Genomic DNA, 72,089 nt, shown 5'->3' with positions numbered 1-72,089 from the left:
GCTGTGGGAGCCTTTGGAAGTGAAACCCAATGAAACTGGTAAACTTGTGTCTTGTGCCTAAGCGCAGAGTCATGGATAAGTATGATTGGGTAGAGAGGGTATGACGTACTACGTGGGGGTGGAGGGAAAGGCTCAGCAGGATTTTAGCAAGGTCCATTTTCTGTTTGTTCGGACTTACCTCTGCATCCCCGTGCACTTTTCTCTGGGTACAGGGAGGGCATCTTTCCGACCTGGGCTAGTTCACTCCTCCTTAGGCAACCAGTAGTTGCTGGCTGCCAGAAGCTCACCATATTGATGCCAAACTTAGTGCAGACACCAGATCTACATAGCACACTATAGTCCAGAAATCCCGGACTCAAGTGATCCTCCTGTCTCAGCCTCCATAATAGCTGGGAGTACAGGCCTGCACCACCTGCTTCAGAGAAGAATTGGGTAGAGAATGAGCATGACCTTCCAACTTTGGCTATTTGGTCAAATGCTAAGAAGCCCTATATGGGGATTGTGTATCCTGCTGGAATGTACTTCCCCCAGGGCAGGATTATAAATAATATAAAAGTGTACATTGTTGTGTATTTGCAAACTCTTGTGACCATTTGATGAGATTTTTCTGCAAACTTAAAAAAAAAATCCTTTAATATGCCCCATCATTTCTTAAAAGTCCATTTCCCCAATAAAGAAAGTCACATAGCCCATGATAGTGAGGCTTTTCAATCCTATCCTTCCAGTTACCCACCAGGAACAAGCCCAGACACAGCCATCCTGGAATGGCCCCTCCTCCAAACAAGAGCATGGACCAATATACATGGAAAAGATATAGATGACTCAGCTTGTGGGGTTTGGGCCCTTGAGGCAGTGCTGCTGACACTGGCACTTTGTGTCTTCAGACCAATTTCTAGCAGCCTCAGTTGAGCGCCATCACAGTGTGTCTATGAGGTGTGTGGTCAACATATCAACTGCTTGATGCCGGTGCCGCTAATGAGGGACCGAGAGCACCAGTGAGCCCAGGAACATGAGGAGGGCACATCTTGTTGTGAACGCCTTGCTGTCTCCCTGGCCTTCACCTGATCACATTCTGCCTGATGGTGGTGTGTGATTATTAAACTTCCATTCTCCACCGGATTGTTGGAAGGCAAGGATGGTTGGATCAGCCAGGGAAAACATAACTTTGTAATTCTGTATCTTCCATGAGTGTAACTTGAGATGTCAATCATCTAAGACTATTACCTAGAGAAAAAAGACACTTTTACATGATGCCTGGTCTTTAACAGGTGGCAAGAAAGAAGCAGATGTCAAGAGGAGGAAGGGCACACAGTTTGCCTCAGCCTTTCTCAGGAACTTGTCCCCAGCGCTGATAAAGCAGAGGAAAGGGGAAGCCATGGGTCCTCGGGTCATTGGAAAGCAAATAGCAATCCTTTCCTGTGTCCACTAGGTGGAAGGAGGAATAGGTAGGTCATCAAGACCCAAGGAAACATTAAATAAGAATGAATTAATTAGGATACTAACATTGACGCAAGAAAATTGCAAATTAACATTGCAAACTGACAGAGTGAGGGACTGGGGCTTGAAATGAGGCCAAACACAGGCTGAGCTACTCAATACAATCTGTTCAGTTGCTTCTTTCTGAGAAGCAGAAGTAAAGTGCACTTGAGATAATTTTACATGAAATGATATGGTTCTTTGTCTTTTTTTTTTTTTAAAAAGAACAATTATTCTTTGGCCATTCTTTTATACAAGGTTGTGCCTCTGTGATATGGTCAATACAAATATAAATTTTCATAACACTTACTAAAGTGTTAGCAAACTAGAAGGAAATGATTTTCTCTATATCACAGTGGAACATTACAACCTGAGAACACATCTATTATAGCATTAAAATTGTTGGCATTGGTTCTTCATGGTGACAATTATAAAAAGGACATTTAGAAAATAATGGCTTTACAATTTCTTTGTTTTTCAGAGGAATGTCTTCCTATGTCTTAGACCCATAAACCTTAAAGAAACCTGCTGTGATCAGCAGCTGAGGGATGAAGACCCATAATGGCCAAGAGGCTCCTCCCTCATCCAGGGATTATGTTTAAACAAGGACACACAGGGCTCTACCTTGGCACATACTTGCCCACTTTTTATCTCCTATATACAGAAAAACTCGAACTACTTCTATATTGTTACAAAATTATTTCCTCAAATCCTGACAAATCTCTAAATCTTGAATTGGAGAACTCTGCTTTTTCTTTCCATGAAGGGAAGAAACAGTATTGTGATGCTCACTGATTAAAAGAGAAAACTGGGAATTGAAAGGAAAGGAGAACACTTTCACAATGGTCTCCATTCCTCACGACAAGCCCAATGGTGGCATGCTTAATCATGTTAGATTAATATACCTCACCAACCACCATCATTTTTTATACCAAGTGGCAATTTTAATTACCCAAGGAAAACCATAATTATTTGAAACAAGAACTTTCTGGCCACTAGCTAAAATATGAACAGATCAGCAATAAAGAGCTGTGGTTGATATATTGTACACTCCAATAAACTTATCTGGGAGTCAGAGAACAGAACAGCCACTATATTAAACATAGATTTAAGCAGTGGTAGCACACGCCTTTAATCCTAGCATTCCAGAGGCAGAGATCCATCTGGATCTCTGTGAGTTCAAAGCCACACTGGAAACAGACTGGCATGGTGACACACGCCTTTAATCCCAGCACTTGAGATCTCATGTCTTGCTTGGGAAAGACACACACCTTTAATCCCAGGAAGTGATGGCAGGAAGCAGAAAGGTATATAAGGCATAAGGACCAGGAACTAGAGGTTTTTAAGCTTTTAGGCTTTTAGCAGCAATTCAGCTGAGATCCATGCAGATGAGGACTCAGAGGCTTCCAGTCAGAGAAAACACTATCAGCTGAGGAATTGGCTAGGTTCGGTTTGCTGTGGCTTGTTCTACTTCTCTGATCTTTCAGCATTCATCCCAATACCTGGCTCCTGGGTTTGTTTTTATTAATAAGACCTTTTAAGATTTGTCTTACAAAGAGTGCATAATGCTCTTCCAGAAGACCTAAGTTTGCCTAGCACCCAAGTCAGGCAGCTCATAACCCATAACCACCTGAAATCTAATTCTGGGGAGACTGGACGCCTTTGTCTAGCCTCCATGGGCACCTGCACTCATGGACACATACCACTCCCCAACACATACATACACTCCCATCATAATTAAAATAAAACAAGAACAGAGAAAAAAATATTACATAGATGACAAACTTGCTCAGAAAAGGTTAATTTTTTTCTCTCTTTACAGAAATAGTCCTGTATTCTACTCTTAAATTCCTTTGTGAAAGTCTCCTGTAAGGGTCCAGCACCATGAGAGCTGTAGCTAAGTGGCTCTTGGAAGCATTTTGGCTTCATTTACTTTGGGCTGTGCTTGATGTATGGAAAGGTTTTTGTTTTTTTGTTTTTGTTTTTTTTCCTAAACTGAAACACTGGAGTCTTGGAGATCCTTTGTTATCAATCTGCATCACAACAGGAGGGAAGAACCTTAGACACAAAACATTTCTTGGAAGAAGAATAAACAGGTTATGCCAGTTTGAACAAGCCATGGAATTCAGAACTATAATATCTGTGATGTTATTAGTAAAGTGAGTACAGCGTGGGGGAAACCCATAATCAAAATGCTTGCAACAGACCCAGAAAGATATTTAAAGGAGTCTCGTTCGCAAACAATGTAGATGTTTTCAGCAAGGTTGGATCCCATTGGCATCTGCCTGTGTGGACTGCTGCATTACTTCTCTGGCTCTGAGAAATCTGATTAGGCATCGACATTTGTTCCTTACAGTAAGAAGCTCGTATGCTAGGAGTTGCTTGTTTTCATCCACTGCCCCACAGAGGAGAAGTGTTTCAAAATAAAGGTCTGTTCTGTTCAGTAAGGAATTGAAGCCACTCACCACCATTCACATTGGGAAAATTCAACCTGACTCTTTCTTTTTACGGTTTCTACCCTGGGGCTTGACCAGGATTCTTCTCCATCGCTTTGAGAATGTCAAGAGTTTAAAACTTCAAAGGTAGGAGATGATGGATATACGGCATTCACAATAGATTGCTTTAAGTAGCACATGTATGTGTGATTCATTCTCAACATTCCTTTGAAAGCCTAAGCCCCATTCTTAGAGAAAACACTTAGACAGGGAACATGAGAAATAACACTGCTCTGAGCTGCATGGCCCTTCTGGAGGTTTCTCCTAACTGTGCTGAATCCTTAGCAATTGCCTCCATCATTTCACTCCTAATTTCATTTTTTTTTTATGTAAATACTTGGTGAATAGTTTTGGCTTCATGTAGTAACTGTGTTTTTGTTTACTGTTTCTCCTCTTGCTCATCTCATTTTAACTACACTTGCAGTTTTTACAGCTGTGCTTTGCAGCTATATCTAAGGCTTTTATATTAACACTGCCCCATCTGAAAAGAATCTCTTTCTAATTTTTTTAAGACAAAGGTCTCACCTTTAGTCTCATCCTGACTGATTTGATAAAAAGAAATACTTTACAATCCATGGGCAAGATACTGCAGATGAAAATTTTCTCATAAATACATAGCTTTTCACATTTCAGAAACAATGGTGTAGGTTGAACACTGATTGTAACTACCAAGAAAAGGAAACCCCTGGGCTTCATATTTGGGAAATTACTTTATGTGGAACCGAAGCAATGTATGTGACCGAGAAGGGGGTGAAGGGAAGTTCTACAAACACATTCATTACCAGGGAATGCCCTGGCTTTGGATTTGGCCAACAAGATTCTCAGCTGGCAACTCCTTTAGAAGATAAACTCAAGGAGTGCCACATACCAGCTTCAACCATCGCACTGAAAACGTTAAAGGCATTTCCACTTCTTCTTCATGGTTCAAAGTGTGTCTCCTTAATAAGGAACACTCCAGGAGTACAGCACCTGGCACAGCTTTCTGTCTTGTCTCTAAGTCACAAGAACCCATTGGGACAGTCCCTGTCTGTCTGTCTGTCTGTCTCCAAATCCAAGTTCTCATCTTTCATTAGCCATTGACACACTATATGAACTCTAGAACTTATGGAGAATTCATTTAAACAAATCCCTTAAAAATGACCGAGAAAATGCTGGGCGGTGGTGGCGCACGCCTTTAGTCCCAGCACTCGGGAGGCAGAGCCAGGTGGATCTCTGTGAGTTTGAGTCCAGCCCAGGCTACAGAGTGAGTTCCAGGAAAGGTGCAAAGCTACACAGAGAAACCCTGTCAAAAAAAACAAAACAAAACAAAACAAAAAAACAAAAAAAAAAAAACAAAAAAAAAACCAACAACAAAAATGACCAAGAAAAGAAAAACCCAGGCTAATGCATCTCAGTGTTGCTGAATAAATATGATTTGTTATAGAATATGTAGTGTTTTTTTTTTTTTTGGGGGTCTGGTGTTGTTTATTTAAAAAATCAGAAAAGCAAACCCAGAAGTGAGGTATTCATCCAGTGAGCAGTCACCTCAATGTATTGTAAAGACCCAACCCTGCTTCAACCCTTGCTTTCTCCTAAACTCCACGTGCTTTTCTTTGGGGTGGGAGGTGGAAATGGAATGGAGACAGTTTGGGCAACATTAGGATTTTGGAGAATGAAACCCTGCTAGTATGACCAGAAGGCAACTGGCCCCCTGGTTTTATGGGAACACAAACCTTTCAGTAGCTCCCTGTGGGACTAGTGGCCTGCTTTGCTCCTGAAATGTCTGTGTATTGGAGACAGCCATGGATACTGCCCTGCCTGCTGTAGCACCCCTTTGCCCTACACCCCGACACCACACCACCCACTGCGCTTCCACAGCCCTTCCCCTCTGCTGCTATGGCAGAGTTCCTCTTAGGCTAGGTTTAACAGCCCTTACCTATTTTTAAGCACTTGCATTTCTTCCAATCAATTCATCCTGCATATATATTTTAATCTATTTCTCTACCACCCTTCCCTTCCTCCCCACCTCTCTTTTCTTCTGTCCTTTATATATATCGCCTTCCTTTCCTTCCTTCTTCCTTCTCTCTTTCCATTGTCTCAATTTTTCAGTCTTAAACAGATTCTAGAGGAGAAGAGCAGCTATTCTGAAAACACTCGGAAGTCCCTTTGTTGACTTACTAAACATACTTCCTTTAGAAGTGAATTAACCTCTCTCTGTTCTGTCATTCATAGTCTTTGTGTGTATAAACTTATACTGGTCTGTTTAAATCTACAAGGGTTTTTCTAAGTCACTAAAATAGACACCATCCAGTGAATGTTTGCTTGGTGATACACACTTCATATCTGTCCCCTAGGAATTATACTAACCTTGTACATTACTATCCCTTTACAGGAGAGGAAATAAGGGTTCCTGGAGGCTAACAGCATTGCTTCAAACAGATGAAATAATAATAGCACACAACATGGAGCACATGTCTAAGGCATGGTTTCAGGAGGTAAAGCTACAGCAGTAAGGTTCTCAAGACGCCATCCTTTCTGCTACAACATGCAGCTTTTGAGTCCTGCATCAGACAAAAAAAAAAAAAAAAAAAAGCAGAGAAACTAATTAAGGACCATGTCAAAGAAAATGCAGCAAAGTTTGATTCATTTACCCTTGGCTTAAAAACTAAAGCAAAACACAGCCAGCCCTACTGGCCTGAAAGCTTGCAACATTTTCTTTAAAAATAAAAGCAAGCAAGCACAGAACTGGTACTATAGTGTATTTTAAATTGATGTAAAATCTACCCCCAACCTCCCCCAAACTGTGCATATAAAAAAGATTCAGGAGAAAAAAAAAGGAAATCCATCCAGCACTCAGTGAACATTCTGAATAAAGGGATGCTGAGTATCTTATTTATTTTTCCATTTTCTTCTTTCCTGCCTTTTCTGTGGTGAGTATGAGCTGCTTTTCAATGCACTTAATCTTCAGCAAAATTACTTAGCCTGCTAAACTAGTGAAAAAAGAAAGAAAGAAAAAAGCTTTGCTGTAACTGCGTGGACATTTACCAAAGGAGTGAGGGAGGCAATATCAGGTGATCGGGTATATACTTATAAAAAGAAATGTTTAAGCAGAGCTTAGGGAGTAGGGAACCCCTGCCGGGACAGGCATGCTATCTGTTTGATGGAAGGAGAAAAAAAAAAAAAAGCCACTCTCAGCTGAGCTAAACTTCGGAGTTTAATTACTGTTCAAAAGAAGAATTAAGATTAGAGCCCAGCTGGGCATTAACTTCTCCAGGCCGGTGACAGGCAGTTTTAATAAGGCCTCTGAGCTGATGCTACATGGGAAGTGAGAACAGAAAAAAAAAACAGCTCAGTGGATGCTTGCACCGACCTTGAACCTGAGGCAAATGGGGCAGGAGCTGCAAGTGGCAACTCCAGGTCCCAGCACTGAGCTTTTCCTAGGAAACCATAGCTCCCAGGATGCTGAGGACCGGAGCAATCTATTCTGCTTACTGATGGATCTTCAGACCCCAAAACTTCTCCACTGTCCTGCTTTTGAGGATAAGCCTTGCCTTCCAAGTCTGTTTCAACCAAGAGGAAAATACCCATAACAGGAAATCGATTTATGACCTAGGGGCTCAGGAGAGAGAACTACTAAGGGCAAGGACTATTTTTGGGAAATAGTCCTCAGCACACCAAGCTCTTTAGTCCACTTGCTTTAATTCCTCTGGCATAACATCCTATTTACACAGCTTCAGTTCTGTTCTCATGCCTAGCTCCTTTCTTGCCTGATTTCTCTCTATATTTATCTACTGCTCCCTCTAAGTTCTATCTTAATTCTCTTGTCTTAATTCTGCCTCATCTAGGTCCTTTTCATCTTGTTTTTACCCAGCTAGTACTTCCCCATCTGACTCTTCCTCATCTTCCATCTTGTCCACACGTTCTCTCTGGTCAAAATCCTCCTTATCCCTCTCCATTTTCTGTCTCTCAGTTCTCAAAGTTCCTCCTAAGTCTCTCCCTGGAATCCAGTTATAAACCCAAGCAATAGCAAACCCCTAGTTGAGCAAGGTCACCAGGCTTGAATTCTACAGGGTCATAAAGGCAGGTAAGAATTTTCCTCAGGCAGTGACCACCAGGCTTTCTTTTACAACCCAAAATGGGAGTGGTAAAAGAGGAGGTCAACTGAGTGCTAATGTCCAGGTAGTATATCAAAAAGGGGATCTATGTGCTCAGTCTACATTCCTAGAAGTAGTTAGGTAAGAGGTTATGGGCCTACTAGTAAGGTTGTATAAGAAAGGAGGGTATCATCCTAAATTGCAAAAGAAATAAAGCTATCCGCCTGACCTAGGAGACAGGTGTGGTTTTGTATGGCCTTGGATGCTTGATAGGCATTTTAGATAAATACACTGCTAGGAGTTCTTGGAAGCACACAAGAAAATCATTTTAGGAACCAGCTAATATATATACAAAAGCTAAAATATCACCAAGCCTCCTTAAGCCATGGTTTGACCTTTGGAGACGTCCTTGACTTTTCCAAGTAGTAGCTTTTGTGATAGTAGCTGAATTCCATTATGTTTTCCTGCGGCTTGCAGCATGAGAGTAATGAACAGCCAGCACCACACATCCAACCCATCACACAGCTTTGGAAAGCAGAACTCACCAGATTGTTGAGGTCACTTCAGCCTGTGTAGACCTCTCATTCTGCTGCCTCCTCACATACTTCACTGGCTTAGTGTTTTATGTCTCATACACAACTGAGTATTTGTGTGTCCACCAGTGTGGATGCACATGTGCACAGATAATACACAATGTGGGTGTGCTTACTGCATAGCCAAGCTTACATAAATGGTATACTGTGGAATGCACCGACCTACAACTTCAGTTAAAAACCACTTACTGTGAGTGCTAGTAAACGTGTGTGCAGGTGCACGTGCGTGTGCATAGAGGCCAGAAGTCAACCTTCAGGATCCTTCCTCAGACACTGTCCACTTTGTTTTTTGGAGACAGGGTCCCTAATTGGCACAGAACTTGTTTAAATGACCAGGCTGGCTGGCCAGTGAGCCCCAGGGATCCACCTGTCTCTGCTGCAGAGCTGGGATTATAAGCGTGTGCCACCCCACCTGGCTTTCTTACAGGGGTTCTGAGGATCTACCTCAGGTTCCCCTGCTGTGAGGCAAGCACTTCATGAGCCGTGCTGTCTCCAGCCCACATCCGATGTTCTTAAGAGTTCATCATAGACAGACTTCACTAGCATATTCTTTTATTCTTTAATTTTTAATTATGTGTTAACCAACTGGGAGTCTGTTGCCTGGCTGGCCTCAAGTCCATACTCTTCCTGCCTCAGTCATGGAAGCCCTGGGAAATGCTGTGTGAACATTCTACTGAAAGTTCTATCACAATACATTAATCTATTTCCCTAGTCAGTGCTAGTTCGGTTTTTAAATATTTATTGGAAACCACGCCACATAACAAGCATTTTCGTGCCCGCAAGAAAAATTTTCATGCCTGCGCACTTTCCCCTGAGTTTTACAGTTAGAAGTTGAGGACCTAAGCTGGAGAGAAGGATCATCATCAAGTTCCAGAGGCACTTTGAACCCAGTCTGCAGAGTGGTATTTCTAGCGCCCGCTAGCCATGCAGGGAAGCAATGGCTGTACCACTCAGCTTCATTTCACTATACTTTAAATTTCATGAGTCTGACACAATGGCTCTGCTACTGGTGTTTTGTTTTTGTTTTTGTTTTTGTTTTTTTTTTTTCACTTCTCCAATTACTAGTAGGCTGTGTGTTTTTTCCTATCCTTTTCATTTATTCTTTTCTTTGTTTGCTGTTCAAAGACTCATTAATGGCTCTGTTCTTTTGAGTTACTTAACTGAAAAAATTTCTTGGTCACATGAAGTATGAGAATCTTTTCAAGGCTATATTTTTATCCACCTCCCCGCTTTCTTCTGTCTTTGAATCTTGACATCATCAGACTCATCAATCTTTTCTGCAATGTTTGTTCCTGGAGTTAGAAACTTTCCATATCAGTTATTGCACATTTTATCCAAAGCTGCTGTCCACATCTGGGTCTTTAATCTATCTGGATCTATTTTTGTCTATGTGTGAAAATGGGATCCCATCTTCTTTTCCACAGGAGTCGTCGGTGGCCCTGCCCCTGTTTGCCAGGCTGGCCTGTCTTCCCTTTCCTCTTGTTTTGCAGGGCCATCCTGGTCACAATTCAGGTTCAAGTGTTTCTGGATTCTCTGCCACACTCCTCAAGCTTATTAGACTCTCCTTATGCCAAGACCACACTTCTCGCTCTCTAGAGCTGTATACATTCTCGATACATTTGGTCAGGCAACCCTCTCCCACCCCCCAACACACACATACTCTATCTCCCTATTCTTCTTGAAACCTAACTTGGCTCTCCTTGACACCTCCTGTTTTTTTATATTGATTTTAGGACCCACTGGCAAATCCCGTGAAGCCTCTGGTCAGACTGGCACAGGTGTATGAAGTGCTTTGGAGGGGTGGTGATGCCCAGCAGTTCTAAGGTACTATATCCATCTTCATATTTTTTTTTTAGGTTTTTCAAAAAATATTTTATTTTCTCTCAAAAGTCTTAACCATCATTTATTAGTTTTATTTCTGGGTATTTTATAAGTTTTTTATTTCCATTTTCTATTTCATTTTCTGTCTGCTGTTATTTTATTGAAATGCCCATTGTTCTTTTTGTGTGTTGGCTTGAGTTCAGTAATCTTATGGAACTTTATTGGTTCTTGTAGAAGAAAAGCACTTGAATTTTCTTGGCTGAAACTTACACTGTTTATAAATAAGGACAGTTTCATAGCTTCTCTTTCCAAGCATTGTATTTAACCCCTTTCTTCCTGTACTGCTTTGGACAAGCCCTTCAGCTCAGTCAACTATAGTTTATAGAGATAGCAGTGTCTATCTGCTGGAGGCTGTCTTTACATCGTATGTTTAAGTGGGAGGTATGTAGTTTTTCTATAAATATCTTTTATTCAGTACTTGGCTCTATTCCAACTTGTTGTAATTATTATTATTACTATTACTATTACTATTACTATTATTATTATTATTTGTCAACTTAACTGAGCCACAGTGTCTGTACATTTTTAGTCAAATGTTATTCTGGGTGTGTCTGTTTCTAAAAGAATCTAAGATTTAATCAGTAAAGCACAGGCCTTCTCTGTGGGTGGGCCCCACCCAATCAGTTGAAGTGTAACTAGAGCCAAAGGGCTGATTGTCTCACAAGTAGGAAGTGACTGATGCTCTAATTGTCTTTAGCCTGGGACATTTAATTCTCCTGCCTTAGGGTTCAGGTAACCCCAATTTCTTCCTAGGTCCCAAGCCAGTGGCCTTCAAACATAACTGCAGAACTGGCTCCCCAGGACCACCTGCCCTGGGCACTGCAAACCTCCATAATCACATGATCTCATTACTTCACTAAAGCTCTGTTTTGAAGAAAGCCAGGGTGCTTACAAACTCCCTGGGACACACCACAGGGCTTCAGCAGAGGTCCTGTCCCTGCCACCTCCCTGGCCACCTCCATTAGTTTGCTGTCAACCATGCTTTAACACAGGCTGTTATCTGTACAGTAGCCAGGTCCGTGTTTTCTAAAACATGACTCAAACTGGGTCATCAGAGAAGGATCCCAAGTCTCCCCTCGGGATTCTCAGTGATGTGTGAGTGGGTTCTGGTGACCTTGCTTGTTCTCACATCTCCATCCACTCACTACTCTTCTGTCAACCACGCTGGCTCCTGAACTTTCCTCCCAAATCCTGGAAACAAGCAGCTTCCTTTCTGCCTTGGGGCCTTTGCCTTCTGCTTCCCGTCTGAGTTATTTTCACTGGAAAATTCTGCACTCATGTCCTCTCATTGGGGCATCTGGTCAGAATGGCAGCATCTTCTCCACACTTGGGATCCTTTCCTATCACTGAGTAGTTTTTATGTTGGGGAACCTTCAGTCTAACTCTCTGCTTATCTGGTAACTCTGGTTCGCCATCCTGAATATACAAGACAAAATCTACTTACTTAGATATCACCAATGTCTGAGGCAGTTTGTTTTCCCGGGGTTTTGTTATTGGTAGTTTTTGTTTTGAGAATTTTCTCATGTAGCTAGGGCTGGCCTGAAACTCACTATATATACCAGATGAGGGCCTTGAACTCCTGATCCTCCTGCCTCCACCTCCCAAGCGGCATTACCAACCTGTGCCATATGCTCAGTTTGTGCATTGCTTCATGTTAGGCAATCACACCTGTAGTCCTCAAGTGATGTAGCATCCTGAGTAATTAAGTACTCGTGTTGATTTTTCTCTCCATTCTTGTTCTCCGGCAAGTCTGCTTGTACAGACACACTGGATGTGTTTTGGAACAAAACCACTTGAACGTGCTGGACTTCTCAATACTGAGTGAATTAAACTTGTTTATTTTAGTTTGATCTTTGATTTTTTATGGAATTATTCTGGAGTCTTCTATTTTATATCCTTGTCTCCTTTGGGTATCAAGAGTAGCAGGCCGGCTTTTCATCTTTTTAAAATCTTATATACTTTATATAACATGGCAGATATTTTGGCCCCTAGGAAGGTGTTAAAATGCATCAGTAATACTGTCTTAGTTCGTGTTTCTCATTTCTTTAATAGTAACTAGTTTATTGATTTCCATTTTTTTCTACAATTTTGATCATTTTTATTTTTAGAACATTATCATCTTCATTTTTAATGATACACTACATTCATATTTTCAGTATTATGTCTCCCTCTTATTACTAAATATTTATACTTTTATTTAAATTTTCTATGAGAGCCCAAAGTTTGGGTCCTACTGTTCCTCTATCCTCTTACTTTCTGGTTATTAATTTGTATTCTTATTTTCTTAGAGTATCTATATTATTTTGCTCCAACACCCTTTTCTGGCTTCCTCATGCACCTGTACCCATGTGAGTGCACACATCCACACTCACATACACACACATATACATGTAAATTTAAAGAATCTTGTAAAAATAAATACTCTTAAACTAATTTTTAAGAACTCTAGAAATATTTACCTGGTTACAGTGTATTGCCTGCCATTTTTTTTCCTTCTAATTTTGGTACTTATTTTATTTTTTCAAATATCCCTATTTGAATGCAATGTCCCCTCTGGAGGTAGCACCATCCATTAGAAGCCACGGGGGATTTGTCTCATAGGCCTCTGTCCCTGCAGACACCACATCATTGGGTATTCAGATCTCTTACAAGAGTGTTTTAAACATTTACATGTACCCCATGAGTATCTTTCCTTATACTCTAAACCATTCCTAGGTTACGTATAAGAATAAGTTCTATGTCAATAGCTAAAATACTGTGCTGTTTAGGGAGTGACTACAAGAAAAAGTTTGTGCATACGTGTTCCATCTGTGGTTGAATCCATGAGTGCCGAGCCCATGGAGACGAAGAGTTGGCTGTAACTTCTTATCATGCGCTACTTAGAGGAGGGTGTGGACTATACCTTTTGCTTTTAGGGGTCTTCCTTAGAGTACCAGTTTGTGAGCACCAAACTGCTTTTCCCTAGTAACAGACAATCATTTCAGGGGTCTCGTGATGTGTTTCTTCTCCCCTGCTCTGCACCCCAACAGGAGCTTCTCTGGGCGTGGCACTTGTCTTTGTTCTTACATTCCCACAGTTACACCCTCGTTTTAACCTGTCTCTTCTGTCCACACTGTCTAATGAAGCTCTTGTCAGGACAGCACACACACTCCTTCTGTCCCAGGCTGGGGTGGCTAAGGCTCTGCCAGCCTCCATGTAGCTCTGCAGCCCGGTGAGCCCTCTCTCCGACTCTGTTCCTGTTCTGTGGGTGGCAGCCTATTTTCTATGTCAGGACCCAGAGTCACAGCTACCTCTCAGCGACATAAACGAGGAGGTTTTTTTTGGGGGGTGTCTTCTTTTTTTGTTTTGTTTTTTATTGTTGTTTTTTCATTTTTTGTTTGTTTGTTTAATTGATTGACTTTGTTTTTTTGAGACAGGGTTTCTTTGTGTAGCCTTGGCTTTCCTGGAGACCTCAAACTTATAGAGATCCATCTGCCTCTGCCTTATAAGTGCTGGGTTTAAAGGTGTGGGCCACCACTGCCTGGCTGTCTTATTTCTTAATTATTGTTCTTCTTACTGGTTTGGATGGTTTTTTAAGGAGAAGGAAATAAAATATCTTTATTGCACTCACTGTAAAACTACAAACCTTGTATGAAAATTTCAAACCAAGGCCTGTGGCTAGTAACCGTTACTATTGCTTTGAATGTGTTCCATTTTCATTCCTAACCCTTGTATTGCTTCAGTTCCTTCCCATCTTTCCAACAATCCACTCCTTATTCTCAACGCTGATCCATTTTTGAAACAATTGCACAGTACTTAGAAATCCAAAAGATGGACTGACTCCAGAGCTTTCCCTAGGGCATGTGTTGCAGGACCAAATTATTCTTCCAAATTATCATTTCTTATCACAGAATTATATTAAGAGAAAGTTTATAATTTTATGTTCAGGGATCATAGTGAAATCATGACAAGATGTTTTTAACTATGATAAATGAAAACATGATGATGGATTATATGCAAATGAAATGTCAGTCTATTCCAAAGAAAGTGTTACCTTAGGTATCCTTATTCAAAAATTATGCTGTTTCAAAACCGGTAATCTGGTTAAAAGGGCCTTATTTTGAAACAGTACAGCCATTGCTGAAGAAAACTGCTCGTGTTAAAAGTGAAGGCTGTTGGAAGCACCTGTTTGCTTTAGTTGGTTAAGGAATTGACTGTATTTAAAGTAGTAGGCAAGCTTTTTAAATGCCATTTATCAGTTTATGTGGAGAGACTGAAAACCACACTTCAGAGCACATTTTAGACAAGTATGGGGTTTTTATTGCACTTCCTGTCTCTGCTTCTGCTGGCTGCCTGCTTGGGACTGTGGAGGGCTGTGTGATTGTAGCAAGGACTGGATGTAAATTTATATCTTTGGCATAAAATGAAAGCTAATACGATCAGAAATCTGCGAATGTTTCTGCTTGTCTAACAACTTGATCTCAGAAGTTCAGTGCACCTCTCAGAAGTGGGGAGGGAGAGAATGAATGTCAATAGTCTAAACATTGGTTTGGGCTTCTGTAAGAATCCCCATGAGAAGCAATGGGGTGCGGTGAGTGCTTACTGAGCATGCTGGGATATTCCCCATCACAGGCCCACACAGGATCTACTTACAGCTCCCCAGACAGTGAAAACTACTTGGCCCAAAGTCATCTCACTCTAGACCCCAGAACTCAGTAATTCTAGTTAAACCAGGTAATGTTAGAGATGTACATTTAAACCTAAAGAAAAGAACCCGCCAACAGATGTACACAAGAACAGTGTTTACTAGAGCAAAAGCCTCCCCCTTTGAAATCCACACTTTTTCACTTCGGAGTCTTCTAGGTATTTCTAAATTAGACTCCTCTGTCCTCTGACAATAAGGCTGTTGCCACAGCTGCCCCAGGTCTGTCTCCCCCTTCACTGAGTTTGGGGGGAACTGGAAACCAGTGTGGTTTGTTTTTGTACATAGCAACTTGGCCTAGATCTCAGGAAGACCACAGAAGAATCTGATAACACACTTGGACTCAGGCTATACACGCACGGATAGAAACACATCCCAGGCCTGGTCTTCATGCTCACCCACGGGGATGAGGTGTTCCTAAGCAAGCGTTTCAGAACATGGAAGGCTGCTTTAAGATGATGCTGTGGGGCTCTGCCAGGCACCCATTAAAGCACTTGAAAATTGACCATTCTCTCTCAAAAACTCTGCACTTCATAGTAATGATAGCTACAGTCTTTTCTGGTCAGGGTCTAGATCTGACAATATCTCTGTAACTTAGGTTAAAAATGTGATCATGGGTTTTACTGTGTAGGTGAGGACCATTGGGACAAGAGGATAGCAAGTTTGAGTCCAGCCTGGGTAACACAGTGAGACTCCATGTTTAAAAAAACAAACAAACAAACAAACAAACAGCAAGCAAGCAAACAAAATCCGTAAAACAGAAATAGACGAGGACTGGAGTGGGGAGCAGAGTAAATCGAGAGAGGAAGTGCACAGTGGGCAGCTTGTTTCTTGTCAGATCATAGAGCCGGTCGATTGCTGGCAGATAGAAACACAGCTAGACTTTACTAATCCGCGCTTCTGTGGATAAATATTTATGAGAACTGGCATTATTTTCACCCCTCAAGTCTCTCCTAATAGCTGTGCCAACTGACAAGGACGATGGAACAGGATCTGTAGTGAGGACTTTCATATGCTAGGGTGACCCAGGTAGGCCTTGAGTTGGAACAATTATGATCTTATGAAAAAAGTACTTCTTAGCTATTAACTAAATTCTGAAAGATCAACCCAAGGTCTATCATAGCAGAGTTTATAAGGTGGGTTCTTGAATATAAAAGAAAATTAAAACTTTATATATTTAGGTCTTCTTGTGACAAGAGGGTCAAACTCCCAAAGTTATGTGGCCCTCGCTATTTTTTCATTTATTTTCCTCTTTCTGTCCTGTAAACACGTGGCAGAGACAAATAGAAAGTACACTTTGGGGCCTGGAAAGACAACTCGCTGGGTGAGAATGTCTGAGGAGTAATCATGAGGACCTGAGTTTGGATCTCCAGAACCAAGTAGAGGTGGAGCCCCAATACTCCGTGTTTAGTAAGAGAGCCTGCCTCAAGGGGAAAAGGCTTTAACAGAGCAGGACACCTGACATCCGCTCTGCCCTCTGACAGGGCACACATACACTCACAAGCATCCGCCACACACAGTGGGGGAGGAGGGAGGAAAGTGTGCCTAGAATATGGGTGGGAAAATAAATCTTTTAGAATTACAAAATTTTGGCATTTTCATGTATGGGCATCCTTTAAATATGCAGTTCCATGACTTAGCTTCCTGGGAACATTTTCCAACATGGATTTTTTTAAAACTCATTAGATTTTGAGGAAAAGACATTGATGTTAGCCATAAATATGGATGGGTTATAATTCTAGAGCAACTGGAAGAGCAGAGCTGACAGCCAGGATTGGATGGGGGGAAGCTACTAGGGAAATTTACCAAGGAAAGAGTGGGGATTGAGAAAGGGCAGGAAAATGGCTTCTGTTAAAAGGCTAGAGATAAAACCAGATTCCCAGCTTGATCAATGGGGGCACTTGTTGGAAATACCTGGTGACAGAATATTGTAAGAGGTAACCCCACTGAGAGAATACATACTGATGTCACTGTGCTGTTCCCAAGAGTCTGCAGTTTCTGTGAGCTGTCTGATACAGAGGTGACCTAGAGCTACTCACTACCTCTGTGTGTACACCACTCGAGAAAGGACATCTGAGAGGGTCACCTTCACATCAGGCATCATGACATACATGACAATGTCCCCCACTGAAGGGACATCAGGAGGAAGAAGAGCTTTTGTCCCATTGCCATACACCTGCCACCAGTGGCATGAGCACTCACTCCTCTGAAAATAATCACACAAATGCCATCTGGTGATTCATCCGTTCTCCTTTGTTTTTCAAAGGGTTGGGGTGGATGCTAAACTGCTCATCTGATCCTTGGACTCTTGGCATCCCGAAAGAGAGTTTGCATTCAAAAAAGTGGGAATGAATCTGAGACAATTTTCTGTAATAACACGAGATGGGAACTGGGCAGGTCCAAACATAAACAAAAACAAAAACAGGGTTTGCAAAGGACATGACATTCCTTCTCCTGGGTGTTTACTGGCATAGTTCTTGAGAGGTATAACAGCCACTCAAGGAAGCATTTCAGGAATGAATGAGTCTCCATGGAAGACGTTGGCTCTGGGATCATCCAAGGTCCTCTTTTCCTTCAGTACCCCCTGAAGGCTAAGTGACAAACCACTGACATGGCAGATGTGATCTTACTGATTTGTGACTTTCCTAGACTTCATTTCCTCATACCCAGGCAGCTTCTCTCCTTTTTCTGATTAGCCCAATGTCCATGTTCTGGCAGGTTCTCATGCACACTTGACATTTTCATCAACACAGAGGAAATCATTTCAAGCCCAGAGGATAAGCACCATCCTAGGAAAAGGTCATGAAACACTGGGAGTTGCTTTTAGCAATAGATTTTTGAAGGTAACTCCAAAGAAAACACGGGACATGGTTTGGAACAAGACTGTGTATACTTCATCATTGGGCTGTGGTACACAGGATGAGAAGGCTTGGGGGGAACTGAGACACCACGGGAAAGAGGGCTTTGCTTGCGTTGGCGATAATAAACATGTTTTTACAGTAAACAAATGGGCAGCCATAAGACATACACGTCTGAGGTTGAAGGGAAGCCTGTTTGCACCAAATAAATTACAGAAACAGTTCAAGAGCAGTTCACCCCAGTGAAAATATTATCCCTGAACTACTGGCAGGGTTAGTGTCAGGCTAGGTTATCTCCCGTGTGAGTGCACCACATGGCCAACTCTGCCTCGGGGTAGTCTGTGGAAACCTGTACACACTTCGGAGGTCTTCGGTAACCTTACACACTTTAATTTGGCCATGGCCAAACCTTACTCTTTTCCTCTCAGGGTCAGATTCCCCCTCAGGGAGCTGACAACCTTTCGGTTTGGAAATCATCCCTTTTTGCCCCTCTCTGCCCCCTGTGCCTCCACACTCTGCCCCAGCCTATGTGACTACATCCCAAATGAATGTCTGAGATGGGGGCCAGGCTGATGGAGGAGGATACTGTAGAAATCACAGTACAGACAGGAATGATCCAAAGGCCATCATTTATTCAAAATCTAGCCCTTTGGTTCACAAAAGGGGAATGACTTTTAAAACATGGCCAGAGAAAACAATGAAGTAAGAATTGTTCAGGGGGGAGGAATTTCATCAAAACTTGAAAACTTTCAGATGTTCATACATTTTGACTTTGTAAAATAGTACAAGCATATCATATAGTTGGATTTACTATAACTTATACATATTTATGTTGCAACACAAGTACTTAAAAGTCATAGTTGTCTGAGCCTCTGTGCAAAAACAAACACGGAGCCAGGAGTGGCACAAGCTGCAATTCCAGCTCTGAGGAGGCTGAGGCAGAAGACATGATCACGGCCAACCTAGAAAGGCAGGCAGCATGAGGCCAGCCCAGGCTTCACAGCAAGTCTCCATCTCAAAAAACAAACAAACAAAAATGAACGTGAATTGTTTGAGTGGTGAACAAGACACGGGAACACTCATCAGAACTGACCGTTACTATTCTAACTGCTATGAGCTGCAAAGCTTTGTAAATACAACAAAAGGCCAAAGCAACAACCTGTTACCAGGTGTTCGCTGAGCACCCACAAACTGGAACAGGTGTGTGATATAAGTTTCTGTGGAGATTCTCGTAACGTGTGTGTGTGTGTGTGTGTGTGTGTGTTGTGTAAAGGCCAAAGGTGAACATGGAATGTCTTCCTCAGTTTCTTTCCACCTTGTTTTCTGAGGCCCCAGGGTCTCCCACTGGAGTTCCCTGACTTCTCCAGGCTGGCTGCCCATGAGCTCCGTGGATCTACCTGTCCCCACCCCAACTCTCAGCACTGGAGTTCTGAGATCTGAGATCTGGAGCTGCCACATCTGGATTTACATGGGATCTGGAGTTACCACATCTGGCTTTACATGGGTGCTGGGGATCACAACTCAGGACCTATCCTGTGTGGCAAGCACTTTGCCGACTGAGTCGTCTTCACAGGCACTCTTCCGTCGTTTGGGCCGGTTAGACTTCTTAGGAATAAACATACCTTAAATGCTGGGACTTGGTGCTATTGTTGTTTGTAATAATGTCTCTTTCTCAACTAAAGGTTCCTTTAATAATTTCTTTTTAGACAGGGTCTCACAGTGCAGCTTTGGCTAGCCTAAAACTTTCTGTTTAGACCAGGCTGACCTTGAACTCATAGAGATCTGCCTACCTCTGTCTCCTGAGTGCCAGGATTAGAAGTGTACACAGGAATAACTTTTGAGTGGTCAGATTAGGTGTTCTGACTTGTAGGACATTGGTGCTATAGTCCTGAACGTCCTTAGCTGCAAGCCAAAAGAGCGGGATTTGTGTTTTTACTTTACCCCTTATAAATCAGGAAGTGACTGACACTCCCTGAGCCTCTATCCCTTCAAACGATAAAATGAGGAGAGTTCATATTCTCTTCACATGATGGCTGGTAAGCATTGAAGAGAATAATGTGTCAGATAAAGTCCTCAAGGCTTGTATAAATATGCACTGTCATTCTGAACCACCTTTTAGAGCCTGATGGAAGCTCCTGAGAGAGAGGGCACCTGTAAATCAGAGCTACATGATGAACGCTTAGGAGTCACTGACAGAGCAAGATGAAGACAGCATTGAGGGAAGAGTGTTAAAACAGCTTTTCACAAGCAACACATGGGTTTTTCACGTGTGTTATCGTGAGATCCTGGTACCATCTGTGATCATACAGGTGCTAAGACTCTAGCAATTCAGTGCACATCCTAAGCATGTTCTAAGCCTGTGGAGAAACACATCTACCTGGTGCTAGGAATTTGAATTGAGTGATGGAAAGTTTTTTGTTTTTGTTTGTTAAGAAAGAAAACTGTGGGTGGTTCAGATTAAGTTCAGATAAGCATTCACATTTTCAGTTACTTGCATCAGATCAACCATGAAGCCATCTGACATGTTCATATCAGTGTTTTAGAACAACGACAAAGAAATCAACCAGAATTTTGACCCAATATGGACAGCAGCCCTGGCTGTCCTGGAACTTGCTATGTAGACCAGGTTGGCCTTGAACTCACAGAGATCTACCTGCCTCTGCCTCCTGAGTGCTGGGTTTAAAGGCACGTGCCACCACACTGGCAGAAAGTTGTTAATTAAAACATCTGCTATGTCCTATCTAATGGCAGGCAAAAATAAACAAAAATAGAACTGACTCATGATTTTACAGACTCTGCAGTTCCAAAGAAATGACACTTATGTACAAAATGCAGAGGAGACATAAGACTCTGCTCTTCACCTTGGATGGGCTGGGAGACCCCAGATCACCTAAAGCACAAACCAGGCCTGCACTCACTGTTAAAACTGACTCAATACACTCTTAAAAAGAATTTTGAACTGAACCTTTCTGAAGTAGGAAAAAAAAAAAAGATCAGTTACCATTTTATTATTTTTCATTCTCATTCACCTCTGAACTTCCTGGTTCGGTCTGAGGCCAAAGTCAAACTTGCCAAAACACCATGGGGAAGGCTGCTCTCACAGTATTCCTGGCTCACCAAAAATTTTCTTGAGAAAGCCAGTTTCCATGAGATTTCAGTTCCAATTCCGTAGACCCAAGAAAACTCAGGGCAGTTCAGATTAAGTTCAGATAAGCATTCACATTTTCAGTTACTTATGCCAGATCAACCACGAAGCCATCTGACATGTTCACATCAGTGTTTTAGAACAACAAAGAAATCAACCAGAATTTTGACCCAATGTGGACAGTATGAGGAGAGTACAATGGATCAAGAAGCCACTAGGTAGTCATAGATACTTTCTTCTTTAGAAAAAATAATAATCAGGACGAAAATAAGATAACCTTATAGGAGATAACCTCACAACATCAACACTGAGCAATAGCTCATCTGAGGAAAGCTGCTGTGGTGACTGGCACAAGATGTGACCTGGAGTGATAATGTATCGCCCACTCCTCCCCATCATCCTTTTAGAATGGGCATGTCAGTACCAACACCACTGAACGTTGTGTGTTCCAGGAAGCAAAGTGAACTGCTGGGGTTAAAGGTGTGCACCACCACTGCCCGGCTCCACTTCTCTCCTAGACTGAGTCAATCTCATGTAGTCCAGGGTGGCTTTGAACATCCTGAGACCTTATGGTCCTCAAAGAATCCATTTCTCCTACTGCCATGGAGAGGAACAATGAGAAACAAAGGCTATATTAACTTTCAAATAATCATGTAGGGAGGGGAAACTACCTCTGGGATCAGAAATTATCCTCAGAGGCAAGAAACAAATTTTGATTTTTTTTCAAAGGGTGACTTGAACATGAATTCACTGAGCAGGAAATCAAGATCCTTCCATAAATGTTACCAGAAGCCAAATACATCTAGTATATACTAATGTATTTTATAATGCAATCCATGATGGTGAGAAGGTTGGTCATTCTCAGAGGTTCCACTACAGTAAGGGCAGGAGGAGCCTTCTATAAGGTTTTACTTTGTTTTATATACTATAGGTAAAACCCTATTCTTCACAGACACAGTAACTGAGAAATGGGCCATAAACCACACAAAACCGCCATTAAAACATAAGCATTAGCAATGAACATCTGTATTTTCCTCAACTAGCATAAATTACTGATTCTTAGTTAATGGAAGGGTACACACTGGACAGAATGGGTAAAATATGATGAACTCTTCATGTATTGAGTTTACTTTAAAGGAGCATTCTTAACATTTCCTGTGTAGTTGGCCATTTTCAAATATTGAAGTAAGGAGAATTCAACTAACTCCTAAAATTTAACATGCCATGACATCTGCTTTCTTCTTATCCCTCCAACTGATAAACTTGGGGCCTGGATTTCTCAGATTCCCTCCTATATTTACCATATCTACTAGAGATTATGGCTCCATATTAAAGGAGAGGTGCTGTGGAATGTCTTTCTGTATGCTACCAATATGTGTTGCTCCCATTGGCTAATAAATAAAGCTGTTTTTGACCTATGGCAAGAAAGCTTATAGCCTGGTGGGAAATCCGAGAGAGAGAGAGAGAGAGAGAGAGAGAGAGAGAGAGAGAGAGAGAGAGAGAGAGAGAGAAGAAAGGCGGCATCATGGCAGAAGCTGCAAGCTGCCACCAGGAAAAGCAAGATGTGAGAGAACAGGTAATGCCATGAAGCCGCATGGCTAAACATAGATTGTTGCTCAATTTCTAAATGGTCTTATAATTAAAAAAAAAAAAACAGGGCCAGACATTGGGGTAAATGCTGAAAGATTAGAGAGACAAAGGAAAAAGCCACTAGAGAAACTTCTCACCACTACCGAATCCTCAGGCTGAATAGAAGACAAGATCCTATCTCCATGAATCCTCTGAAAGCCTCTAAATCCTCCACCGAAAAAGCTCTAGTTCTGTCTCCTCAGGCCTTATATTCCTTTCTCCACCCAGCCATATTACTTCCTTCCTAGTGCTGGAATTAATGGTATGTGTGCTTCCTAAATACTGGTAGCAAAGGCATGAGATCTCAAATGCTGGGCATTTGTGTGACTCCCAAGTACTTGGATTAAAGGTGTGTGCCACCACTGCCTGGCTTTGTTTCTCTCCTAGACTGAGTCAATCTCATGTAGTCCAGGGTGGCTTTGAATTCACAGAGATCCAGATGGATCTCTGCCTCCTGAGAGCTAGAATTTAAGGTGTGTGCCACCACTGCCTGGCATCTATGTTTAATCTAGTGGTTGGCTCTGTCCTCTGATCCTCAGGCAAGCTTTATTTGATACACAATATATCAACACAATAGATTAATAGGAATAGGTTTAGTTAAGATGTAAGAGCTAGCTAGCAAGAAGCCTGAGCTACAGGCCATACAGTTTGTAATTAATATAAGCCTCTGAGTTATTATTTTCTAAGCAGCTGTGAGAGCTCAGGTGGGAGAGATATGTCTGGACTGTGGGGCTAGGCAAGACAGAGAAACTTCCCCCTACAGAGAGGTCTATCCTCCAGGAAGAAGCTAACTGGCTCTTACTATTGTTAATTCTTCAAAATTCAGGAAGGTGAAGGCATTTAGTCATATGTCAACTCCAATAACTATTAAACAAAAGTATGAAGTATCCATTACATATATTATTAATCAAAGTTTGTTTTTGAATTTTAACTAACACTCATGTCATCAGACAGAACTAAATTCCTCAAAGAAAAACGTATCATACCTAATAGACTATAAATATCAGTGAGTATGGATATTAATATTCTGTGGACTGAAAGTCACTAAAGTCAACTCAGCAACTCTTGTCTAACTGGTGGGAGCTTGAGAAATAACCCTGAAGCACTAGGCTTCTTTCTCTAATGCCAGTCATTCATTTGAATATGAGCATGACCTGTGGTCAGTAATGAACTAAGACTGTAGAAACAAAAGTCTTAGAAACTATACCCAGATGTATATTACTACAAATATTTAAACCATGTGTTTTCTTTTCATTTTAATGCTGCTAATTATTGGATACTTTTATAGGCATTGCCCAAGTGTTTGATCAGTTAGTTTACACTTAGAAGAGTAGCCTCGATATAAACATGATTGCTACCAATATTATAGATGAGGACACTGAGACTGAAAAGAATGGAACTAGCCCATCTTCACATAGCAAAAGACAGAACTTAATTTTTAAACTAGATCTGCTTGAAAAAAAGTCTCTGCTCACTAGTCACTGCAAACTTTATTCTAAATGAGAATACTGTGCTTTGTGACTCTATAAATATCACCAGGGTGAACACTTCAGTGGTGGAAACCAACAACGGAAGTTATCTAAGCTAGCATGATTATGTATAATTTACCACCGGCCAACATTCTCTTTTATACTGGTACTAATGAACTCATTGCTCATGCAGCTTCAATTGCCTCCTGCATATGAATGTTTCCAGATTTGCATCCAGACTGAACCACTTACTCTGTTATCAGATTAGAGCAGTGGTTTGTCAGACACCAGAAATCTGGAATATAATGTGTTGAAAATAGAAAATATTTTACCACAGAGAAGTTAACACCGTTGCTTTATGTGGAAGACTTTATTTTAAATGTTCCACCTAACCAAAGAAAGGAGAGAGGTAAACACTGCAGTGGTCTGCGTCTCGGGGAAATCAATCATCTGGGCTCTGACGGTCAGAAAGGTCTGGGTACAGAAGGTTCCTGGGTTGCAGGCCCTGGAGTCCATGACTTTTAGCTAATCCTGCAGGGGTGGTGGTGTGGTACAAACAAGATCTGGGAAAACTGCGACAGGTTGTAAGATCACTTGAATGGGAGAAAAGCAGACACTGTTAGCTCCATAGGCTTGGTTCAAGAATAGAACTATCCTGGATGCCAATGTGCCACTCGACCTCAGACAACCTGAGTAGCACAGAACAGTCGGCGGGAAGAAGAACCCTTCAGAAGGAGAGGAGGCAAAAGGTGTTGACACAGGAAGAGCCAAATACAGATCTTCAAGATGGGACAAGAATGGATTAAGGCTCAGGAGAGAGTTCTTTGAGGAAAACTCCAGGAAAGAGTTCTGGATTCTCTAAGTTGGTGGCTCTTGAGGAGCTCTGAGGAGACAGGAAAAGTTGCAGAGATCACTGCACATAGAGGAGGTCAGTCTGCAAGCCTTTCAGCACAGGGAAGAGGAAGGTGGAAAGTTGCTGTTTGGGAGGGGATCATGTGGGTCAGACATGTACTTCTCTAATCGCCCAAGCAATCCTAAATCTACAGAGGGACACACTGGTCTGTGTGAGGCAGTCTAATGTCCAAACAATGAGTAATTCTTAAGGGAAGGATCTGAGGTCCAGGTTTTGCAGTGACAGTCCAGACAAACTAAGGCTAAACTGGCATTAAATGTATTTCAATAAGGAGTCTGATAAACTCAAGTTTTGATGAGTTTTAACTTTCTAGATTTCATTCTGTTGAGGAAAAAGGTCCCAATGCAAGGACTTTCATAAAAAGTTTCTAACACAAGCTGGGTTTGGTGGCGCATGCCTTTAATCCTAGCACTTGGGGGCAGAGGCAGGTGGATTTCTGTGAGTTCAAGGCCAGCGTGGTCTACAGAGGGAGTTCCAGTACAGCCAGAGTTGTTACACGGAGAAACACCCGCCCCCCCCCAAAAGTCTCTAACACTCCAAGAAGAAAAGGAAATTGTTCACTTTTCTACCAAAGGAGATGAGAAAAGCTGACCCCCACCCTCACCCCAAGGCTGTGTAATGTGTAAGGGTGGCTTTCTTGAAGCTATATCCCTGAATCTCCTAGGTTAACTTGGAAGAAACATCTGAGCACAAAGGCAGCAGACCACAAGCATCCCACTCTTCTCCCTGGTTTCCTCTGCAAGATCCTCACTTCAGTACTATGGCCTATAAGACTGTTGCTAGGGCCAATGGCTCCCAGAAGTTGTGACCATCCCCATGAGTCTCAACTCATGGAGGAGGTTTGGGCACCAAGCCCATGTCTCCTTGGGCACAGCAGGCTAACTGACAAGTTAGGTGCAGAGCTTCCGAGTTTGGCTTCAGTACAGCAGGGATGGAGCTACTGCTGCCATGCTGTCTCTCACTGCTCTTTTCTACAGAGCTAGAAGCAAAACTCACAGAAAAGAGAGACTTGCTGAAAGCTTGGGAGCCTCACAGATGGGGACAGCTATAATGTACTAAGTATTTTCTCATTTGTATCCACCCATAAAGTTGCCTTGCTCAATGCTGCACAGATTTTACTTCCAACAACATAAACTCAGTTGTGTCACTTTTCTGTTTCTGTGACACAAGTCCTAACAGAAACAGCTTAAGGTGGAAGACCTGTCTGGCTCGTGGCTTCAGAAGTGCCAGTCCATACTGCAGCCTGTGAGCACGGCAGGGAAGAGCGCTTCACGTATCATATCTTGACATCCAAGAGGAATAGTGTCTCTCCAGGCTTTCTTCCTCTGAGTCCCTAGCCCACAGGAAGGTGCCACCCACTGAGGTGGGTCTTTCTCCCTCAGCTAACCCTCTCAGAAAGTACCTTCACTGACACACCCTCACACGCAGCTTGCCACATTCCTAGGTGGTTCTAAATTCAGTCACGTTGACAATGAAGATTAGTCATCAATCAAACATCATGTTGAAATCTAAAAATATTTTGCAAATCGGAAATATTGTATTTCTGAGTCACTATATTCGCCTTAGTTCTGACATTGAAGGTAGAATATATAACCGTAATGTGCCACTAACCGATATCAGTCTACATCTTGTTCCTCTAAACCGTGATCTAGAAGCTTCTAATGGTTTTGCAGTGGCTGGAGTGGAAAGCAAATAAAAATTAACCCAAGGTCTGACAATAAAAGGGAGAAAGATTAACTAATTCAAGCAGGTGCATACATTTCAACATTAAAATGTGGTTTTGGAAGATGTTTGGCATCCTAACAGGTCAGTGGTTTGAACTATGTGTTCCTAGTGGACAATTATACAAGGTATTGAGGACAAAAGGCGTGAATTGGCAAGAGGCACCATGCATATCCGTCATATCTTCCCAGATTCCCCAAAGACAAAGAGCTCCTTGCTCTTCCTCCGTGTCCCCAGGCTCAGGAACTGCTCCTGTGAGCTTTAACGAGGTGTTCATGCCCACTATCCTACTTTGTTGTAACACCTACTGAAGGGCATAGCACAGCACAAAACATGGAGTGGGCACTGAGGCATGTTTTGCATCAGGAACGAGCTTGAGTTACAAGCCCATGTGCTGAGACCCGTTCAAAGCTCTATAGACCAGATGCCCTCCTCCCAGCCCCGCTTTCCATGACCTCTCCTTGGTAACATGGACACTGGCCAGGGTGCACATATTCATTCACAGAAACTGTCACTTATTGTGAGTACTAAGAATAGAAGCATTGTACCATTTCTTCCCCCAATCAACTTATAAACTGTCTTCAGCTTAGCAGATATGGATTCAAACACAGAATTGATATATGTTTCTAAAATAATTTGATTAAAGAAAAAATTATTTTTATATCTTTTTATGCAACTATTCTCAATTATTCTTTTACTTAGTTTATGTAAATGGCAAGTATTAAAAGAAAAATTGCTATTCTGCTTTAGTCAAAAAGTATTATTAAATAATTAATAATGACTCTAAAATGTAGTTTTTAATGACCAGGAAATTAAATTGTCATGTGTAAAATTGGAAAATAACATTGTGTACTCGAAAGTTAATTCCATCTCATTAAAATTAGTCTCTTTGGAAGTTCTATTACTGGTTGACAAAATAATTATTGTCTTAGCCAAATTCCTGGCACTTTCTGTCTCAAATAGGCTTATGAGTTTCAGATGCAGGCCACCAGTTTCTAGAACACGCATGGGGGAGACAATGGTCTTTTGAAGTTAACCTTCTAATAATGGGAAGGCTGTAAAGTGCTGCTGAGGAACCAAGAACTGGGGGACAGCTATAAGGGTTCTAGTCCCAGAGGGAACACACACACACACACACACACACACACACACACACACACACACACATACACATACACCCCGTATTAGCTTACAACCTTCAGAGAGTCACTTCCTTCCCTGACACCTGTGTCTTCACACATAAAGGTGATGACAGACCTTATGTCTGGTGCTCCATGTCCTTCCCAGCCAGCAGTTCTCAACCTTCCTAATGCTGCGGCCCTTTAATGCAGTTCCTCACGTTGTGGTGACCCCCAACCATAAAATTAGTTTTGTTGGCCAGGCGGTGGTGGTGCACACACCTTTAATCCCAGAACTCAGGAGGCAGAGCCAGGCGGATGTCTGTGAGTTCGAGGCCAGCCTGGTCTACAGAGCAAGATCCAGGACAGGCACCAAAACTACACAGAGAAACCCTGTCTCAAAAAAACCAAAAAAAAAAAAAAAAAAAAAACTTTTGTTGCTACTTCATAACTGTAATTTTGCTACTGTTATGAATCATATGTAAATATTTTTGGAGATAGAGGTTTGTCAAAGGAGTTAAAACCCACAGGTTGAGAACCACTGTTATAAGCACTGAATATTAAGCATATACTTCTGAATTAGTTATTAAATGTTTATTTATTGGTGTGATACAGATGAATAAAGACTGATGTCAGTCTGTCTGGGCAGTGGTAGCACATACCTTTAATCCCAGCACTCAGGAGGCAGAGCCAGGCGAATCTCTGTGAGTTCAAGGCCAGCCTGGTCTACAGAGTGAGATCCAGAATAAGCACCAAAACTACACAGAGAAACCCTGTCTTGAAAAACCAGAGAGAGAGAGACTGGTGTCTGGTGAGTATGAGGAACACAGCAATGAATAAGACAGGCAAGGTATTCATTATTTAGTCCAAGGAAGTAGACAAACCCCATCTCAATGTTTAGGAATTGAGGAAGTCTGAACCAGTGATTCTCAACCCATGGGTCATGACCCCTTTGACAAACCTCTATCTACAAAAAATATTTATGTTACAATTCATAATGGTAGCAAAATTATAGTTATGGAGTGCTGTGGGATGGTCTGTATGTCAAATGTGTTGCTGATTGGTCAATAAATAAATCACTGATTGGCCAATGGCCAGGCAGGAAGTATAGGCGGGACTAACAGAGAAGAGAATTGAGAGAACAGGAAGCTGGGTGAGAGAGACACTGCCAGCCACCAACATGACAAGCCGCATGTGAAGATCCCAGTAAGCCATGAGCCACATGGCAAGGTATAGATTTATGGAAATGGATTAATTTAAGCTGTAAGAACAGTTAGCAAGAAGCCTGCCACAGCCATACAGTTTGTAAGCAGTATAAGTCTCTGTGCTTACTTGGTCGGGTCTGAGCGGCTGTAGGACTGGCGGGTGATAGAAATTTGTCCTGACTGTGGGCCAGGCAGGAAAACTCTAGCTACAATGGAGTAGCAATGAAACTAATTTTATGATTGGGGGTCACCACAACACAAGGAACTGTATTAAAGGGTCTCAGCATTAGGAAGGTTGAGAAGCATTCATCTGAACTGTGAACTCTTAGACAACATGTTAAAAGCAGTGTAGATGCAGAGATAGATGATTTGGCAGGGTACAGCACAGGCCTAAAACAGCTAAGACAATCGAAACGTCCCCCATCTAACCTGTCTGAGATGGGCTGTCTAAGATTCCCCGAGGCTGTCTAGGGGCTCAGGTCCCCTAGCTCACAGCTGCATCCTTTCTAGGACTATTCTCTAACTTCATGGACTGAATCATTCCTCAGCACACACTCACATGCTAAGCAATAGGTTGGAGGATTAAAGAATATCCCATCCCACTAAGGGAAGTGAGAATGAGAAATTATTTCTTGGCCAGGAATGGTAGCATATGCCTGTAATCTCAGAACAGAGAAAGCTGAGTTAGGTGGATCACAAGTTTTGAGAACACACCGAGTTCCAGACCATCTTGAGCTATCTAGTAAAATCTTGTCTCAAAAATAGATTTAAGATTATTGCCTTCAGTTCTTTGTGCCACCCACTAGGAACTTCACAGAATCATCCAACAAATGGAAGCTGGGAAAAGTGTTTATCATGAGTGACCCTGTGCCAACCTAAAGAAAGAAAGCAGCTCAGGCTAGCAAAAAAGGAAAGGAACAAAAAAGGACAGCTTGAAGGACAGCTCAGAGTGCCAGGTGTATTCCATTCCTCTGCTAGTGCTTCATCCCCCTGTCTCATCCAACTCTGAATGAGCACAGCATGGGGCTGTGTATGTAAACCAACAACAGAGTCATCTGCACCTGATCACCCAAGATAAATGACAGAGTTTGGAGCAGGAGGATGACTGAAAACTCAGAGCATCTCTCGAGAAGGGAGATGTAGAGAACAGAGCTGTCATCAATGCTTGGAGTGACCTGGTCGTGTTAGAAGGGAAGCACAGATGTGTCCTCCCAGCTGCTGGCATGAGTCCTCTGGATGGCTGTTCTGGCTGTTGCAGCTTTCACTCCAGGGAAGATGCTCACACCTACTGTCTTGCTTAGCCGCAGCTAAGCAGACATTGAAGGGGCACTGTTTTGGAGCACCTGCTGCTTTCCCACTCTGCTCTTGCTGTTTTCAATGTACAGACCCAGGACTTGGGCTGACTTGTCCCAGGGTTAGCTGGCCACTTTCCTGGCTTTGCTGGTAACATAGTTCCCTTGTAACTGTGAGGATGCCTTCTAGCCATGTGTTTCTGCTCATTTCCATGTGTGAGGGATCCCAGCCAAGGCTCTACCCTTGATACAGATGTGAACACTAAGGGCTCTGGTCTTCATAAGGACTCTGGTGTCTCTAGGAGTCTCTGAGGAGGACCTCTTTTCAGAATGGAGACTCACATTCTGCTTCATGCGGACAAGCATATTAAGTCATCCTTTGACTTTGTCACCCTTCTATCAAGAGTTTGTGGGTGACAATTGCTCTCAAGACACAGCTACTCAACTTCTGGTTCTCGGGCCACACCCCTGCGAGCTGTTCCTCAGCCTACTACCCGTACCATTTCCTGAGTTTTGCCAATAACAATCACTCCTCCTGCCCAGTTGTTACGAAGTTGGTTCCTTCTCACTGGGCCTCTGAATAAAAGGTGCCCTCCCATATGCATGTCCACACCAGTAGTGCAGAGCCCACACCCACAATTCCAGAAGGGGGTTCTTTCAATATGTCTCATTCACAAATTCATCTTCTTTAGCCCCCACCTTATTTTTTGAGATGGATTTCTTGATAAAGCCAGAGCTCCCTAGATTTTGCTAAATTGGCTGGCACACAAACCCCACAGATCCTCCTGACTCCATCTTCCCAGTGCTGGGGTTACAACACATACTGCTAGCTCAGCTTTTTACATGGGTGTTGAGTATTGAACTTAGCTTATGTGGCAAGTATTTTACTCACTAAGCTTTCTCTTCAGTCCCATTTGCCTTTCTGTTACCACTACTAACATTATCAATATTTTTTTTTTTTGGTTTTTCAAGACAGGGTTTCCCTGTGTAGCTTTGCGCCTTTCCTGGAACTCACTTGGTAGCCCAGGCTGGCCTCGAACTCACAGAGATCCACCTGGCTCTGCCTCCTGAGTGCTGGGATTAAAGGCGTGCGCCACCACCGCCCGGCTGACATTATTAATATTATTAAGAAATATTAGCTAACTTAGAACTACATGCCAGACATTACTCTCAGAACTTTACATCTACTAACAATCACGTAAAGATGACCCCATTTTACAGATGAGAAACCGAGGAATAGAAGATTTACTTGGCTTGCCTAGTTGGGAGCAGTTAGTACATAGTAGGATCCGACAGCCTAGCTGCACAGCTTGCGTCTTTAACCACTATGTATTCCTTCCTCTTTTATTTCTCCCTTCATCCATAAATAAAGCCTATGGTGTTCAGTGAGAAGATAAAATAAGAAAGATCCCAGAAGTAGCCCTGATATACTAAGACCTTGACAGTAAATCATCACAGTTATCATAACTTTTCTGTGTGCTGTGGTTGGTACCAAGCCAGCCTGAAGGAATTCTACAACAGTCATTCCTATAGAAGTAAGAGTGTGCACCCCACTCCCCACCCACATCAACTGAGCTGGCTGAGATGTTCAGGCCCCACACAAGTCTCCTGTATAATAATTGAAGGGTGGGGTTTTCTCTCCAAATAAAGCCAGAGATCATTTGTTTCCTGCTAGGTTTACTCCTTTGAAGACAGCGCCAAACAATCAGAGACCAGTTAGAAGAACAGAGATTGATCTGAAGCCTCCAATTCCCCTTGATCAAGTTCCCAACACAGAGTTTAGGCTGGGTGGTTACTGGAGAAAGATTCTCTTCTGTTTTATCTCCTCTGGCAGGCAAAGTGTCAAAATCCAATTCCAGACCAAAGGCTGAGCAAAGATCGTGGTGTGGTGTGTGGTGTGGTGCATTTCCCCGGCATGGGCTGCTTTGCCCAGAGTGGTAGAGAATTCCAGTTGGAGGCTAGAGATAACAGTGCTTGTAAGTGGATTTGTATTTCTGTAATACTGAGGTGCTGGGCAAAGGCTTGATTACTTCCAGTTTAGCAATTACACAGGTTTCTCACTCACCTTCTCAGTGGGATTAGGCCCCTGCTTGGGCCCATAGTAACTTTGTGATGCTAGGTTGCTAAAAACAAAAGGCAGTTTCTCACATGCCCTATGCACCAGACAGGTAGCTGTAAAGGGGCTTAGAATCCAAGGCACCCAGTCTCACACTCCCCACCACAGAACAGAACAGCTCTTACAGTTTGTTTGGCCACTCACAAAGGAAGAGAAAAGCAGGGTTTAGTTGTGTCTCCAAAACTGGAGTTCTGTGTCCCTGAGGTAGGAGGGACAGGGATAATTGCCAAACTATTTCATCTCACTTCCCCCACCTGTAAAAAGGAAGCTTGACTCCAAACATTTATGTTCGTATTCTTGGAAATTCAATTATTATTACTTAACAATGGGGAGCATTATACAAGGAGGAAGCAGCATAAAGCTGGATCTAAATGGTGGAGAGACAATGGGACAAGTGGAGTTCCCAATCTGCAGACAGAGCTCCTCAGCCTTTGTAACTGGAGAGCCCTCAGGAAATCCTGGGCTCCCAGAAGAGGAGGAGGGCGTGAGCAGAAGTCACACAGGCAACATAAATGTTTTCCCAGATCCCTCAGAGAGCCCATGCAGCTGGATTTGAGGGTACAGAAGGCTTCTCTGGAGGGTGTCTATCTTTTTCACACAAATACTAAATCCTCTGTTTCTCATGTATCCAGAAAGGTTCAAGAATTTAGGACAGATTCAAAAGCAAACCCAGGCTAAGCTAATACTCAGTAATCAAGCACGTCTACCTGTGCTGACACCAGCCTAGTGGGCCACAAACTGTTCTTACTGCAAGGCACATCTTAATACCAGGATTGTATTAAAAGTAAATAGTGCCTGGCTGTGCCGGACGAAGGCAGAGTTCGTAAACCACAGTATCTCTGTGAGGAAACAGACTTCCTGTCTTTTTTTTTTTTTTATGTGCCCAATTAAGTGCAGATTTTTGGCTGCATGAGCAAAAAAACTGTAGTATTTTTTCCTTTTCTTTTGTTCAGAAAAACCAAGAAATGAACTAAAAAACTAAACAAGGAAAGTTCTTATGAGAAGGTGGTTGACAAATGTTGTGAGGCAATTTCTTTTAACTACTTGATGTCTTCTAACCTGGATGTAACCAACCTCTAAGGCTATGGCTGTAGATCACATTTCCAAGGCACTGCCAATGGCTCACCCCAGAGGGGTCACCACCCAGTCAGGTGAGTGCATCTTGTGGCCTCGTATGGAATAAAGTATCATGGCATCCAGGCTGGATGGGTGGTTTCTTGTACCTGAGAATTAAAGTCGAGTAAAATTATTTGGTGGAGAAATAAAGGCCTGGGTGACCCAGCTCCAAAGCAGTAGTAGCTGACCTATCTAGTTCAGATCTAAACACATACAGTCTAAGAAAAGTTCATAGATTTTCATTTTCCTACTGAGCTCTGCACACCTGAGCAGTTCTGGCCTGAATCAGAAGCTAGTATACTAGAGCTCTGTGAAAAAGACCATACGGGATGGGACGACAACAGGACCTGACTCTGCTACCTCCAAGGGATCTAGGAGTTCTTAGAGATTGCAGATGCTCTATGAACCTTGGCAGAAGCTTAAGTGTGCCCGATCAAATCACTCATCAAGTCATCAAAACCAGAGCCTCCATTTGAAGCCATAATTGGATCCACACAAATCTTGAAAACCTAGTTTGGTGCCAACTAGCATCCATGTGTCTTTGTCTATATGGTACAGATAACAACTCCTGAACCTGAGGCTCAAGGACACTGTGGAAGAGGGGACCAAAGGACTCTAAGAGTCAAAGGACCAAAAAATCTGCTATGAGATTGTGTCTTCTATAAATGGCAGGGAAGCTTCAGTCATGATATTTCAAAAGCATGGCTGCCTGAACAAGACCTGAACTGTGACAACACCAGTAGACACATAAACGTGGAAGGGGAAAATCTCATGGGGCCCCATTGCTAGACAAAGAACGATAGAATTAAAGAGAGTAAGAATAGGAGAATTCATCTTCCCTATCCAACACCCAGTGGTCAGCCCTGAAATCACATATATACAAATAACATGAAGCAGACTTAGCAGGTTGTTATTTATATGTTTAGGTTTGTGTGTGTGTGTGTGTGTGTGTGTGTGTGTGTGTGTGTGTGTGTGTAACAATAACAATTAAAGAAAAAGAGGCCATAAATCCAAGAGGAGCATGTATGGAGGAGGCATGTGGGAGAAGTTGGAAGGAGGAAAAGGAAGTGGGAAAATGATGTGCTTATATTTAAAAAACATTAACAGTGCTTTCAGCATGGAGCCCAGATCAGATGAAAGGACCTTTGCCCTTATGCAAGGCTCCATTTGGCTCAGAACATCTCTTTGGGGTAAATTGATCCAGTATCCAGTATTTTCTGAACTTTTATAAAGCTCTGGGTTGCTGGATTTCTGAGTCTACAGTAAGTATTGATACATACGTGTGTGTGTGTGTGTGTGTGTGTGTGTGTGTGTGTGTAGCAGTGTAATATTTCCCTCTGTGCCTCCCTTCTACCTTGCTGCGGGCTTGAGTGAGTTACCCTGTGCTACTATCGTTCTCATCTGTGAGATATGTTTGGCCATATGGGCTGTACCAACTTGTACTGACTGGATGATGGCAAATCAGACAACATAACTGAAAATGATTTTAAAAACTCTAGAAAAAATCCCAGCCCTTTCCCAGTGTAAAACTGAGCCCTATGTTAAAGCCAAACCACAATTGTTGTTTTCAAAATAAAGGTTATAAACAGGGAAGCCAAACAGAACCGAGTGCTTCAATGTGGACGGCCTTGTGATTTCAATGCATTTGAGGCACAATGGAAAATGTGAACTTGGAGGGTGGGAGGGGCCCAGGGGAGCTACACTTATAATTAATGGGCTGTAGTGATTGGGGGAGGATCACATTGTTACATGCTTATATATGAATGTGTTTTATTTTATCTCATGTCATAAAAAGTTTCAATTTAGATCTAATTTTGAGTCCTAGTTTGAGATGTAAGTAATATCAGACATGAAATAAGCTCATTAAACTCACATCACACCCTCTCAGGAGTCAGTATGCTTCATGAACCACGGCCCTATTGCTCACCAAGAGCCCTTCTAATGGGGCCAAACTGACTAACGCATATTCCAAGAATAATACTTGACCAAAATTGAATGCAATTCTCTTGTACTTATTATAATTTTCTATGACAGAGAGCAGAGGCTAAACTCGGTGAAAGTATTGTTTTTCTTCTAAGTGTGGGTCTGCCAAAATTTGTTTTTATTTCTGCCCATGCCCCCTCAGCCATCCACATGGGAATGATGGGGTGGCCATGACAATGGAGGACTTGCTGGTGTCTGGGTGGTGCTGTTTTTTACAACTTCTTTTCACCCCTCTTGATACATTTGTGGTACAGAGTGGAAATAGTCCCAAACAGAGGACTCGTTATGGAAGGCAAATTCAGGAGCAGCCTGGAAACACATGTCTGGTATTCCATACGATCAGGCCATCATCACACTGACCATGGAGACGCCATGAGAGCTCTGAAGCTTTCTTTCTCTCCCAAGGAGATGTAACAGCAAACCAAACTGATATCGGAATCTTAAATATGTGTGGCCACACGACATTAGAGAGTGTAAGTTCAGCATTTGAGACCAAAAGGAGAAAAACAAGCCACAGGTAGCATGTTCCTACCATTTGTTTCACTTGTTGGTGTAAAATGCTAGCAGAAATATTTTTTTATTACATGAAAACTGAGATCTCCTTCCCAAAATGGTTTTCCACCAATCTAAAGCATCATTATACAAACCAAAACACTGTCCTTGTAGAGTTTATCTTGTGACTAGAGGGATGTGTAGAGGGATGTGTGGGGTGTGCTGTGCTGGAGCAGGATGGTGGCCTCAGTGAGAGATACCTTGTCTTCATAGATCTTGGTGGGTTTAACTTGAGGTGGGGCTAGCAGTCTAGACTCAGCACAGCACACTTCCCTCTGGGCGCTTGTTTGTTTGTTTGTCTTAGGGAAGGAGTCTAGATAATGGAGCCAAAGGAAACAGACCCCGAGGTGGAGGGTAGAGTTGTCACCTTTCCCCTGGCTATGACCAAATACTAAGGGGGAAGGGTTTAGTTCTGACTCACAGTTTGAGAGCATACAGTCCATCATGGGGAGAAAGCTTGGCTGGCAAAACCTGAGGGGACTGGTCACAGAAAACTGATAGGAAGCAGGAAGAATTTCCTAAGACCAGCCCCCAGTGACTCACTTTCTCTAGGAAGGTTCTACAATATTTCAAAACATCCTCAGCATCTGGGGGCTACTTCACATCAAAGCCAGAGAGGCAAGTCGGCAGGCCCAGAAGCTTTCTCCTCAAAGCTCACTGTATGTCTTTCTTGCCATTCCCAAGGCTGTAGTCCCAAAGGTCTCCTGAAACAAATGTAAATTTGGCAAACATCCCTGTGAAATCTGGTAGATGCTGCCACATGCTCCACCTATTAAAACTGCCGACTTACTGCCCAGACCCTGGAGTGCAGGGCAGGTGTCTCCTCTTCCTTCTCTCTGGGTGGTCCTCACCACAGGGCCTATTGATACAAGTACGAGATAAGAATGACTGTCAACACTGCCTCTGCCCATGTGTGTGACATGCACTAAATGGCTAATAAAAATGTGCCATGCACTTGTCATGACTGAATACCCACACTCCCTGCCCTGGTACCTTTAGAAGCCTCGAGTCCACTCAGGATTCAGGGCATAATATATGTCCCAAGTCCCCCAGAACTGAATCATCCAGGATGTCAAGATAGACCATTTAAGACTTTGTCTTAAATGTGCAGGGTATTATGCACAGTAGAGGGGGTGGTGAATGTGGGCTGCAGACATTCCTTAAAAAGAGAAAACAGCTGATCACTGTTCCCTGTTATTCGGGGTTTAGTAGCATGCAAGTTATTTTAATGACTCTTTGCAGCTTATCTGGGATGTATCAGTTTCTATAGTGTTCAAATGGAGAAACTGAGTAACTAGGTCCTGTATCAGAAAATAAACATATCCAGAAGACTTGTGTGTCAGGGTTTCAGGATGTAGATGTGACATATAGGACAAATCAGACAAATTCCTGTTCTCCAGGAATTCAGATTCAACTTGGTGGGAAAAGAAGATAGATAATAGAACAAGGCCCAGGTGAAGAACAGCATGCCACAGGACGTACTGGAGAGAAAAGTCATGACTGGGATTAGAGATGATGGAAAATAGGTGGGAAAGACCAAGAGTTTTCCCTCTCTGCTGACAAACTGACGCTTGAGCTGCCCAGTCGCATGCCTGGTACCTGGTGCACAATGGATCACGGCCGAGGCATACATATCCCGCCTGAGGAACTGCCAGGAGACATGCACAGGTCTGGGAAGAGTTGGAGAGGCAATTGAAGATGGAGCAAAGAAACCCATTCAGGTGTGGTCTTCGCTTTTCTTTTTAATAAGTGCAAACACAGGTGGCACTCACAATACTTGGGTAGGCAGAGCGCCCATACTCGCTAATCGTTGCGGCTATCTGGCCTCTGCAGTAACGCAGAGTCCCAGAGGGCCCCAAAGGGCCAAACATCAGCTTTTGAGTTGGCACACAGTAGAGATACCTCCTGGTAGATTACAGAGGAAGTTGGGGTAAAGGGAATGGGGGACAGGCATCAACTAATAGGGAGAGCAGGCTTTCCAATAACTTCAGTGTGGCTGTGAGCTGGAATTTCAAGGGACAGCAATGACTCAACCTCCTTTTGGAGTGACTGTTCTGACTGAAGTGTTGAGAGTAAACCCTAATGAAATGAGGGTGAACACAGGGACCAGTCCTGGAGAAACTGTGTGGTGTACCAATACTGTCAATTTGACAGGATCTAGACTCACCAAGAAGACAAGCCTCTGGGCATGTCACCAAGGGATTTTCTACATTATATTAGTTGGGCTGGGAAGACACTGTGTGGGACTGTCCATGAGCTGCAGTACCAGACTGAATAAGTAGAAAGTGAGCTGAGCACCAGCGTTCATTGCTCTCTGCTTCCTGACTATGAATGCAATGTTACTAGTTCACACTCTGACTGCCATGCCTTTTCCATGGTAGAGCGTATCCTCTATAACTGTGTACCTAAATCCTTCCTTCCTTCCTTCAGCTTTCAGGCATCACAGCCATAATAAAAGTAACTAATCCACCTGGCGAGGCACGGTGAGAACCTGAGCAATGGTGGCAGTGACATGATGATACAGGGAGTGAGGCAGAGGCAAAGGGGTGTTCTGATGGACTGCATCTGGAGTAAGAGGGGAGGAGTTTGTCAATCTGGCAGGGAGAGCTGGAAGACAGAGTTTTGCCATCATCTAGGAGGAAAGACTGGAGGTGGAAGAGGATTAGGAGCCAAGATCAAAAATTTGATTTTAGGAACACTGAGTTTGAGATGAGTGATAATTATCCACACCTTTTGTGTACCGAGCCATCACCCCTGAGAGCCAAAGAGCATGTGTCTTTGCCTTTTGAATTGAGGAAATGTGGCCTGAAGAGCTGAAGTGACTGGCCTGTCACACACACACAGCCAGTAAATCAGTCCATTAAGGACTCCACGGAGGGCTTTCAATTCTGAGTCAACTGTTTTTCCTGGGACACCCCAGCTGAGAGCTAAAGCGAGTTACAGGTAGACAACTGAAGGGAATTTCCTTTCCTGTGACCTCTCACCACCAAGATTTAAATCAGAACTTCCAGACTTTAAGAGAGTCTGCTCTGAAAGGAGAGAGGAACTCAATCTCAATCCTCTTGAAAAGCAGAAAGGTTTTTTTTTTTCCTTCCTCCCCTTAAAAACTAAAACAAAACCGAGGTGAGTCTAAGGCCAGCCTGCTGATTACATCAGAGGCCAAGATGAAAAGAGGGTAGGGGAGAAGTGGGCAGAAACTCTAAGTCAGCAGGCCCAGGGGCCAGCCTGGAGGCTCGCATTATCAGACAGTCAGAGGGGGCTGTTCTTCAGCTGGCTTAAAGAAAACTGAAATAACATGTTAATTTTAGGTTCTTTGATATCTTTTCCTGGAGATACTTTGTTTTGATACATCCAACAGCCAAAGAAAAAAGCTCAGAAGACAGACATAAGAAAAACAGCCAATGACCCAGGGCAGCTGCACGTGAACTTCATGTTCATGGTCCCATCCAGCCCCAGAGAGCAGATTTCCAAGGTGCTGCCGAACCCACCACAAAGAGAATTTAGAGTGTGCTTCCACACTGCAAAGCTCCTGCCCTGGGGACTCCTTCAGCTAATGACTCTGAGCCCTGTTAAAATTAAGATGTTTCTAAGAAGGACACAGACATGCAACTCATTTTGAAGGGCACTGAGGTTTTTAGGGGGAGGGTACCAATAAGAATCATAACAGTTCTGCTCAGGAAACTCCTTCTGGGTGGATGTAAGACTGGCTTCTAATGGCCAAGAGACCAGGCTGTCACTGTTTAGATAAAGAAATTGATGGGGGCAAGGGGTGGGTGGGCAGGGATGACATACTCACCCACTTAACCAGTATTTATTGTCAAAAGTGGTAACATAGCTACAAAAATTAGAAGCTGAAAGGAAAATTGAGAAAGGGTCTGAGTTGTTTTTTTTTTAAATAATGCAACACCAAAGATATTCCAGAAACTATAAAGATGTTGACCAAAACAAGCAAAAGTACAGATTGAAAGGGGGTTGGTACAGGGGCATGATGGGAGGGGTTAAGGAAGGGAACAAAAAAAATCTTCTATTCCACACTCTTCCATAGTGCTTGCCCTTAATTTTACTATTTTTGATTATGCGTCTGGATGAGGAAGGCCTATGCATGTGAGTGCAGTTGTCCCTGGATGCTAGAGGCAATGGATCACACTGGAGTTGGAGTCACAGGAAGTTGTGAGCTGCCCTATGTAGTTGCTGGGAACCAAACTTGGGTCCTCTGCAAGAGCATTACATGCTCTTAGCACCTGTCCAGCTCCTAATGCCTGCCTTTTAAAAATTGCATGTGTATGTTTTCATTAAAAATTTAACCTGAATTAACATTAAAATTATATTTATATAAACAAGAGCATAGGGTTAAATGATGATTGCTTCCTAATGTTAAGGAAGCTTAGAATGGAACACTTACATACAGAGAAGAGTAAAACAAGGAGAAATGAAAATTGACTATAAGAACAGAGCAAGAAGGAACAGAGATCTATTCCTTTTGCCAACTGGTCAACCAGTGTTTTGAAGCTACCTGGTTCTACATGTTTCTGGCTAAATTCTTTCCACTTCCTTCTCTCTTTCCTGGCCTCAGAAATTTTGGAGTTTTTTTTTTCCAGTGGAGATTGACCCACTCCCAGAAGAAGGCATATGGTATGAGTGGGGAGTCAACACATGCAGCAGAGGAGCCCATTTCCACCATTTCCCTTTGCTATTACAGCTCTGACCAGGCTATGTTCTTATCTACCAGCTTCTCGGCTAGATCTTAAGGACGAAATTTCAAAAATAAATTGTCAGAAGCAAAGAAAAAAATGTTAATACATTTAAACATGCTTGAGGTGAATCATCTCTAGAATTTCAGACTTCAAATAAGCAATCATTAAAATTACTAGTGTTCACTATGGGGCCTGTTCTCTAAAAGCCAGGGATGCTGGACTCCCTGTTGTAATACTCTGACAATTCTTTCGTCACATTATTTGTGCCAGTGTCTTAAGATTTTCCTTTCCTTCTTTCCAAGGAGCCCTGTTTTTGTTAATTCCCTAGAAAACCTTTATAAATCAGTAGCTGCTGGTCAGTACCAACCAAGGATGATCAGCATAATTTCACAATGACATGCAGGCTCATCACTGATAATAGCACTAGTTTACATTCCCACTCTCACATTTACGCTGTGAATTCAAACAAAGTTTAATTAGTATGCCAAAATTATAAGGGTACTAGGAAGAAATACTTGCTCCATTTTAAGGAACACAGTCTATTAAAAAATTGAAATAAAGCCTAATGTGTGTTTTAGTAAAGCACTTTAATATGGGTGATACTCCCTTGCCCTTCCTAGTGAGCATCTTACCACTCTGTTTCCCATTGACCTTTGTGGAGTAGAAGGACAGATCCCACTCAAATGGATCAGAGTGTGTCAACCCAACTGTTACTTTGGCACAAGGACTACTCTGAGCTGGCCAACCAAGTAGACAACAGACTCAGATGAAGCTTTTAGCCCCCCTCTTTCAGCCTGAAATGGAACAGATTTCTGTCTGTTATGTCTATGGTGGTGCCTCCTCCCCACACCAGAAAGACAGGATGACTTACTAAAGTCACTGGCTTGAGTATATATCAAAAGCCTTACCAAGAGACTCAAATCTCCACAGCCCTCATATACTTACCCTCTGAAATTTAATGTTCAGGAAACCCAATTATGTCCCCTTCCATTGCCAGGCTCCTTGTTCTCTGCTAAGATGGCATAAATACTGTCGTGGCTCTGAGCCCTTGCTCTTTTTTTGCCCCTCTGAATACTTCCATATGTTCATGTAAAAAAAATCAGTTATCCTATTGATCTTTGTGAGTTTAACTTTCCAGCATCAACTAAAGAACCTGAGAGTAAAGGGCAGATGGTGTACTTTCACAGAGGAAAAGCAAGCAGAAAAATCATGCTACACACAGCATGGAAGACTGAAAGGGCTGGTTAAGTTGAAGAGGTCAGACTTTCATAACTGTTCACCACACCTGCAAAATGAAACTTGGCTTGGGTGAGACACATAGGAACAGCAGAGTAGGTATACAGACATCAGAGAAAAAGGCAGCTTGGAGCTGCCTGCATCTGCAAGAAACCCACATCACACTGCATATACCCTGGCAGCTTTACTTCACTTCATGTTTCTGAGCCAAGGTTTCACCAAGGATGATCTTGAACTGGTAATCCTCCTGCCTCTGCCTCCCAAGTACTGGATTACAGGTGTGGGCCACCATGCCCTGCTTTTATGCAGTACTGAGAATAGAACCCAGGGCTTCACAGATGGTAGGCAAGAACTTTGTCGACTGAAATACAACCCCAGCCCTGTATTTTAATTTTCTTCTCCAAAAAGCTGAGTTGCTGTGGAATAATTCTTCTGTACACTGTGGAAATTATGCTGTGCTTGGTTTAATAAAAAGAAGCTGCCTGGCCAATAGCTGGACAGGATAAGTTTAGGTGGGAAAATCAGACTAAGTACTCTGGGAAGAAGAAGGGCAGAGTTAGAAAAGTTGCCAGCAAGACATGGAGAGGAAACAGGAGGTGAAAGATGAAAGAGAGGTAAGGCCACATGGCAGAATGTAGATTAATATAAATGGGTTAATTTAAGTTGTAAGGCTTAGCTAGTAATAAGCCTGAACTATTGGCAGAGCATTTATAAGTAATATTAAGTCTCCATGTTGGTTATTTGGGAGCGACTGCCTAGACACAGATAAACTCCACCTACACTGAGTGTTAGAGCACTTGCTTAGTATGTGCAAGGCCTTGGATTAGTGTCTCAGAACCAGGAGAAGAAAAAAGTTACAAAAAAAAAAGACTTCATCCATTTGACTTAGTAACTGTGCACTGGAAAAAGAAACAAAATTTGGGAGAAATTATTAAATGCTGATTCTGAGCTGTCCTATGCGTGGTTCATGATACAACCAACCATCAGTGTGGATCTCTAGTCTGAATAACAGCTAGTGAAGTCAAAGATCTGTAAATTTAGCTGAGGCTGCTTCCATGTACACCACTGCATACCAAAATGATCTCATATTATTTTTAAAATTCAGCAGATGTAGTTGCCACACACATATTTGTCAACTAGCTGAGCTTCCATACTGGCTTTCTCATCCATGAAACAGGAGTGATGGTGGGAAGATGGGCCAATAGAAAGCCCTGGCATTTCCACCAGATTCCAGTGTATTTAACTTGTGGAGTGCTCCATTTTTGGAGTGGGTAGAAAGTCACAGCGTCATCAAGGGCTTGGGTGACCCAGGTTGGTAAAGTCTAATGCATTCTTGAGACACCTCCTCACCCTGAGCAGGAGACATGTGGGTTATGGAAAGGGACTGTTTGTGATCATAAAGTCGCAAGTTGGTGACTCATTGGGGTTGTGGTAGAGGTTTTCTTTGTTGGACAAATCAATACATTCCCTGGGTTTTATTTTATCTAGTGTAGGTGGGGAGGGGCTTGTATATACCATGGCCCTCATATGGAGGTCAGAGAACAATTTTCAAGAGGTGGCTCTCTCCCTTGTGTTTCAGAGATTGAACTCAAGTCCTCAGGCTTGGTAGCCAGAGCCTTCACCATCTGGGCCATCTTGCCAGCCCTCAGGTAGTTCTTGGTGTGAGAACTGCTTTGTTATCTGTATCATTTATTTTGCTTTTAAAACACTAGAAGCTTTGTGCTTCCAACTTGAAAGGTCCTTGATGTTTATGCACTGTTCCATCACTTAAAGTTGGTCATCACTTGGTCGTAGGACCTTGGTCATTTCTATGTTCCACAAAGAAAATTTTTCTCAATATACTGAAGGTATGCTGGTGGTATGTGGCAAGAAACTACAATTATTTTGGAAATCTTGGTAAGACATATCTCTGCCCCCCAAGATGCTATGAATTAGATCCCACTGAAAGGCAGGAGCCTGTGGCCAAGAAGCTGGTGCCAGACTCAGCTTTCTGCATATGTGTAATCTGAAGACACCGGGTGAAGAAAAGCTACTGGAGATGTTCAGGTTAGATAGTGATACAAGAGCTGACTCTGTGTGAGCTGGTTAGGGGGACTGTCAAAATAAACAGATAAGTAACAAACAACAAAATTCCAACAGGAGGAAGAGCATTGAAAATCCACAAAAAGAGTGAAGGATACTTGGGAGAAAGAGCAGAGGGTTGAGGAAGAGAAAGACATGGCACAGAGAAGTGAGTGGAACTCTGCCATACAGTTCCCTGGTGGTGGTAGTGGTGGTGGTGGGAGACCAGAAGCCACTTCCAAAAAAATGAAAGACAAGAAAAAAAATGTTGGAAGGGACAGGGTGCTTCACAGAGTGCACAGAAGTTCAGGGGGCACTTGGGTCCTGACCAATCAGAGCAGACCTACCTCCCTGAACTTTGGAGCATCCAGCAGGCTTCAGGAGAGCCACACGTCCCTCATGTCCTTTGGAAAGGAGCTTACAGTGGTGACACTGGACATTTGTATTAAGAGTTTTCTAAGCAAAGACCCAGAGGTGCAACTTGGTTTCTTTTAGGAAAAACATCTGAAGTCCACCTTGGCTCCTTCCAACTGCTTATAGCAGAATTCGAACACAGAGAGATGATTTTAAAGCTGAGATTGATATGCAAAAGGGAACCAGAACTTGGAGCACAGAAATGTTCAACCTATCAATAACACGTACTTGAAGGGGGGGAAAGCAAGCATGTTTGGAAGGGAACACTAAGGATGTGGCCAAGAGACTGTGTGATAAGGAGATTAATACAGACAGGAGCCAAGGACTTTATCAACTATCTCAACAAAGCGGAGAAAAGGAGATGGGATCAGAGCAGCAGAAACACTGCCAGTTACAATTAGAGGAAACAGAACAGGGCAACAGAGTCTACATCACCAGACTGGAGGATGGTTTAACTACAACAAAATCTTCAGGACCAGTTCAGAAAGACTATAAAGGCAATTCAGAGCTTGTCCAGGTTTTACCCACTACCGCTCACTGTACATGGGCTCAGGGACCAGAGATGCTTCTTCCTCACTTCCAAAGGGCAGGGCAAGTACCCAGAAGACCTCTGTGAATGCAACAACCCTGCAGAGAACTACAGTATGAGAAGTACCACCAGGAGAGCAACAGTGTGATTATTGCTCCAACAGCTTGATTCTCTGAGAGTCAGGACTCAAAGCATCTCCAGTTCTCACGCTCTTTGCCGTGCTGGGTTGGGGCTTCTTAGAATGTGTCATCTTTTCCTCTTTTTCGCTGCCTTTTGGAATGGAAATGTGGGCTCCATGTGCATCCTTCCTTGTTTTTTGGAAGTGCTTAATTTGTTTAATTTCAGGGGTTCACAGCTGAAGAGGAATTCTGCCTCAGGTTCAGTCTCACTCATATCTGATTTAGTTGGTAATTAGATGAAACTCTGGACTTAAGATTTTAGAGTTGATACTGGAATAAGTTTGTGCATTTGGGGCTGTTGAGATGGGAAAAGTTCATGCACGTGAGAAGGATGTAACTTTGAGCCAGGATAGTGAAATACATTGACTTAGAGGAGATTAAAGGTCATGATTTCTGTTTCTCACTGTACAAAATGCACACATGTGGAAGGCAGTTGAGTAATAAATGCATCAAGAGAGCTAGGGAGATGGCTCAGGAGCTAAGAACATTTGCTATGTAAAAAGAATCTGAGTTCAAATCCCCAGCATCACATAAAAGCCCTTCATGACTACACATACCTGCAGCCTCAGCACTAGAGGCTAAGGACAGATAGATTCCATGAGGCTTCTGGCCAGCCAACCTAGCCAAAACCACAGGCTTCAGGTTCAGTGAGAGACCCTGCTTTAAAAACAAGGTGGAGAGTGGCAGAGGAAGACATCCAACTTCCTCCTTTAGTCTCTGCATGTGTACATCTAGGGTACATGCCCTCCCACATATTTGTGCTTAGCACACAGATGCATCATACAGCCAGAGACACTATCTATTGAAAACTTTGAAAAATATTTCTAGCAAAGTTGAGAGGACATGTCCTCTGCCTACATGAATTCTAAGAAATACTGGAAGGAGTTGCTTAGACTAAAGGAAATCATATGAAAAATCAGATTTACATATAGTGGGAAAATATATGCTGAGTAAATATAAACATGTTTTCTTAATTGTTATTCCTTAAAAGCCAACAGATATTGTTGTATTAGTTTGTTTTCTGTTGGTATATTAAAATATGCAAGGCTGGGTACTTTATTAAGAAAAGTCTGTTTATAACACAGCATTGAAGGCTGTGAAAAATCTTTGATCACCAACTTGATTGAATGCATGGAGAGTAAAGCAGATCTCTGGTTTTGTCTGTGAGCATGTTTCCAGAGAGGGTTAGCTAAATAGAAAGACCCACTCTGCCCCATGGGTCGAGAGTCATGATGGAATAAAGGGGCAGAAGGAAGCCAGCTCACTTAGGGGCTTTTTCTGCTTCCTGGCCAGCCTGGTGCCAGCCTCTCCTTCTTTTCGAAAGTTGCTTTTGTCAGATACATTGTCAAAGGTCCAGCCTCACCTGTCTCCCATCAGATGATTACTATAACAGGTACACAGCAGAAACTAATACAAGATAAAGCAGGAAGGCAGAGAGATTCGGGGCCCTTCTTGCTCTTTGGATAGTAACTCACTCTCAAAGAAACTAACCAGTGTCCCAAGAGAGCAAGATTAATTGCTTCGAAGGACTGTGCTCCTTGATGTCCCAGTTACCACTGAGAACCAAGTTTCTATTACAATCACCTCTGAGGGACACATTCAAACCATATCCCACCATAGGAGCGATGCATCAGAGGCCGATGGCTGCTCTCTGGTTTTGACCACTGTGGATTCACTGCCCAGTTTCGTGTCTCTGTTCACTGGAGGCTGCTGGCCTATGGTTTCCTTTTCCTGCACTGTACTCATCTGGCTCTGGTATCGAGGCAGTGCTGACTCTGTAACATGAGTCTTGAGGTGCTGCATCTTCTTCCATGTGGGGAAGAGTTCAGGAGACGTTACTGATGGATTTTTAAATTCTGGTTCTAGACTTGGCCTTCTTGATGCAACCTACCCAAATTGAGTCATGAAGCAACAGAAACTTGACCAAAATAGAACAGCAGATAATGAGATTGGATCAGCACACAGTCCTCCCAGCAGGAAAACTCCAGAATCAGATGTCTCTATTACCTACTCTGTGAGTTTTCTGCTGCTGTGTACTAAATCACCACAAATTGTGTCGAGTTTGAAATAACCAACCCACTTCATTCTTTGTCAGTTTTGATGGGTCAGGAGCTTGGTATGTTTCAGTTGGGTCTTCTGCTCACAGTCATAACAGTCTGGAATGGGATGTCAGCTGGGTCTGTGGCCTCATCTGAGACTTGGGATCCTCTTCCAATTTCACTAATTGTTGGTAGGAATCAGTTCTTTGTAAGACTGAGATCCCTAGTTCTCTGCTGGCTAGCTGCCAGGGCACCACTCTCAAACGCTACAGGCCGCCCTCTGTCTCCCACCACACAGCTCTCTCAGTAACAAGGCAATTTGCCTTATGGCCAGCAGGAATGCTGTTCTCTTCTGATCCCTATTCCAGTCTGTTAAGGAGTGGCTGTCCCTTCGTGGTGCATGCATTACCTAGTCAAGGCAGTGGCCCTCCTGCCATGTTCACAGGTTCTGTCCAGACACTATTTTGTCCTTAGCACTTAGTCCATCAACTGGTGACAGTGATTAGAAGATGTAGGGAACTTGGATAGAAGAGAAAAACAAAAAGATTATGAAGCCACGGTATCGCATGGGTTCTTAGATGTATGTTTCAGGACTGAGACACGGAATTGGCCCAGCAAAGACACAAGCCCAGAGAAGTGGACTCTGATGCTAAAAGTGGTGGGGTACTGCACGGTTACAGTTGGAGAATGGGTTAAGATCTGGAGAACTTCACCACTATACCAAGAACTGTGTTCAATAGGAAGGCAGAAGGGCAATATTGGTGCATGGACTTTTGGTAAGAAAGACAGTAATGGTTGATTTTGATTGTCAGCATGATTAAAACACACCTGGGAGGGGGAGTGGCAGGAGGGATGAGAGGTGGATCTGTGGTTGGTATGTAAAATAAATTTTAAAAAATTAATTAAAAAAAGAAAGAAAGAAAAAAGAAACACCTATGGTTTTACTGAGGAATACTTGGATATGTCTGTGAGGGCATGTCTACAGAGGAATAACTGGGGGGGAGGGAGATAGGGAGAGACCCACTCTGAGTGCCATCTCATGGACTCGAGTGCAGGATTGGAAAAAGCTAACACAGCAGTGGTGTTCCCATTTCTCTACCTGCTGCTCACCTGGTTGTGAGCAGGCAGCCTCGTGCTTCAACTGTCACAATGGAGGGTCACCCCCACCACTCTGCCCTCCTCACTGAGATGCACTGGACTCTCAAACCAGAGCCAAAGTAAACTCCTACTGCCCTAAGCTGCTTCTTGAAAGATATTTTGTCACAGAAACAAGAATATGACAAAGCACAACAATACAACAAAAGATTATTGAGGGCGAGAAGTAAATAAAATCTGTCACTGTAGCCAGACATCATCTGTTTGGTGTGAGGCAAGAGGTAGAATGGGGAGTTGGCTGAGGCCTGGGAGAGTCTGAGACATTTTTGCCCTTTTCATATATGGATTTTTCTCAGCCCACAGTGTCGTGATTTTACAGCCTTGTTTATAGCTCTGTATTCTAGGAACTGGTGCCTGCTTATGCATTGACCTGGATAATTCATAATAAAAATGTCTACCACTTATAGAGCGCTAATTTTCACAACCTACTATTTCATACCCATCATGCTAATGCATAAACAGAAGTATAAAAATGTTGAGCAACTTGCATGGCTAATGAGTACAAACTTCTCAATTGAATTCAGGCCTTTCTTCCTCCTCGTGCTATGATACACTGCCTTCATAAACTATTGAGGTCATTAGGTATGTATAAAAGGTACTGTAAGGACTTGTTTTGCTTGTAATTGCTGTGGTTTAATATTCTTTCTTTCTCCAGGAGTCTGATCCAGAGAATGCCATCTACGAGAGGACTGGGAGCATAAAGCTGTGTCTCCTCATTCTAGACTGAGAATGAGATGAAATCCAATGACCACTAAGAGATGAGGCTCCTACACCACCAAGCAGAATGGCCGGCTCAAGGAAATCTTCAAACAAATATCAGCTCCCTTTCCTCCTTCTTCCTCTTCTCATTTTCTTCCCCTCATTTCTCTCCTATCTAATAGTTAATATGGCAGGGTCTCCCTGTTTCAGGTTGTGTAACAGGGAATCACATTCATTCGAGGCAAGCAGCAAGCTCATCCATCCGCATGCCCCCAAAAGGCTTCAGGAAAGAAATCAGTAGATAACACACTTTAGGAAAGAGGGAGGATCTGGCAGAGATGTGGTTTGAAGGAACAGGAAAGTAATGTCAAGAAAGGGAAATGCATGGGCTCTCTGTCAATAATTTTTCAAAGTGACCTTAGCATTTGAAACAATCTGTGGTCTGATTTACCCAGATAATTACATTGGTTATGCATCTGGCGTATCGGAGGACACAGAACTGCGGTTCTGCGGACTGAACTGCCCTTTGCAAACTGATTTTTTTTTCCTGAAGGAACTGTGCAGTAGCAGCTCCATCCCATCTCCACCAGAAGGGACCCTACTGCACCCCTGCTCGCCAACAAGTCCAGACTCAGCCGCTGCGCCCCATAAATCCAGGCGTGTGTGGGTTCATCTCCAAACACCAGCATGCCTGCTCCATCAATTAGAGTTAGACAAGGGAGCCACTAGTAAACCCAAGCAGGATTAAGTAGCTCTGTGCGTTTTCACACCCACTTTTAACATCACCATTATTTCAACTGAAAAGTCTAGTTATTAGTTCTATTAAAAGAGGGGCAAGAAGGAGGTGAAGAAGCCACAGGCTTGCGTCCCAGGCACGTTAATACAAGCCCCTCCTCGGCTCTCTTGATTTAAGGAACATTCTCAAAGGGAGAGGAAAGGCGTTTGGGGTTGTATGGAAAATTTGACTCAACCCAAAAACCCAGCCAACACCACAAAGTGGAGTGGAGTCAAATCAGATAAATAGAAAAAGGAAAAGAATATAAAATATCTTTGACTGACAGTATCAAAAAGGTTTAAAAGCTTAGCTAAACTGGTCCAGGACATACGGATTCCAGTCTTGCATTCTCCTGGAAAGACACTCAGGTATTGACTGTAGAGTGCCCTCTGTGCCCACAGAAACACAATCAAATGTTCAAAATTTATATGTGCCTCTGGGTTCAGTTTCTGGAACTACCAAAAATAATGTTTGAAAGAAGTCACCCACATCTCCCAGCTTATTATTCATGTAACCTAGATATCTCATGAAAACAAAATGTCCATGACTGTCGTGCCAGAGAGCATGTGGAAACACCCTGCATAGTCCACTTTAGTAAGTAAACAGCAGCTGCCTTGGGCACCTTCACCTGCATATTTCACAGAGCCTGGACATGGATCTTGATAGAATGTGGAGGTCTTTGATGGACTAATAGAAGGCAGGCTTCAAGGTCAATAACCATTAGAAAGAGCTGGGTCAGATGAGGATCCCAGCTGGTGATACATTCGGACACTTTCCATTCTAAGCACCCCCAACATTTAGTTGCGTTCTTACACTTTCTCTGTTTATGCTTTTTTTTCTGAAAATCTTTACTCGGCAAAATTCTGTCCCTCCAAGACATTTGCCTGCATTTGGCCTGGAAATGATAACATTTGTAATAATATATCTTGAAATGCAAAGGTGCATCCAAGGAAAAATCAAAGTGAACCAGATACTTTTCAAACTCCAAAAATAAACAAACAAACAAACAAATAAATAAATAATAAAAAGTTTGATTTAGCAAGTGCTTGGGGTCAATAGATGGAGAGGAGGAACAAGATAAATTTTGAAGAGTCCAAGTCAGTCTGCTTATCCTGTGCCAAAGCCAGGTTGGTATTTTTCAAACAAAAGTGAATATATATTGAACAAGGAAAAGGAAGACATAAAAGTAGCTCCATTTTTCATTTAATTGTGTGTGGGGGGAAGTAGAGTCTAGAGGTTTTTAAGGACTCACCAGCCCGTGTGCTGAGTGACAGCCCTCAGTCAAGGCCCACCCCTGGCTTACCAAACACTTGCCCTTTTCAGCAAAACCCATGACTGGACCAGTTTTTCTGTGTCATTCTGTAACTAACCTGCTTTCTTGACCACTCAGGCCCTTCTGAGCTCCTGGGACCAGCATCTTAAGGCGTTAATCCAGAAGGCTGCAATGATGTCTGCAGCCACGCTGCACCACAAGCCTCCATCCTTGCCTTCTGCCCTGCAAAGTGAGGAAGTTTCCGTGTCTGACATAACTCAAGGCTGGCAAATTTACACGTTTTACTTTACTTCTTTTTATGGCTTTGTTTTGGTGTCTCTTCACTTAGTAACTGACTCAACACCTCTGTGTAATAGAAGGTCGTACATGTTCTGCACAAACCATCCACAATAGCAGGGGGCCTGTCCCACCATGAGCATGAGAAGTGAGAAGTGTGGGAGCACGCATGGAGAATGATGGACTGGCTCTGAGAGCAGAGCCATAGGAAAGGACAGGGAAGAGGGCATGAGACATGGAGACTTAAGAGGGTGGCCAAGCCACAGAGGAACCACAGCACAATTGGAGGAGAGACCTGCCTCCCTGCTGTCCACAAGATCACTCTGAAGAAATGGAGCTTTGCTGAGACTACAAACATGTTGTTAGGTGGGATATGAAGGCGCATGCCTGGAACCCCATCGTTTGGGAGCCTGAGGGCAGGAGGCTGCTGCAGGTTCCAAGCCTGTACGGGCTATGCAGTAAGTCTTAGGCCAGCCTGGGCTACAAAGTGAGACTGTCTCACAACAAATAAACTAAACCCCAAACACTAAGAATAGGGAAACAATAATTAAATTTTCTAAAATTCACAGTTATAGGGTCTGGTCTAATCAATGAAAAGAACAGACCATTATAGTTTATTAATTCATCATCGCTTCTTAATTTTTTTTATTATATTCTAATTGTGTGTGTGTGTGTGTGTGTGTGTGTGTGTGTGTGTGTGTGTGTGTGTGTAAGTCAGAGGAAAGCCTGTAGGCATCAGTTCTCTCCACTATACAGGATCTGGGGTTGAACTCGGGCTTGGCAGCAGGTGTCTTTACCCACTGAGCCATCTTTCTGGTCATGCAACATTTTATTCCAAGTCAATCTCAAAGCACAGCCATCAACTCGGACTGATGATGCACAATCACCTTTAAGGACTCCAATATAGGAGTGAAGCCATAGCCACGTGAAATGTATGTTAACATTCCAGTTTGCTAAGACTTATATTACATAATCTTATGTTGAACTGTGAAAAACTGCCACTCTTTATTTTTACCTATGAAAACAAGGGGCAATTTTATATGGTTCTTTTTACATTTATAAATAGAACAGTGTAAAGATTTTCTTTGGACTTGAACACTGGTCTAATCCTGTGGAGTTTTCAGATTCATTGCATTTAAAAACTAAACACTCTGATATCTGTTTTTCCTAGAGATCCCCTCTTCCCCCATTTTCATGGGTATCAGGTGTTTTGTAGATATCTAGCCCCGTATGCCAAGTCATGGGAAGATTTAACTCTTAATATGAAATCAAGGATGTGATTTCTGGTTAAGCCAGCAAACTTTGCACAGGAAATGCTCCATGTTTAGTGGCCATGTCCTGTGTCTCTTGCCCTAACAGCAAACAAGATTAGTTCTTGGTCCAAAGAAAAACCGAGAGTGAAAATAAACTGTTCACTTCTGAAAGAGCCATTTCTCCTTCCAGTGTTAGAGAGAGTCAGTTTATTCTTTCCAGTGGGTAAGCGGGTGTAAGTCAGAAGGCCTGGCTTGGTCCCTCTGGGCCTCTATACCTTCAGACAGGACTGTACACCATGACTTAGTGCCCTCTGCTTCATGCTCTGTTTTTGAATCCTGGATTCATGGCTTCTTAAGGCTCTTGAAGTTGTTGGAGTACCTAATGAGTCAGCACAAGGCTTGCTGTAGTATGCTTGAATTTGCCCAAACCTTTAAAATCACACAAATGTGGAGCAATGAGCTGAAATTATAGCAGACTTACATCCGCTGTAGAAAACTCCCTATTATCACTACTTTTATATAAATGATCGCCAATCATGCAAGCAGGAGACAGGCCACTTAATAATTTCCAGGCCAGCAAACTTCTGCCCAACTTTAAAATAAAGTTTTTATTCTCCTTTCATCAAAAGTTTAGGATGTAGTAAGCCTAATGAGAACGAGTTACCAGAGGGGATAAAACACATTCATCGTCAACAGCACTGCTAACCATGTCAGTCAAGTGGGGTAGGGGTGAAGAATAAAAAGGTTCACAGTAACTTTAAGGCAACATTCTCAGGGAAAAAAAATGGTTTCCAAATGTCTGGACTGCAAATTGGCAAGAACTAGGATCGAGTCCTGATCCTTGCACCGATAAGCACTAGGACAGAGAACAGTTAGCTTCTCCCTCCCCAAAGGTCTTGAAAACCATGTTTTATCTAGATCTTTCTATGTCATAGTCATCATGGTTTCCTAAGAATAAGGTGGGATTGTATGGCAGCTTAGATTCCTTCCAAAGGTGTCATCGTTTCTTTCTCCTTAATTAGCTGATCATGTTGCCAACTTCTCCCCAAGGCATCATATTTATTCCAGCAAATTCCTATTTAAAAGGCTCACATGTCAATGATTCTGTATGCCTCATCTGGATTGGTAAATTTAAACCCCATCCAGTAACTTCTGCACGTTTCAGTTGAGGGGGCCTATTGAAAAGGCCCACAACTAAACGTCTTGAAGACAAAGCAGGTGAAAGCCACATCCAGTCCCACCCATGAAAGCATGCATGCCTGTGTGCATGTGTCCACTGTGCATGTGTATGTTGTGCATATGTACACAATGGCAGGGAGACCACTGTAGGGTGAGGCAGGAAGAGACTCCAGGGATGACATTAGGACAACTCTATTCTGGAACAAACTTCAGAGATGGCACAGAAGTGGCTGGCACTAAGTGATGTTCCAGCCAACACATAGCTGACTCTCTCATATTCTGCCTCAGTGTCAGGAGCATACCTTGAGCCAGATGTGGTGGCCACATCTGTAATCTCAGTACTCAGGAGGCAGAGGCAGGAGGATCCTCCCAAATTCAAGTCCCAAGCCTGGTCTTCATAGTGAGTTCTGAGCCAGCCAGAGCTAAATAGTAAGGTTCTGTATAAAAACAAAACCAACAAAGGACAGAAACATGTGCTTTGTCATCCACAGGTTTGGAAGATGCTTTTAAAATTATACAAGAAGAGCCAAGGCAGAAAGATGAAAGGCCTGGGGAAATAGTTACAAAAATGAACAACACATTCTTGAAAAGAAGGAAGGATGGTTGTGGGAAGAGAATCCAGGAAGCTAAAGAGGGGAACAGAGAAATAAAAACAAATACATGTATAAAGACAAGAAGGGCAAATTGAGTTATTAAGGAAAGAAAATGCGTACAGACAAAGACCAGTGAAGGAAGAAAAATTCTTCATGGTGATCCTGCCTTTCCTGACCATGACCACTGCATGTAAGAATTCTAAAATCATCCCACAGTTCAAACCGGCATGTCTCCTATTCATCAAAAGGACAGTTCATTCTGACCTGCTGGAGGCTCTTGCTGATGTCGACTGAGTGCATGTCTTGTCCATGCTGTTTCTCTTGGTGAACAGCCCTCTGTGAGAAGTAAACAATACTATAATGAGCAACACAATAAGTTCTAGAAACATCCAGATTGAAGGTCCAGGGAAGAAAGTGGGCTGTGGTCACTTTCCATTGCTTTGGCCTTCAATCTGACTTCTATGTCACTAAGGATGGATCTCAATGTCCCATCTCAAGGTGTTTCCTATATTAGCAAACATAAGGTGACTGTCCAGACTGTCCACCTAAACAATGAGCTTTAAATGCAAACATTTCCAGATACCAAAGTGTCCATGGGCTGCTTGTCTCTGTTTCTATGTATTTTCTTCCCATATAATGTCTGTGCATTATATATATATATATATATATATATACATATATATATATATATGTATATATATATATATGAGAAAAAAGATTAAATAAGACAAAATACTTGCTTTAATCGTTAAGTTCTTATAAAGGATATATGGGTTCTTTATACTATTCTTGCAAATTTTCTATAATTTTAAAAATTATAATGAAGTAGGAAGCTCTGAAAAGTTATCACAGAATGGAGGAACTAACCAGTTCCTTAAACAAATAGCCTATTGTATGCTTAACCACTCCTGACTACGCTGACATCAAAGTCTTCATCCAGCCACTAGCAGAATACATAGTGGAACAGGAAAGCAAAGGCTCCAGTGTGTGCTTTGAAAGCTTCCTGTTGGCTTTCAGGAGCGATTGCAAACCCTGTCATCACTTGAAGGCACCATTTCTCTATCTTAAAAATCTCAAGCTTCAAACAAAAATCTTTTGTTCCCAGTTCTAATCAGCTTGACTCAATGTATCAACAGCTGCTGAGGAGCAAGAACCAAAGACAAGGAGGAAGGAAGCTGGGACTCTCCAGGTGGCTAGGTGTCCCCGGTTGGGGGAGACGCTGGCAACCCGTTCCTCTGTGGCACTGCAAGCTCCGTGGTTTATGGTTTCTCCTGGTAGTTTGGGAAGGTTCTCCCAAGCCCTGAGGGACATGATGTTGAATTACCTCTCAAAAAGCCAGCAGTGGTATTTTGCGGTCATGGCCAGATTATATGCACAGGCATGGATCACACCTTCTCACGAAAGTGAGTTTCTGGGGCCCATGACTCATTGCAACTTCTATTCAGGTAGATAGCTTATTGTGTTTGGCTGAGACACAAAAACAGGTGGCTTAACTCGTGGCACAAACATGTGGTCTTTGTCTATAGCCCAAAGGTGATCACCTGCTGGGACCTCTATGGAATTTCCACGCCCTTTGAGAATCAAAAACATAATTGAAAAAAAAAAAAAAAGATGCTGAGATGCTGTTGTTCTCCAGGTGTTTCTTTGCATTGGCCAACTTCCGCCCTCTCAGTTGTATTTCCCAGGGATGGGAGGTTTGCCCTGGGCTGGTAGGTAGTAGGGTAGGAATAGATCATGAATGGGAAGTAATGTGCAGCCAATTAGACTGGAGATCTCTTTCTGAGCTCACCAGACAGCTTCTGTTTTGTCTAAAGAGTGGCTCCTATAGGAGTCACTTCCAGGATGGAGATGGCTCATCAGCTTACAGCTCTCCCTGCTTTTTACCTTCTCCTGATTGATGTGCCACTAAAAATACTCCTATACTTCACTGATCCCATCTACTCCTCTCCTTTATATCCCCACAAAAACTGAAACATAGTTTTATCTTCTCTCACAAAAGTTCCTTCAAAGGCCAAGTATAAATGTAATTTTTATGTTGTGTGTTTTTTGTTCTGTGTATGTTTACATGTTTGTGACTGCATGCACATATGGAGACCAGAGGTCCATCTCAAGTGTTTTCCTCAATTGTCTCCACCTTAGTTTTTGAAGTAGTCTCCCTTGAACTCACCAACTGCACTAGGCTGACCGGCCACACCTCCCCACAGTCCGCACTCTGCTTCCCCACCCCAACGCTACGCCTGGCTTTTTATGTGGACACTAGGGATCCACACTCAGGTCCTCAACCGGCACAGCAAGCATGTTGCCTATTAGACCATCTCCCAAGCCCTTGAAAGCATTTTTTTTTTAAACATTCAATATATATTGGTCAGGTCTTGTCAGCAAACAGAAGAAATACATTCCAAATTCAAAAAGAAAGGAACTGATTAGAAGCGAATGTTATTTAGAAGACATCAATACAAGGGCTGAAGAAATAAAATCTTGGGGGAAATGCAGACTAGAGCTGAGGAAGACCATGCAGTGGACAGTGGATTAATCCACACGTGGTTCCTGTATAGACATGTCCACTGACATTCCACCCAACCAATACTAGACACCATAGCAGCTGCTGTCTCTTGGGTAGACACTTAGGTTCCCAGAGCCCTTGCATCAGTCTTTCCAAACTCCCTTACAGGTAGAGAACCCAGGCAGCTGGCTTAGGTCATGAAGGGCAGTCCTTGCCAACTGGGCCCTAATGGAGAATTGGACTCAGGGGAACAAACACAAAGGCCAAAACATTTTAAGACCTTCCAGGTAACAAAAGCTGAGAAATTCTACGTATGATCACTTATAAGTTGAGAAATCTTAACTTTTACCAATTCCCCCACAAACTGAACCCTCTCATAGACCAGTACCTTTGGCTCACTGAATACGTCCATCCCGTCCCGTTTCATTATTTCTTTTACCTTTTCTGAGTCCACTCTAAAACAAGGTAAAAGTTGTTTCAGTCACTGATCTGAATTTACTAAAATGTTTATAAATTTCAATCTACTTATCATCATTTTGTGAGCTAAAGAATGAGAATAAATGTATTTAACTAGAAACCCAGTTAACTGGCTTCCTTCTGTGCCATCTCCCTCTGCAGGGGTTGTGGGATTATCAGCTTTCCAAATAGGAAGCACCTGGCTTGTCCTTTCCTTATATTTAAAGGTTAATTAATAAGCCTTGAAGAAAAAAAATAAGTCAACATATTCCATCTAATATGGATTTCCCTGACATGCAGATCAGGCCTCAAAAGTATCTTTGTTTCAAGTTGCTAAAAGAAGTCAGAGATTTTTGGGTATCAGTTTTACGGCTACTGTCCTTCTTTGGGAGGCAGCAAGGATGTGGTGCACCTCCCCTGGGATGCTAAGCAGGCTCAGGGTAAAAAGGAACTAGCTCTAACTGTGCCTGAAGTCTGTCGTCTTACAGAGACACCAGGAAGAGTGACATGCCTTCCTTCCAGGTAAGTAATTGAAAACTGAAATGGGGAAGTCACTCAGAGTCACAGAGCAGTGCATGAGAAAGATGAATTCAAGTGCAGACTTGGGCAACCCATGGTTTTGACTCAGACCTCTAAGGATGCAATGTTAGAATCTAGGCAGGGCTGCTGTCCAGGCCACAGTGGCCTCTCACAGATGCTGAGAGCCACCTACTGAAGGCCCTCTCTAACCTCCAGCCGACAGACTCACCCCTTCCAGAGTGTCTCCCCTGGAAACAAATGTTTCCACCACTTGAGGACTTAGGCAGCCCCTACTGCCCACTCTCCGCCTCTCTTTCCTGCCTCCTGCCTGGGGATCAGAGCCCTGGCTGCAGGTTCACACTGTTAAACAACCCATCCTCAGAGAGCTATCACAAGAGAACCCACTTCTGCCTCATAAACCCTGCTTCCTCTCTTCAAAGCCCCGCACTCTGCCGCCTTTGGTGACGGGGTCTGAACTTCCCTCAGATCTGCAGCCATACTGCTGCCTGTCTGTTCAGGGTGCTAATGATTCTTCTAATAGTTTTCTTACCCCAACAGTTGTCTCAGTGTCCCTACTGAATCCACATCTCAGATCTTTCAACACCATGACACCTTGGAACTGGACTTACCTTCAGTCTTCTATCACCTATCCATCTTCTACCATCTAACATTAATCTGCCGTTTTCTGTGTCTGTCTACTTACTGCCCTCCATCTTCTACCTTCCATCATCTGTCTATCTATCTATCTATCGTGTATCTCATCTCCAATGTTTTCTTTATAGCCAGGAACTTCTATAAAATATACCATTTCCACTTTTCCAGGATGACCAGTGTAACCATGAATGCTGACAACCTGGAAGCTAACAGGAGTGTCAGTTGCTGTCATGATCACCTGCCTTGTGTTCATTCACAAGAGCATGTTTTATCAATGGCATTTTGTACAGCTGGATTCAGGCCATCAAAAGAGGAAATCAAGTCATAACTTCTAAATAACATATTGCATTTGAAGTCCTAAGAAAGGAGAACTATTTTTGCCTTTATTTTAATGTTAAGAAAAACACACCCTTAATATAATTAATTTAAAAATATGATAATGTATAAGAACAATTAAAATCATTCATTGATGGGATGGTTTTGATTGGGTTAGTGTCCAAATTAGCTTCTTAACATAGCCCAGAGTTATCTAAGGAGTATCAGTTGGAGGATTGTTGAGGCCAGACTGGCCTTTAGGCTCATCTGTGGGGGCATTTTCTTGATTGCTAATTGATGTAGGAAGGCCCAGTCCACTGTGGGCAGTGCCCTCCCCAGGCAGGGAGTCCTGGGTTGTAGCAGAAAGTGAGCTGAGCAGAAGCCAGGGTCTAGACAGCAATCCACTGCCGTCAAGGTTTCTGCTTCAGTTCCTGCCCTGCTTTCCCTCCATAATGAGCTTTAAACTGAAGGACAAGCCAAGCCCTTTCCTCCCCTAGTTGCTGTTGGTCAGTGTTTTAATCATAACACGGAAAAAGCAAACTAGACCACTTGCTATTTGTAAATAGCAAATAAATAAACAAATCACGAGACTTTAATTCTGTACAAATGTTTCCAGTACCAAACCAAGCCCTAGATTCCTGTAGGCCAAATCTGAACCTGACCCTAAATGTGAGAGCTCAAGAGAGCCCAACACCAGAAACTCAGTATTCACTAAACATTCATTTGATTAACCTATCTTACCTGATTTGATCCCTGGCAAAGGGGCTTAAATAAAAATGTGTATGAGACACAGATATACATCAAGCAATGGTTGCCATCAAGTACCCTTTGTTCATTGATGAGAAAGCCAGTAGAGGCCAGCTCAGCTGATGATAGTTGCCAGTCCTACTCGTAACCGTAGGAGGGTGTGTGTGTGACTGGGATGGATTCATTGATACAATTCAACAAACATTGACTGAAAACCATAGGTGCTGGGTGATTAGTGGTGAGCAGGGCAGGCAGAACCGGCTTAAAAAGGAAAACAGAATGAGAAGTGTGTTCTGAAAATCACAGTTCTTATATCCGATTGTCTCAAAGGACTTCCTGGCTATCTGTACTTTGTAGATTTACACCACAGGTAGGGGGACAGCCACTCTATTGTGATCTGCTTCTGGTAGTGATGAGTGAGACCCTGTGTTAAGGAGCGTGACATTACAGAGGGAGCAGGTTTGAACTGGAGTGACACTCACATAGAGAGCTGCTTGTTGGCATGTCCTTTCCACCCTCTGATCCAAGGACCTGGGTCAGTGAGCAGGATTTTCTCTTATCCATTTATGTCCCTAGAGCTAAAAGACACCAGTCTACCTGAACAGGAATCTCAAAACATGTCGCTTTTCTCCCAGCAGTCTTGGGGAACACTACACCTTTCCCATGAGCCTTCGTGATGCCTTGGCATCTGTGTAGGTGTCCTGAATCACGTTTTAAGCTGATTTCTGGGTGTAGCACTTTTCTTCCATCTTTGTTAATACAACACACCCAAATTGCCACATAGAGCTCCTTACATCAAAACACTGGATGCCCTACTGAAAGATCTCTGTCCTTCCAGTGCCGGAAGTTGAGTTACTGACTTTTCTTCATTTCCCATGACCACTCAACAAAGGCAAGTTATCAAACTTTAATGTGGGGACAACAACCTGGCCGGGTCATTTGAATGTACATATTCTGGCTCTCTACCCATTCATCTCCCATTTATTTGTTTGATCCTGAGACTGTTTGCTCTTCTCTGGGGCCACCCTCTGCTTCCTGTGTGACCCAGGCTGGAAGATAGGACACTCAGTGATGGAACTGTGGAGTGCAGAGTTTGGCAGGCATCTGCTTTCCCTAGCACATTTCCAGTTACTCACAAAGGGCATGGACGACCTTCTCTTCTGACTGGCTGCCATACCCAAGTGACCAAATCATCACTGTTTCAGGGGTGGAGAATTTCTGTGGAAACAGAGACACAACTTCACCTTTGATTTGGGCAACAAGAGCATTCAACCAAAGGCTAATTTCTTTCTTTTCTTCCCCCCTCTATTTTTCTTTTATGGAAAGCAGATTTTTTCATCCACTATATTCTAATTATAGTTTCCCTCCTCCAAGGTCCTCCCTACCTCTCCTCCCATCCTCATTCACACCCTTTATGTCTCTCCTTAGAAAACAAACAGGCGTCTAAAGAATAATAAAATAAGATAAAACAAAAACAAACAGGAAAAAAAGAACTAAAGAAAAAGGACACAGAGATACACATCCACACACAGGAACCTATAAAAACACGAAAACATAATACACATGCAAAAGACTGGTAAGGTTAAAATTTTTTTTAAATGCCCCAACAAAACGTGAGACAAAGAAGCTCCAAAGATGTCATTGAATTCGTTTTTGGACTGACCATCTACTGCTGGGTGTCAGCCTGCGCTTAAAAGTAGTTCATATATCCAATGAGACTACATTGGAGAGAACTAATTTTTTATTTGTGAGTGGCAAAAATTCAATTTCTAATTCCATGGAATTAGAATATTGGGTAGGACTTCCTGAAGTTTTTACACATGAAAGATAATCAAGTAATTTTTAAAAATAGATATAAACACATACCCATACACAGCGACAGTGGTAAGTACTAGTTAGTAAATAGACAAATTTCAGATACTACTATGTGTTAATATGCTTTTAAATGAGTTTATAACTTACCTGTGTGTGTATATGTTCGTGTATGTATGGAAGCCAGAAGTCAATATTGCATGTCTTCCTCAATGTCTCTCTACCTTATTTTTGCAGACAGTATCTCTCAGCGAATGAAGAGCTCACCTACTGGTAGTTGGGCTAGCCAGCAAGTCCCAGGAATCCACCTGCTTCTACTTTCCCACTGTTGGGATTACAGGTACATTTATATATATATATATATATATGTGTGTGTGTGTGTGTGTGTGTGTGTGTGTGTGTGTGTGTGTGTGTTGTGTATGTGTGTGTGTGTGTGTGTGTGTGTGTGTGTGTTCTATGGGGAAAACAGACTTACTGATACAGGATAAGGTAAATTCAGTTGCAGAGTCCTTGGAAAGCTGGGGGCCGATCATACACTGCTTCACACGACCTGATCCCTGTGCCAGGATCGTGCACCAGGAAAGCCTTCCACATCCAAGAATGGGCGACCCCCTTTCTCCTCCCTCTTAAGTGGTCAGGTAGGCCGATAATAAGTGCTGCCTCTATCAGTACAGATAGCCTAAGGTTATGGGAGGGAGAATTCCCACTATGGTATGTGGTGCTGAAAATCTGAGCTGGGTCCCCATACTCACACAGCAAGAACTCTACCAGCTGAGCTATCTCCCCAGACCTTGTATTTTATTTTATTGGCATTTACTCATTGTACACAGTCCTGGATTTCATAAGGACATTTTCATAAAAGAATATGACGTACTTTGACCATCATTAATAAGAAGGATATCTATAAGCATTCCAGAAATAACAGCACATGCATGTAGAAGATACTATAGGCATGCTTGGTACATCTCCAGACTTTAAGATTTCTCAGAATAACACCGCTAAGTGGGTCAGAGGTTTGGATCAGCTCACAAGTTGAAAAGTTCACAGTGGGAAAGAAACATTGCACTTGACTTGGGTTGTGCCTGAGCCAGGACAGGCATCCAAATGTTTCAGACCTGACTGTATCTCTAGCTCACAGCCACACAAACCTGGGTGTGCTGCTTCATCCCCTGGGCTGATTATGTCTGTCCCACGAGACTTCTTGATCTTTATCTGTAAGTGGTAATGGTCTGACCCAATGATGCCAGTGGAGTCTCAAGTTGGGTGGATAGTAGATGTGAAGACAAGAAAGACAAAGCCCTGGGATCCAAGCTGCCCTCTGCTCTCCGGTGTCACTCAGGAAGAAGGCACAGCATCACTCATGCATACTCTCTCCTAAGGCCAGAGACGGCAGACATTTCCAAAAGACTCAAGCCATACAGGTGGTGACATTTATCTATCACTGGCTGTGCTGGACTTAAGCTGATGACCTTCTCATGAAAGCCCTGGTGTTTGCTTTCCAATCCATCAAATCATTTCCCAAACAGGAGTTCTGCCAACTACTGCCTCCTGACATGACGCACAGTGCTGCTCTCTGAGTGCCAACCTTTTTACTGGTTTTGATACGTGCAAAGATCTTCAGAGAATGAATTCACAGCAGAGATGAGCTAATAAAGTGCGCATTTGTAGAAGAGATGACACCAGTGATATTCTGAGTCCATAAATAGCACCCCTTATATAATCCATTATTCTCAGTGAGGACCCATGGGCTTGAGTCTATTTATTTTAACTCATACTTTTTTATGTCATCTGGTAAGATTTAGCCATAACCTTAACAGTCACAGTCCATGTAACTATTCTTCTTAGAACAGAATTACAGTGTGCTACCACAGAGGGTGACTGTGTCTTTTCAAGTATGGGTCCCATGCTAATGAAGAGTGGGCCAGGCAGCCCTGGAGCAGGTAGCATCCCAGAGATGATTCCTTAGGGAGCCACAGCTGCTCAGCCCTCACCCCAAGGGCAGTCAGAAGATGGAGATCAAAGGGAGTTCAGAGAAAATGAAAGCACACCCCTAATTCAACACAGGGAAATTGCCATGACTGGAGTGCTTAGTTCAATCTTCTAAGAAAACAACAACAGAGAGCAGGAAAAAAGACAAAAAAAAAAATGACTAAGATCAGGTTCTGGCATCAGGAGTCAGCTTGCCAAGGCGGAAGGCATACCCGATGGGGAAGGCAGCTCATTCCCCTAGATTAATCAGAGTTCTGAGTCGGCTGTGAGTTCCAAGTGTCTCATTGCCAAGATACAACATAAGCCACTTAATTCCTTCCCACAATCTAGAATTGTTAGTTGCTATCCAAGCCAAATACTTTTGATAAAACCCTAGGAGACATGAAACCCATCAAAGAGGGCAGTTACACCAGGATGGATAACTGGAGCTTAGGGGGCAATGGGACCCCACCTTATGAAGAGCCTAATGTGACTCCATCACGGGTGCCGGGGAAAAGCAAACATCTTCGTTGGTTGCCTACTGTCAGCTCCCAAGTCACTTGGGGATAAACAGAGAGGCAAGGGGCAACTCTCACTGTAAGAATGGGGAACTGTGGGCAAACTCTCTCTGTGGGTATAAAAGACACAGAAAATAGAAAGGACAACCACATTTTCCATTGTTACAGTTTCTTTGCAAGTGGGTTGCGGGAATGATCAGTTCAAACCTAGACAAAGGGGCAGGAACCTATGGTTTGGAAGCCTTTGAGGCAAAATACCTTCCCATAGTGGCGGATACTAAGCACCCCGCCCCATGAGTCACTCTTTGGGATTGAGAGTTCCCAGGAGGCACATGCATGACCTGGGAGAGTAATACACGAGCACCCAGTATCACATCAGGTTGCTTAGTGAGGGAGCAGAGTGCTAACTAAGCCTTAAGAAAGAAGTAGGAAGCCATTGAGCTCCTACTGGAACAAGGTCCTTCTAGGGAATTCCTAAGAGCTGTCCCCTATTCAGGGCAGCTGGGACAGCATGGGGGCAGCAGATCACAGAGAGGGCTTAAGGATCTGGACAGGTCTATACTGAGTCTACCATTTATTCCCAAGAAGAAATTCCAGAGCTAATGCTGGAGTACTATTTAGAACTCACGCTGTCAGTTGTAGAGGCTTTCAGGATGACAACAACCATTGGCAAGCACTACTAACTCAGACCCAAACAGTCCATGTAAAAGCAGCTTCTGGGGCACAGGCTACGGGAGGCTGAAGCAGGGGGTTCTGGAGTTTGAAGCTAGACAGTATTATGTAACAGGACTTTGTTAACAAATAAATAATTTAAATAATAATAATTATAATAATATTAACCAAAAAGATAAAAATGCATAAGCTAAACCTTCCTTTAATGTATCACTTCAGACATAGAAAAAAAAATGTCTTGATTGTTTCAGGACAGCTTCTTAGCATTTGCCCAAGCCTGTTTACTTATCACACATGGTAACAAAATTAAAAAACTTAATGTAGGGAGTGGGAATTTAAGATTTTGCTTTAAGCTAGAAAGCTGCACAAATACATTTCTACTTTCACAGACAGCTACCTCTTAATCCAAACTGTAAAGTAAAGCTAAATTAGGAAGAGATTCACCGTCTGGGGCAAGAGAGTTCCTCTATATTTATCCAATCTGGCTCCATCTTTCGTTTTGCCTTTCCTAGCTGGGGGAGTGATGTTAGGTTCCACAATTTCCCAGTGGACAGATTCACCATGTTTCACATGGTGAATTTCTCCTCCAGCAAGGAGGCTTTACCCCATAGCCACACCCCCTCTTATGTCCCTGGTGAGCTGTACATGCATGTCAGCTCTCCATATGAACAATCACACCCATTTTTTAAAAAGTTCCCGGGGAGTAGAGCCTAGAACTCACGACGGAGCATAGGCTGACCCTGAAGTTGTAAACTATCATCCGACCTCTGCCTCTCAACCACAGGATCGCAGGCCCAGCTTCTTCTTCTTCTTACTAGAGCACAGAGAGGAGGAGGGGCTGCAGATTCTGACAGATTTTCTTCACCAGCCTTTTGTTGTCAGTTGGAAAAACAGGGAAGAGGGGAGAGAGTCAGAGACGAGCTTGGGGCTGCTCACAGCTACTGATGAACTACTCAGACCTTCTGGGCTGGGCTCTGTGTAGATGAGGCACAATAGACTTAAAGGTATGGTGCAATGGAGCTCATTGCTCAATCCTATCTGGGGAGCCCTCCCCCAAGGCTCCTGAGGCTAAATTATCATCATCAGTGTCAATATCACTCTACTCCCTGGTAACTTAAAAAGAAAAATACTAGCCAATGTTACTACCCAGATACATCATACAAAAACATCCTTTCTACTAATTTGCATAAAGCAAACCTCTTCTGAAACATGGTAATCACTCTACCCCACAGGGCTCACACTTAAATAAGGCTAGCACCTTTTAGCAAGCTTAAACAAGGCTGATGCTAAGTGGGTATACGGGAATAAGAAAGATCTCCAGAAGCTGCGGAAGTCTCCCATGTGCAGCGCTCTGGCACTTCAGTGAAGTGGGGGCTCTTCTGCCATGGTAGCTGATGCAGTCTAGAATGTTTTCAGCACACAAACCAGCAGCCCACGTTTGCCAAGCAGCTCAAGTCTGGTTTTCCAACAGCCTCAAATATTTATGTTCCTGTTGCTACCACGCAGTTGTCAACCTCCCCGGCTTTTCCCTCATTCAATCAGTTCCCTCCCCTGCTCAAAACATCAGTGACTTGCTAGTGGCTTCCATGCATCCTCCAAGAATCTGATAATTTAGATGACCTCCCAGAATCTGATAATTTGCACATCAATTTTGCAGCCATTTCTACCCCATATCAGCTATTGATTCAACAGACATATCTCTGACCCCTCCATATGCTGGACACAATGGCAAACAAACTTTTTGAGAGCCTCGAAGGAACTCATTTCAAACAAAACACCCACAACTCCAAGCTATGTAATACTTCTCAGAATCATCATAGATTTTAAAAATATGATGCTCTCCCAAAATACCTGTCCCTCTTTGCAGCTCTGGTAGAAATTCTACTCTTCCGTGTTTCTGCCCATGGACCCTCTCTCCTATGAGAGCTCTTCCCTTACCTCAAAGTCAGAATACTAGAGTCCTTTCCTACACTTTATACCACTTGTCATAGAACCAAAGACCTGAAGAAAGAAGACACTTAAGAATACAGGAGTGGGAGGTCCAGATTCATAATCAAAGACAGAAATATATTCGGAGGATATGGATTAAGTCTAGGGATGAAGAACGAAGTTGAACTGCCGTGTCTTAGAATCAATGGGAACCAAGGTAAGTTCTTGGGTTTCACAGACTAGGCAAAAAGTATTTGTTTATCAGGAGGGACAGTCAATAATTTTGATTGACAACACGAGGAAAGACAGAATCTGGTGAGGGTAAGACTGTTCCCCTAACCACAGGGCATACACTGTTGCCAGAGAAAAGGTGGGTCAGGTAGGCAGAAGAGGCTAGTGAACATTATAGCTGTAGGAAATGTCAACTGCTTCAGGAAAACTTGCTTGGAAATTCACAGGTTTAATATAAGTATATTCATGTATAGTAGATCCAAAATAGGATGCTATTAAAGTAAACACTGTGAGACATGACCTAACTTGAACCAAAAAGAAAGAAAACAGCCTATGTAATAGCAGAAAACATTTTATAAAACAAACCTGCTCAGTTTTTCCTAGGTTCTCTTCCAAGACTTGATTATACATAAAAACATGGTTGTATTTTCCGGATCCCCTTTTTCATATCATGTACATTTTCTCAGGCTGCCTCACAGTCTTTCTAAACTTTTCCTAACATCATATACGTTACTTCTACATCTATTGAATCTCATGAATGTTCAGAATAATGCTGTTTTCTCCTCCTATATACAGCTCCATAATTAACGCCTTGATGTGTACAAATTTTCCTTTCTCTGAATTATTTCCTTAGGATAAGTGCCAGTGTGTGGGACAGGAGAGATAAACAAAGTAGGAATGTTTTATGGCTGCTGAAGCATCTTGCCAAATCATTCCAGAAAAGGTGCCAGCTCAGGTTTGCCACTGGTGATGTCTGATTATCCCAAGTCCTTCCAATGATACAGTGCTAGGATCCATCATGGAGGAATTCTCTACAACACACCATCTTCATAACAAGGCACCAGGCAATTTGGTCTATAGCCACCATTCATTGGCCCAATGTTGCATTTCTTGGGTTTTTATTTTTAATTTATAAGAACATCTTCATTCCAGCAAAACCAATTTTCTCGCTTTTGAATGTACATAAAATTATCATTTCTGAGCCTTCAAATGTTTTGCTAAACCAAAACTTATGTGTATGCACCCTTCATATTTAAAGAAAAATGCTTTTAATTAATTTAAGTTAATCTTAGAAATTTTATTTTATTTGTAAGCCAAAATAAGTTAGTAATTTTTAAAAAATCATTTAGAATAATACTTGGTCTATTTATAAATGCTGTTACTTAAATACAAATAATTTAAACTCTGATCATAAATTTAATATAGTTTATGTTCTCTGTTAACTATAGTTATCATGATGACTTTTCTGAGTCCCTTCAGAACTACATTAGTCTAGTAAATTAAACCTATGAAGACAATGGATTTTGTGTTTTCTTAGCTTTTCCAATAATCTAAATAAGCTTGTTAAGATTCAACTTAAAAGCACAAATCTAAATTACTTATATAATGATATATTTTACATCAGAATGCCAAGGCTGATCTGTTACTGCAAGAAGCAAAAATATTCTTAGACTCACAAGATAAACTGATGCACATATCAAATTCTTTATTATGAAAGTATCAATACTAAGTGATTCTCTCAAACATCTACAACTAATGCTAAGTCTGCCCTCTAGGAATCCCTCTTGGCTACCTGACAGAGATTTTACTTTGATACTGCCTGAATTCTCATTATAACTCTAAGAATACAGGAAGCCACACTCATAATCCATAGCAGAGACCTCATAACCTAAATAAAGTGATGGTTTCATGATCTTCCTACCCAAATGTTCCAAATGATCCCACTAAGGTCTGCAAGTTGCCCAGACTGCCTACTTGGTTATCCTGAGCACTTCTCTGCCTTCTAACTCTAACATCCTTTGGATCTGACTGCTTCCTGTATTTCCTTTTCATTTTTAACCAACCAAAGTTAAACCATTTCTACAGATACTGAAGTGATATCCAGTGAAAATCTGGACATCTTATATGCCTTTGCCTGGCTACCAAGTCCCACCTTGGAAGTCCATTTGACAGATACTGGAGCCCACTCTGGGTTTTCATCGTCTCACTGAATTCATGGCGCTCTTTCCATTTTCAGCCCTTTAGAATCCAATCTTGACAGCTCTTGCCTTGGTTAATATGTGCTACATGAGTTTATATCTTACTTGCCATATTTTTGAGTTTGCTAACTAGACTTTTATTATAACAATATTTTGTAGCCAATATATCTGGAAGCACATGCATGTCAAAAGGCTTGGTGCTCTCCCAAGCACTCAGATGAATACTTGCCATTATTCTAGCATTTAATGCCATCCAAGACATCCATGTTTTGATGACTGTAGGAAGATTTAATAACTTCATGACCATAACAATATTCATGATGCAGTGAGCATTTTCTTTCATGCCAATGACATTCATTTAGTTCTCTCTCCAAGTGAGAAACATTCATACCACTGACATTCACTGAACTCTCTATGAATGAGACTCACACCACCAATGTCCTTTGAGCTCTCCCCATAAGTAGAGGCTCTGTGAATACTTTATAAGGCCTGTTTCATTTGCTCTAATCACAGAACCCATGGAGTGCTAGCTTTCACACTCAGCATTCTTGGTATCAGGAAAGAAAGAATGTGCAAGAAAAGAAACAAATGTGTTGAACATCAGAGCAGTATCTAGCTCTGAGAAAACTTGAGGTGAGTGTATAAAGTGTCTTTCAAAAGATTTGGGGTGTTTTTCTTCCATGTGTTTTCAGGCAACAAGCATTATATCATCAAAGCTCCACATGAGCTCATGTGCCTCTGCAAGGTGTAGCTTCTGGCTCTATGATGATAAAGGAAGATCCATAATGTTTCTAGTTACAAGCAATCCTATCTTTAGGCTGCTAAGCTGGGGGTCATCTCTGTACCACTGTGTCCCCTGTGGTGGCAGAATGGATGCCAAACCAAAGAGAGAGGGGGTTGAGGAAGAGCTCAGGAGCCCATCCAAAGCCAGGCTCTCTTGCTGAACTCGGTGTTTCAACCTGACATACCCCTCAGCTCCATCTCCCCCAACCATCTGTTTCTATCCAGAAATCCTAAGAGAGGCCACCCTGGATATGATAGGTAAATGATGCATGTAGCTGGAGTTTTCTCCAGTCCTGCCTGGCCCACAGTCAGGACAAATCTCTCTCACCCGCCAGTCCCGCAGCCACTCAGACCCAACCAAGTAAACACAGAGACTTATATTGGTTACAAACTGTATGGCTGTGGCAGGCTTCTTGTTATCTAGTTCTTCTATCTTAAATTAACCCATTTCTATTAATCTATAAGTTGCCACGTGGCTTGTGGCTTACCAGTACTTTACATCTTGCTTCTCATGGTAGCAGCAACTGGCAGCATCTCCTGACTCAGCCTTCCTGTTCCCAGAATTCTCTTCTCTGCTTATTCCACCTATACTTCCTGCCTGGATACTGGCCAATCAGCATTTTTTTTATACAGAGGGATATCCACAATAGATGCAAGGCCTTTGTGCACACAAAGTTTATTATATCTTTACAAATCTTTCAGGGGAAAAAAGTTGGGGTTGGCAAAGGAAGAGAAGGTGGAAGTAGGGCCCGGAAGGATCAGGGCACAGTCACCGCTGGTAGTTCCAGATTTGGAGCAGAGCAGCTGATGTGGCACAAAGCTCCTCAAATAAGCTCTCTAGTTGAAAATGTGGTTCACAGATGGGTTTTAATCACAAGCCTGCGCCATCTGGTAGCTTCCTATTTTAGCTAATTATTCTTGGTAAGTAAGTGCTAAGCTTTTAAAATCATTGTTCAATTTTGTTTTGCTTTGTTTTTACCACCCTGCCTCTATATTTTGATTTCCTGGGGTAAATCCCTGCCCCGTCACTCCTCCAGGGAAAGCCTGGCATGCCTTCCATTCTTAGCAGAAAGGCCCCTCAGAAAACCTCAAGAATGCTTCCATTAGCTCTCTGATTCTCTGTTTTCCACCAATGCAATACCCAAAACAACAGAGCTAATTAAGTGCATTCCCCAGGCATCTAGGGCTGTGGTCTAGGGCAGCTCACACTGGCAGTCCTATCATATATTGAAATGTCTCACCATTTGCATTTGTGCTACCTGGTTATGTAGATATCTTATTTGGAGGGAAATGGATGGTTCAGCTATCTTTGAATAAAATGGAATATCAAGAAAGATGTATCAATGGGACATCAATTATCATGGGACATTGTCTGTCCTTCAGAACAAGATCACATTGAAAAGGATGACTAAGGAAATGAGTTTAGAAACATAAGGGACAGCGGAAGAGAAAGGCCCTGGTCAGATGGTGGTAGTGGAGAAAGGAAGGACATGATTCCAGGAAGAAACAGTGAAAGTGTATAGGAAGCAGCCCAGAACCAAATCACATCCCTGGGAGATGATGCCAGCCCAGAGCCTCATCCACAAGAGCTTCTGACTTGCTCTTTACCCATTCATTCTCATCATCAGACCCCAGCTCCTGAGAGCCACTGCCGGGAGCCACATGGCCTCCTTTCTTAGTCCAGAGGGCACAGTTTCTAGAATTCTCCAGAAGTTGATAAAACACAACTAGCCTTGCTTCAAATCTCATTTCTCCTCAGGAGCTGTGCAACTTTGTACGTAGTCACCTCAGTTTCCTCAGTAGTGGAGATGTTCTTAACCTCATCACCCTCCTCCAAAGACAGAGGAAAGCATATAGCAGTGTTTGGAATAACTGCTTTAAAAATTTTAAAGGATTTACGTTTTTATGAAACAAATAATGATTTCTTTCAAAAGAAAGTCAGTTTCCTGGGCTTGGGATGTAGCTCAGTGATAGAAGTGTTGTTTAGCTTGCACAAGGCCCTGGGTTTGATCCCCTATGCAAGACAGAAAGAGGGCGTGTGGTGAAGAGAGAGAGAAACAGAGAGAATGCATGAGCGCAGTTACAGTTCATGTAACCAGTGTCTCAAATGAACACCCATTGCTACTAGGGTGAGGTGGAGAGGTGTGAAGAGAGACCTTCGTCCAGTGACAGTTGCTTTGTTCTTCCAGGGGTCTTGGATCTGTTCAACCCACTGGATTTCTTGTGTCCACCGAAGAACTCTCATGCTGGGGCCACTGATGGTGGGTGGGTGAGTGTAAGGTGAATCAGCTGCCTCTCATGGCTGTGTCTCACCCTTCATGAATATCTTCT

The sequence above is a fragment of the Peromyscus eremicus genome, chromosome 3, assembly GCF_949786415.1.
Source record: "Peromyscus eremicus chromosome 3, PerEre_H2_v1, whole genome shotgun sequence".
Classification (NCBI taxonomy): Eukaryota; Metazoa; Chordata; class Mammalia; order Rodentia; family Cricetidae; genus Peromyscus; species Peromyscus eremicus.
Note: the sequence above shows the minus strand (reverse complement) of the source record.